The sequence below is a fragment of the Cornus florida genome, unplaced genomic scaffold (genome assembly GCF_030987335.1).
Source record: "Cornus florida cultivar Cherokee Brave unplaced genomic scaffold, ASM3098733v1 CherokeeBrave_3.0.0_Hap2_Chr05, whole genome shotgun sequence".
Lineage (NCBI taxonomy): Eukaryota > Viridiplantae > Streptophyta > Magnoliopsida > Cornales > Cornaceae > Cornus > Cornus florida.
The window spans coordinates 91,841,371-91,902,318 of record NW_026775575.1 but is presented as its reverse complement, the minus strand read 5'-3'; the positions used below and the strand labels follow the sequence as shown (position 1 = coordinate 91,902,318).

The following is a 60,948-nucleotide window of genomic DNA, read 5'->3' as shown; positions in this document are numbered from 1 at the left end:
AGCTATATTGCAACAATAGTGCAAAAGTAGTCCAAACCTATGACCCAAGGCTCCATAGAAGAACAAGGTACATTGAAAGGAAGTATCATGTCCTACATGATATTGTCCGGCAAGAAAATGTGTTCATGGCTAGAACATTGCATTGGAACACAACTTTGTTGATCCATTAACAAAGGTGTCATCGATCAATAGTTTTAATCATTACCTAGATAACATTGGCTGGCTATGAGGGCAAGTGGGACCTGTTGGGATTTATATGCCCTGTTATAGCGAATTCCTATTTGAATTAAAGTGACATATGTTCCTGACGTATCTGAAATATTTATGCTTTATACAATTGGTGAATATAATGTATTATGTTTCAATTCATTATAGAATTGATAGTGTCCACTTGATTATAAGAGATATTTATATATGTATGTGATGACGATCAATATATGAATATATAAATAGTAATCATAAATGGTTCATAGTCTGTAATTATGGATGGACTCATAATTAATTAAGACTTGAACTGGATCCACGTTAGGTTAAGATATATTACGAGAGCCGTCATATGCAATTGCTCCCTATCATGGCCATGGCATTTGACTCTTAAGTATGAGAGACGTATAGACTCTTTTATTAATTAATAATTACTTTGATTTGTTCGGCGGATACTTCGAGATCCTTAGACCGACACTTTGGGTAGTTATGTAATTAATAGTTAGAGGGTTATATTATCAATATTTGCATCAATGTTACTTGCATTTATTTTGTATTGATTATGGTTGATCACAAATTAAATTCAAAGGCCTTCGTGTGTTTTTAGACAAAATGATTTATTATATATTTATTTATTTAAATTATTATTTTTGTCAAACAAATGTTTTATTGTGATTGAGCCAGAAATAATCAAAGGTACCAAAATAAATATATTAATTAAGTAATCGGATTGATGACTTTATTTATCCGATAACTAATTAGGCATAGAGGGGTCAAAGTGCAACAATGACTTAGAGATTATTTATTATTTAATTGGAGTTCAATTAATTTCTTTTAGTGGAGTAAAAATTAATTAATGAATTAATTTTATTGGATCCATGGACTGAGCCAGTTATTAATTTATTGTAGCCAAGAAAATAATAAGCCTAAAGGATTCTCACTCATAACCCTACTTGATATTGAAATCCTATTAAATTTGAGACATATAAATTAGAGATTAAGAAGAATTTATTATTTCATTTTCCTTATCTTTATGTTACCTATATATACATGGTCTATGTATATTTTAGGAGAGACTTTTGGAAGAAGTAAAAAAGAATATATTTTCTCTCTCTAGAAATTAGGGTTAGTGTTCTCATCTAATAGAAGCTCCCACAAGTTTAGTTTTCCAAGATCATTCATGGAGGCTTATGGGTGATTCCTAAAAACAAAACTATTACCAAGAAGATGGAGATTTAAGGAGATGACATCTAACAAAGGGATCTACAATAAGTGAGAACATTCACTTTAGAGGAGAGATATAAGGTTTACTCAAGCCTTTGATATAAGTATTCAATCTATTAATTAAATGACACATCATATTTTATTTTTACATAAAACTTGTCTCTATGTGATGAATCAAAATCTATGTATGAAAATCTCTCAGAAAGTTTTTTAAACTTGCACGTTTCCCAACAGGTTCTTCATTGCTCACGACTGATTCAGGTGCCCACCGCCGTGCAATGTTGTTGATCTATCACCGAGGTCTCCGTCTTTCCCACGGCATCCACCATCGTCGCTGTGTCCTACCACTTTCTCCATTGTCGTAGTGCTGTCTGAGTCTCACCGTTCAATCTCGCCGCTGGTATACGTACGATTTTGGGTATATTGTTGATTGGGCTTTACAACAGTGATAAACATATATATAGGAGTTCCTCTTGGTTCAATTGGGTTTGTCGTGGGTATGATTGATGAAAATTGATGATGCAAATCCATCCTTGATGTAGTTCATTCACCCACGTTTTTAGTGTCCTAGTTTAGTGGGTTTAGTGTTTGGTAGTTAACTGCAGAATAGGAAGTGGAGATAGTGATTCCTATTTTTTATGTTTATATTTAGTGGTTCCTATTTTTATGTTTATCTTTCAGCATGTTCTAAGAAAGTGGGGATAACCACTACATATGTTTAATCTATAAATTAACGTATATCGTATGCAGTGTGATAGAATGGTGATTTAGAATCTCTGTGTTTTCAGAAATAATATATATCAGTTTCAGTCATTTTTGGCTTCTAAAACAGAGCAAAGTTGCTTGTCCACTTTTTTAATTTCTAACATTTATGGTATTAGAGTGTCGGGTTCTTTCGTGTTGGGCGTGTTGGTGTTTTGAAGAATTGTTGCAGTAGCAAAATTCAAGGAAAGATATTTTCTTCAGCAAAATTCAAGGAGAGGTATTTTCTCGTCTTGAGTAATTCATCATGTCAACTGGTATGAATACTCTTAATCTCTCACAATTTTTAATCCTTATTTTTACTGGAGAAAATTATGAATTTTGGAGCATTAAGATGAGGACCTTTTTTATTTCACAAGATCTTTGGGATCTAGTTGAATCTGGCTATGCAGATATTGAGAGCTCTAAGGCTGCTGAGAAGGCAACCGATTTGAAGTCGACTGAGTTAAAAGAGCTTTGTAAAAAGAATGCGAAGGCTTTACTTGTTTTGCAGTAGGCTGTGAAAGAAACAATCTTTCCTCGCATCTCAAATGCCACAAAATCAAAAGAAGCTTGGACTACTTTGAAGGATGAATTTCATGGAGACAACAAGATAATCATTGTGAAACTCCAAACCTTCTGTAAAGAGTTTGAGACTCTTCTCATAAAAGGTAGTGAATTTGTGCAAGATTTCTTTTCTAGAGTTTCTGTTATTATAAATCAAATGAAAGCATTTGGTGAGGAAATTTTTGATCAGAAAATTGTAAAAAAGATTTTAAGGAGTCTCCTTTCAAAATTTGATCATGTAGTCACTGCTATTGAGGAGTCTAAAGATTTAAAAGTTTATTCTCTTAATGACCTAATGGGTTCTCTTCTAGCTCATGAAGAAAGAATTAATAGATCATCACAGAAAAATATTGAGCAGTCATTTCAGGCCAAGGTGGAGATTTCTAACAGGGAGAAAAGTGTTGAAGGCACTTCCATGGATTAGAAAAATGTAGGACGAGGCCAAGGAAGAGGAAGCTATCGTGGTCGTGGAAGAGGACGTGGCAGATCTGGTATGGGTCGTCAAAATGGTGATAGAGACAACCATCACAGTGATAAAGTGAATTATAGACAGAATTATAAAGGAAAACAATGCTATTACTGTAAGAAATTTGGCCATACTGAAGCATATTGTTGGGAAAAGGAAAAACAACAAGCTAATTTTACTGAATTGAAGTAAGAAGTAAGTAATTTGTTTCTTACTTGTTTAAATCCCAATGAAAGCAAATATGATATATGGTTGTTAAATAGTGGTTGTAGTAACCATATGACAGGAGAAAGAAGTCTCTTCCGTACTCTTGATGAATCAGTAAAGTTGCAAGTTTGGCTTGGTGATGATAAACAAGTTCAAATTGAAGGTAAGGGAACCATTGTGGTTAAAAGCAAGACAGGTATTGAAAGATTAATTAATGGTGTTTTCTATATTCCTGGTTTAGCTTATAATCTGTTGAGTGTTGGACAATTGACTCAAAAGGGATATACCATCTTATTTCATGATGATATATGTGAAATTAAAAAGGGAAAATCTGATTTGCCTTTTATTAAAATTTACATGACTAAGAACAAGATGTTTCCTCTGGATCTTTCATGTTTTGCTGATTGTGTACTGGTTGCCAATGTTAATGATGGGTCGAGGCTTTGGCATTTGCATTATGGATATTTACATTTTAATAGGCTGTAATTGTTGAGTCAGAAAAAGATGGTTTCTGGTCTGCCTTCTATTATTTGTATTGATGATATTTGCAAAAGTTGTATTTATGGGAAGCAGCATCGCTTACCATTTCTAGTTGGAAAAGCTTTGAGAGCAAAGATGCCTCTAGAACTCGTTCATGCAGATATTTGTGCCCGACAAATACTCCATCCTTAAACAAGAGTAGATATTTTCTTGTTGTTTACTGATGATTATACTCGCATGAGTTGGGTTTACTTTTTTACTTACAAATCAAAAGCTTTTAAGAAATTTCAGGAATTTAAAGCTTTTGCAGAAAAAGAAAGTGGGCATGTTTTAAAAACTCTTCGAACTGATAGAGGGGGAGAATTCCTATCAAATCAGTTTGAGTCTTTTTGCAAGCTAAATGGCATTCGAAAGCAATTGACGGTAAGAAGAACTCCTGAACAGAAAGGGGTCGCCAAAAGAAAGAATAGGATAGTTGTGGAGATAGTTAGAAGTAATATTTGCGAAAGTTGTATTTATGGGAAGTAGCATCGCTTACCATTTCCAGTTGGAAAAGCTTTGAGAGCAAAGATGCCTCTAGAACTCGTTCATGCAAATATTTGTGGCTCGACAAATACTCCATCCTTAAACAAGAGTAGATATTTCTTGTTATTTACTGCTGATTATACTCGCATGAGTTGGGTTTACTTTTTTACTTACAAATCAGAAGCTTTTGAGAAATTTCAGGAATTCAAAGCTTTTGCAGAAAAAGAAAGTGGGCATGTTTTAAAACTCTTCGAACTGATAGAGGGGGAGAATTCCTATCAAATCAGTTTGAGTTTTTTTGCAAGCTAAACGGCATCCGAAGGCAATTGATGGTAAGAAGAACTCCTGAACAGAAAGGGGTCGCCAAAAGAAAGAACAGGATAGTTATGGAAATAACTAGAAGTTGCGAAAGTTGTATTTATGGGAAGCAACACTGCTTACCATTTCTAGTTAGAAAAGCTTTGAGAGCAAAGATGCCTCTAGAACTCGTTCATGTAGATATTTGTGGCTCGACAAATATTCCATCCTTAAACAAGAGTAGATATTTCTTGTTGTTTATTGATGATTATACTCGCATGAGTTGGGTTTACTTTCTTACTTACAAATCAGAAGCTTTTGTGAAATTTTAGGAATTTAAAGCTTTTGTAGAAAAAGAAAGTGGGCATGTTTTAAAAACTCTTCGAACTGACAAATATTGGAAAATAAAAAAAGAGGAGAACCAACTTTGCTCTGTTTTGGAAGCCAAAAAAGACTGAAACTGATATATATTATTTCTAAAAACACAGAGATTCTAAATCACCACTCTATTACACTGCATACGGCATATGTTAATTTATAGATAAAACATATGTAGTAGTTATCCCCACATTCTTAGAACATGCTGAAAGATAAACATAAAAATATGAACCACTAAACATAAACATAAAAAATAGGAACCACTATCTCCACTTCCTATTCTGTAGTTAACAGCCAAACACTAAACCCACTAAACTAGGACACTAAAAACGTGGGTGAATTAACTACATCAAGGATAGATTTGCATCATCAATTTTCATCACTCCCCCTTGATGCAAAACTGGAAACACCAAGAGAAGATATGAATTTAACAAATTTCAAATAAGAGAGTGCTTTGGTGAATCCAGCTGCAACTTGATCATTGGTTAAACAATACTTCATCATAATTATTCCTTCCGCAACAACATCCCAAATGAAATGGTGACGGATTTCAATGTGCTTTGTTCTTCCATAAAAAACTAGATTATTTGTCATTGCAGTTGTAGCCTGGTTATCACAATAGATCTCTATCTCCTCTCTCTGACATTGATGCAAGTCTTCCAAAATTCTTCGCATCCAAATAACTTGACAAGCAGTTAATGAAGCTGTATAATACTCAGCTTTTGAAGATGATAATGCAACTGTTGCTTGTTTCTTTGAAACCCAAGACACAGCTCCCAAACCAAGATTGAAGATAAAAACACTTGTACTTTTCCTATCATCTGTAAAACTAGCCTAATCATTGTCAGTAAAACCAAGCAATTTAAAATTAGGAACTGGTTTATACCAAATCCTAAAATTACTTGTTGCCCGAACATAGCGAAGAATCCGTTTTGCTGCTCTAAGATGATGTGCAAAAGGATTATGCATAAATCTTGAGATTAAACTCACTAGAAACATGATATCCGGTCTAGAATGAGTCAAATACAACAATCCTCCAACCATGCTTCTAAAAACCTTTTCATCAGCCTTTGGAGTCCCATAAGTCATCAATAACTTCTCACTTATATTCATGGGAGTAGAAAAAATCTTGAAATTTGACATATTAAATTTCTTGAGCAAATCCAATGCATATTTTTCTTGAGAGATAAAAATACCATTAATAGTTTGCTGAACTTGAAGACTAAGAAAAAAATGCAATAACCCCAAATCAGACATTTCAAACTCTTGCATCATACTCTCCCTGAATTCTTTAATAAAGAAGCTAGAAGATCCAGTGTATATAATATCATCCACATATATACATGCAATGAGAATATCATTACCTTTTGCCTTCACATACAAAGTAGGTGCACTATCACTTCGATGAAACCCATTTTGACGAAGATATGAATCAAGTCTACTATACCACGCTCGTGGAGCTTGCTTTAATCCATATAAAGTCTTTTTTAATTTGTAGACTTTCTCCCAATTTCCTTTGATGACAAATCCCTGTGGTTATTCAACATACACATCTTCTTCCAAATACCCATTTAAAAAAGTAGGTTTAACATCAAATTGAAATACTTGCCATTTCATTTGAGCTGTTAAACTTAAAATCAATCTGATAGTTTCAAATCGATCAACTGGGGAAAAAGTGTCAAAAAAGTCTATACCATACTGTTGCATATACCCTTTCGCAACGAGCCTTGCCTTGAATTTTTGCACAATATCATCTGAATTGTACTTCACTTTGTAGACCTATTTCACACCAATTATATCATTCTCTGGTGGCAAGTCAACTAGCTCCCATGTTTTATTTTTTTTAATTGCTGCCATTTCTTCTTGCATAGAATTTTCCCACTCTTGTATTCCTTGTGCCTCCTTATAACTCACAGATTCATAACTCACAGGTTCTTAAATCATAAGAGTAAAAGTGCATGACTCATAAATTTCTTTTAGAGACCGAAACTTACATGGAGGTGTATCAGTGTCAAGAGTAAGATCCATGTGGCTGTTGTCTTCATTACTTAGATCCCTTGAAGGAGTGCTCCCTGAAGAACTTGATGATGGAGAGGATTTTGGAGTCGTTACTTTCTCTATACTCTGTGTCAGCTCAGCTTCATCTTCAACAAATGGCACAATCTGATTTTTTTCACTCTCCCAATTCCAGAAACTATTTTAATCAAAAACAACATCTCTGCGAATAATTAGTTTCTTAGTTTCCAGATTATACAACCGATAGGCCTTGGTTTCATCACTATACTCAACAAAGATACATTTCTCACTTTTCCTATCAAACTTGGTACTGTCATTTGAGTCGATCAAAGAATAAGCAATACTACCAAAAACTTTTAAACAACTTACATCGGGCTTTCGTTTTCACCAAGCTTCATACGGAGTTATATTACGCACCGTCTTTGTTGAAGATATATTAAGGAGGAAGACTGAAGTTGCTACTACTTCTGCCCAAAAATCATTTGGAAGCCACTTTTCACTCAACAGTGATTGGTTTTGTCATGAGATAGATTGGGTGGTGATAGGCAAAAAAAAAAAACCAAGAAAAAAAAGAAAGATTGGGTGGTGATGATGGTGGTAGAAGTGATGGTGGAGGTGATATATATATATATATATATATATATATATATATAGATATATATGATTCTATCGGTGTAAGGTGGTGGTGTGACTGGTACTGGTGGTGGTTGGTGGCGATGGAGAGGAAGGTGGAAATTGGTTTGAGCGAGAGCGAAGAGGCTGACAAGGACAAAAGGAAAACGGGTTGAACCCGCAAAAAGGGGCATTGCCTATCTTAGCTTTAATATTTATTGTTGGACCCTTGTCAACGCGTTATTGTGCCAAGTCGCTGGGGAGATGAACTTCACCCACCTTCCTCATGATGCAAGTATTATTAAAAAAAAAGGGGAAAGAATGAAATGTTACATGAGAATCCACATAAACACAGCCTATAAATAAAAACAGAGATTTTTATTTTCAATCTCTTAGTATTTGAGCTGGATTTGTGTTATAAAATTATTTGGTGCATGTTGTTAAATGATTAATATAAAAAAAATGGATTTTGAGTTATAGCTTTCTGTTTATATAACATTAATATATAGTACTGGTAATTAAATTAACCACTTCACTGGTGGGCATTAGAGTCACTGTCGATAAAGTAGATATCATATTCTGAAAAAAAAAAAAAAAAAATCTCGAACCACGTACAAACTACTGTAAAAATTAAGTTTCTAGCATGTAGAGTACGTTATTCAGATGCACATATGTACATACACACACACAACTCAATCATTCTTTATGAAATCATTTAATTTCTTTCATATATGTCGGTAAGACTAATCCTTGTGCATGTATGTGTCACCAAACTGTGCCTATCGCCTGACTTTCTGTCCTCCAACAACTTCAAGACATGACATACTATAACAGTAAGGTGGCCTTTCTCAAATCGCATTCAAAACCTAAAAAAAATTGATTGTTAAGGCCTGTTTGGGTAAGTTTTGTTTTTGCTGTTTTTATTTTTAAGTTATTACCGTATTGATTTTGACAATAAAAATATGTTTGGTGTGGTTTTATTTAGTGTTAAAACATAACTCAAAACAAAACAATAAATTTTTTTATTTTATTTTATTTTATTATTATTATTATTTTTTTTACAACTATTCATAGCCCAAAATTATAATAATACCGTTACCAGACGTATTTTTGATTTTTTTTTTTCAAAACAATTTTAGAGCAAAAATATCATTGTTTTAACCAAAAACAAAACTTCTAAAACAACCCAACTCCAGTCTTCCACGCGACGAGTCCTCTTTCTCTCTCTCTCCAAGACTTATCATTGAGTGCGCGCTACCATTCAGTCTTCCCTCTCTCTTAGCATCAAGTCTTCCCTCTTTCTCTTTTCAAGAAAAGTATTACCGTGGAACTATATGTCTCTTACTTGCATTAATTAGCTCAATTATATATTGAACATCTCATGCCACTTCTCTCTAGTATAATCCATTTTAGCATTTGGTTCATTTCATCATCTCATTTTTAGCTCTACGTACTTACTTAATTTACTAGAACATGTTCTTCTCACGACGTCATCTTACTTGTTCAGTTATTATATTAATTTGCTTGGCCACTTTTGCATCTGGCGAAGCTACTCTTCCAACGGATGAAGGTATGTGTGTGTGTGTGTGGTTGTTGAGTTCTTTCATTTTAATTTTGATAAACTTCAAAATAGTAAGGTTCGACGTATATGAAGAAAGAAATGAGGGGTACATATATATGTATGTAAGTGATCATATATTTCTGTGTATATAAGATTTATAAATAATACGAGCATCTGTGTTTTACATTTTTGCAGTGGAATTATTGAAAGAAATAGCAACGACGCTTGGAAAGACGGATTGGAATTTCGGTGTAGATCCATGCAGTGAAGAGAGAAGTTGGGCCAACCCAAATCCAGTTGAAGGTTTTGAGAATGCAGTCACCTGTAATTGCTCCTTCTCCAATGGCACCGTCTGTCATGTTGTTAGCATGTACTCTCTCTCCTCTCTCTCTCCCCACTTGTTCATCTATCCTTGTCCTTTTTCATTTATCCTTTTTATTAATTATGAAATGTGTGGATGTCAAATACTGACAACACGGATACATATGTCTTATAGTAGCCGTTGAAGAAACAAAGGAAATTACCGTTTAGCCCTTACTTTGAAGGGCGTCATTTTAGTTCTATTTTGCTGTTGATAAGCTGACGTGACTATATAATATGCAGAAACAATAGAGATGCAACACCTAACCTTATCCATAACATCGCCAAACATATCCCATATGGACATGGCTACCGCCTGTGATAGAGAGAGAGAGTCACCTGGATATGGATATTTGAGAGGGAATTGCTGAAAATCAATACTGAACAAGAGGAATTGCTGAGACTGAAAGTAAGGACTTATATAGATATAGTCTTTAACTGTCATAGGGTATATATGATATTTTATATTTTAACCAAGGCACATGGGGCACGTGTCTCCTCTTACCGTTAATACTTAAGCGGTCAACCGTAGTTTCAGATTTTGTAACAAATGAGATAGTTCAATGGATTAAGTATATTCTTTAAAGTTTAGGGATGTTTTTTTGAAAAAAGAATAAAGTTTAGCAAGGTTTAGTGTACTTTATTATTATTATTTTTTTTTTGTTTTTTTATTTATCTCTAACACATTAAATTTTAAAATAATCAGATATAATATCGTTAGAAAAAAAGAAAAAAGAAACTGAGAATTTCTAAAATAAAAAAGTATTAAGATATAGTAAGTACTTGTAATGTTTTTTCACATGGAAATGTTACAGAATATATATATTTTTTCCTATGTTCAACCATATATAGATTGATGTTCAACTGCTGTTTTTTTTTAGGGAGTAATAACCCATTATTTCAATTACCTTTGAATATCATTATGGTGAATGGACAAAAATAGATACTCTCTCAAAGGAAAAAAAAAAAAAAATTTCAAGATTTTTGGTGCTCATTCTTTGCAATCCAAAGTTGATGAAAAATTCAGAGAGTTGCTGAGTTGTCTTCTTCCCACAAGATAAGATTAATTATTCATGAAATATAATTTCTATGTTAAACGACGGTTTTTTCATTTCGTTTCGATGGTTGAAATACAAGTTCATTGACTAATAGAAATAAAAATTAGCAGTTTTCTAATTGACTTTGGATGGTTGAAATATATGTTCTTGAAGTAGAATTAATCATTCTTGAATGCTGGAGAATGAGTAGAGGTCTAATGAGTAAATAAAAGATTCCATGGACTTATAGCCGATATAAGTAGTACCAACAATGAAATCTATTCCGTTCTCCCATTAAAACCGACAAAGATAAAATATAATATGAAGTTGTTGTTCTAAAATTTCAACTTAAATAGACATCACTATTATTCTTGTTTGTTTTCATAAAATACGTTTTTTTTCCTTTCTTATTTATTAGTTTTTCATAGCCCTTTCCTTATCTTTTTATAAGAATTTGATTTGTACAAAATTTATAACAAAAATTACAATGTTTTTTTACAATTTTAATTTTCAGTACTTTACAAAAATAAAATTAAAATTCCTCTAGCTCCTTATTCTAAAAATTTTCAGATAGATCATCAACTTTTTAATAACCAGGGATACAAAATATAATTATACATAGGAAATGTCTAAAGAATCTCAAGACTTGTTACAAAGATGCAATGTGATGTATATATATAATGGAAACACAATTTGATATACATGGTAATTGAAACTTTAATAGTCAACAAAGATACTAGATTAAGATGAAACCTCAAAAAGGGATTTACAACTTTCTAAATAGTTAATTACCTTATATTTTAATATGAGTCCCATTATATTTAACACATATATAGCCGCATAGAGTTGATGAAATAGTAAATTTTCATTTATCGGACTAAATAGCAGGACTCAAAAAAAATTAAGGATTTATGTAATTTTAATGGCTTCCAATTTAATTAATCTTAGATTTTTTTTTTTTTCCTTGCGAGAGTGTCTACTTTTGTCAATTTACTCTAATGATATTTAAAGGTATGGGGTGTAAATTTCCTAAAACATTGAAATGAAATGTTTATCGTCAGATTAGATCTTAAGGCTATGATTAAAAATGAGTATACTTTACTTTTTTTCAATTACACTCCACTTAACAAAAAGGTTATTGAATTCATTAATGCATCATACTTTATTTTATAATATCTTGAATTCATTAATGTATCATCCCTTATTTTATAATATCATAACTACTCTTTATACAAAAATAATTTTTTTTCACCTTCTTTACTTCCTTTACTATATATATATATATATATATTTTCCTCTGCTATACTTTTTTAGGTTCTCTCTCTAAGAAGACAATTTATTCAAAAATAGAAAATTTTATTTTTGGCATTCAAAAGATATATATATATATTTTTTTTGGTCCAATTAAAACAGAAAATTTATTCAACACAGTAAACCTTTTTCGGATTCTTTTTTTTTTTTTTTTTTTTTTTTTTTTTTTTTTTTTTTAGATTCCTTCAAGAAAAAAAAAAAAAAATTTATTCAATAGATATAACTTTTTTCTGGTCTTATCAAAACAGATAACTTTTTTAAATCTTCTTCTTTTTTTTTTTTTTTTGGATCTTGACAAAGGAGATAATCTCTTCGATAAATATTTTTTTAAAATAGATATATATATATATATATATATATATATATATATATATATATAATAGTTGAATAAATTTTTTCTTCACAGGATAAAAAATAAATAAATTAATTAAAAAAATTCTACAAAATAAATTGCCTATTTTGACAGTACCATATATATATATATATATATATGAGATAATCTCTTCGATAAATATTTTTTTAAAATAGATATATATATATATATATATATATATATATATATATATATATATATATATAATAGTTGAATAAATTTTTTCTTCACAGGATAAAAAATAAATAAATTAATTAAAAAAATTCTACAAAATAAATTGCCTATTTTGACAGTACCAAATATATATATATATATATATATATATATATATTTGGTACTGTCAAAATAGGCAATTTATTTTGTAGAATTTTTTTAATTAATTTATTTATTTTTTATCCTGTGAAGAAAAAACTTATTCAACTATTTTTTTTCTCGTCAAAATATACTGTCAACAATTTGAGATTGAGTATTTATATATTTCTTGAATAGCAATGAAGAAAGAAAACATAATAATAATTTATCTCTTTACAATAACATAATAATAATTTACCTCTCTAAATTGTAAAGTTAAAGTTGATGTTAGAATTGCCATTTAAAACATAATATTGACTTGGACTGCTGTTGAAATACAGAGTTCTAAAAGGGCAGAGTCTTCAAGGCAAATTACCCCCCGAATTGGTGTGATTCCCTCATCTTCAAGAAATGTGAGTTACCCCCAAATTCTTTTTGATCCCTGCAATGCCCGTATATTTTCGTCTTAATTACCCATTTAAATAAATACTCAATCTCAAATTGTTGTACAGTGACCTTCCCCGTAACTACCTTAACGGTACTATTCCTCTAGAATGGGGTTACATGCAACTAGTGAACATGTATGTATACTATCAACTCCTCTCTCTCTCTCTCTATATATAATATATGTCTCTGTGTGTTTGTTACATATTGGAATTTTTCTTGTTCTTACAATGTATGACATGATGGTTAATTTTGTTGCAGCTCTCTCCTTGGAAACCGATTAACAGGTTCAATTCCAAAAGAATTTGGAAACATCACCACTCTCAAAGGCTTGTAAGATTTGGATATAACTCATTTCTTTCACATTTAGGTAAATGTGATAATAAATTATTCTCTTAATATGTTAATTTTGGTGGTTTTTAGAAGCCTCGAGTTCAATCAGCTTTCTGGAAGCATTCCTTCGGAGCTTGGGAGACTTCCTCTCATAGAGAGAATGTAAGACGCTTTCATCTGTTTTTAATTTTCTGGTGTTAGCTTTGAGTGAATGTGTACTTTATGATTGTGTGATTTAATTTTAGATGAAATATACTTATGAAGGTTCAATTTGAGATTTGAGATCAATTGACCATTGGCTTATTTATTTATTTTCTTGAAGGTTTCTAAGCTCAAACAATTTCTCTGGGGAGCTGCCGGGAACATTTGCAGACGTGACCACTTTGAAGGATTTGTATGTATCTAAAGTTGATTTATTTTTAGTTTTTACGTCTAGATACTTATTTATTTTATATTTTTAAAATCAATTGCTCAATTTATTCTTTTACACGTACATTGCAGTAGGATCAGTGACAACAACTTTACAGGAAAGATTCCCAATTACATCGAAAACTGGACAAATCTCAATAAATTGTGACTTTTACGTGTTTTAGTATTTCAATTTTTCTTTGGAGGATGTTCTCTATTTATCCATTCATTTAAACAAATTTATGACAGGGTGATTCAGGCTAGTGGTTTGGATGGGCCAATTCCTTCTGGAATTTTTCTCTTGGAAAATCTGACTGACTTGTAAGTAAAATCTTCTTTTCGTAGATTTATCCATTTTATGTAAAAATAATATCTAATGTGTGTTTATTCTTCATTAAAATAAAAACAAACGCGACAATCAGTGACTTAAATGGAAGTGTAGTGGCTTTTCCACTTCGTTGTAATATGAAAAACATAAAGACACTGTACGTTAAAGTTTCTATATTCTCTTATGGAATATATATTATTATTATTTTCCCGTGTTTTCAAGTGATATATATATATATATATATATATATATATATATATATATATGTTGAATATGTGGCTCAATTTGAGGCTTGTATCACCCATGACATCATCTTCTTGGCCTCCAAGTATATATGTTCATCAAGTTTTATTCTTGGCCTCCAAGAATGTGTGCCGAGCAAGTCTTTTGAGTGGTCACCAAGTATCCTCATTTTGGTGTCCCATTTTGGGTATAAATAGCCTTGCCCTCCATGATGTTGAAGCATCCCAAATTAATTGAGTGAGTTTATAATATCAGTTAGTGGGTGAGAGAGTTTGGGTATAATTGGGTTTTGGGTGTGAATCACGTTGCCTTGTATCTCTTTATTTCCATAGTGAAATATTGTTCTGTCTTCTCCCCGTGGATGTAGGCATAGCCAAACTACGTAAATTCTTGTCTCGTTTGTGTGTGCGCCTTTTTTTTTTTTTTTTTTTTTTTTTTTTTTTTCTTGTCATTATTTTTTTCTTCTTATTCTCATAAACTCCTATTCGATCCTTATTTAATAACAAACTGGTATCAGAGCTCGGATTCGTGTATTGTGTACAGATACTATTCACACATACGGTACTATTCACAGATACTATTCGGGTACTGTTCACAAATACGGTACTATTCACCGAGTAATTTTTTGGGGAGTTTTTTTGAGATGTAGACCAGATACGGGATTGAGAAATTTGATTGCAAAATTAGCTTCAGTCTTTGGCGCATTAAGATGCAGGCCCTGCTGACTCAGTAAGGTCTAAAGAAGGTGTTGTTCAGGAAGGACAAGTTGCCAACAACTATGTCCGATGAAGACAAGGATAAGGTCGATGAAAAGGCGCGTAGTTCGATTATTCTCAATTTAGCTGATGAGGTGCTGCGTGAAGTAATTGATGAAGACACGGCGGCAAAGTTGTGGCTGAAATTAGAGAGTCTGTATATGACGAAATCTCTTACTAACAGACTTTACCTGAAACAGAGACTCTAAACCCTTCGTATAAAGGAAGGTATGCCTCTTAAGGAGCATATTGATAATTTCAATTATATTATTATGGATTTGAAAAATAATGATATTAAAATTGATGACGAGGATCAAACCCTTATTTTGTTGCGTTCTTTGCCTCCTTCCTATGAGCATTTTGTTACCACATTGCTCTATGGAAAAGACACTATTAGTATGGAGGATATTAAATCCTCATTAAACTCTCAGGAGTTGAGAAAAAAGATGTCTGGGAATATTGAAGATGAACAGGTCGAGGGTCTATTTGCAAGAGGCAAAAGTGAGACAAAGGGTTCTGGTAGTAAGGGCAAATATAGATCTCATAAAAATGTGGAATGTTACTACTGTCACGAGATAGGGCACATCATCAAGAACTGTCCCAAACTAAAGGCAAAGAATGGGAATGGCAAAGAGAAGGTTCAAGAAGCAGCTTCTGTGGCAACTGCTACAACGAGTGATTCGAAAAGTGACGATTATGTTCTCATGACAACCTTGTGTTCAGGTATGTCATTTAATGACAGTTGGATTCTTGATTCTGGTTATTCTGTTCATATGTGTTCCAGTAGGGATTCTTTCTCTTCCTATAAAGAGGTGAAAGGTGGTTCGATTTTAACGGCGGACAGGAAAACTTTCAAAATTTTGGGAATTGGAACAGTCAAGATCAAGACGCACAATGGGTTGGTAAGAACATTGTTAGATGTGCGACATGTACCGGATCTGAAAATAAATCTTATTTCAGTAGGTGTGCTAGACTCCAAAGGTTACAAGGTTATAACAGAAGGTGGAGCAATGATGGTCGTGATGGATTCTCTTGTGGTGCTACAGGGCACCAAAGTGAAAAATTTATATCTTCTCCAAGGGAATATAGTAACAGGTGGAGCTTCTACAGGGTCTTCTATAGTTAGCAGAAATCTGCATTCGGGTTTTGGCAAAAGAAGTGTTCGAAAGAGGAGAACGATCCTAGTTCTCAAAAGGGTTGTGAGGGGACTACACAACGTGGTGGGAGAATGAAATCTGTTTTCAGATGGCAACCAAAATTGCAGCAGTCTTTACAGGGAGGCAGACCCATGAGGACAGGTGTGATATTGACTTGCAATAATCTAAGTGGCAATGAGATAGTCCATTCGAGTGCCATTAAGATGCGTGGGAGGCAAGTAGTTGGTCACAACAGAGATGCGAGGAAAAGTTAAGGATGTCCTATTCTCCACAAGGGTGAGAAGATGACTTTTCATTACCAGCCGGTGGTTTGTGGGCGGTTGGAGAAGGTTGCTAAAGGAGATGTCAAACTTGGAATTTCTGAGATTGCTTTTGGAAAGCATTTAGAGTTTGACACAAATACTGGAGGTATGCTTGTGGCTGCGCAAAACATGCATGGGTTGAAGAATGAGAGCCCGAGGGTTAAGTTTGAGGATGACTCAAACTTAACTAAAATTCTTAATTAATTTGTTTTGTGGAGAAGACAGTTTGTTTTGTAGAGATACATTGGCTCATTTGAATTTTCGCCAAGGTGGAGATTTGTTGAATATGTGGCTCAATTTGAGGCTTGCATCACCCATGACATCATCTTCTTCGCCTCCAAGTATATGTGTTCATCAAGTTTTATTTTTGGCCTCCAAAAATGTATGCCCAGCAAGTCTTTTGAGTGGTCACCAAGTAGCCTCATTTTGGTGTCCCATTTTGGCTATAAATAGCCTTGCCCTCCATAGTGTTGAAGTGTAATACCCCTTGATTCTAGAGCCACGGGTGATCAAGTCCGAGCACAGATCCGAGGGATATCAGACAATTAATATGTAACCAAGCAAGAATAAAACTGAATTAAGAATAAAATAATAATGCGCTGAAAGAAACTAAAATGAAAATCCTCAAACCTTAAATAATAATTTAATATAATTTAAATCCGTACAACTCGGGAATCCACCTGGTGGACCCCTAAAGACAAATCTTTAGACAAACTTACAGAATTAAAATCCAAAACCATAATAGGAAGGAAAACCTATGTAACCGGTAGAGTTAGTGTCTGTATCTGCATCAACACGATCAAACTCTAAGCTGGAACTGGCGAATACCTGAAAAATAGGAGTGGGTCAGGCCCACATGCAAGTTCCAATCTACTACAATCCGTACATAAACCCGATATGCAGATACATCCTAGATAGCTCGGCAATATCTACAATAGTCCATATATATATAAATACATACTATAGGATGCTCACTAGCCTATAACATAGTTCAGCCTGGGTACAAGGTGACATATAAAACACGCTTTTCAGCGGCCAAGTACCTAGACCTACCAGGGAACATTAGCTATATCTAGTTACCCAACCTTTGCAATATATGCACCCTAACCATGATCAGGGGACTCAAGCTCGTATCACGGTACCATAAATATATATATAAATTCCTTCCTAGTGCAGAGATAAAACAAATATCCATTATGTCGTTCAACTGTTTTAGTTGGCAGGACATGCATCCATGTAGGATTTAACTGTTTTAGTTAATCCATTCCTTATGTATGAAGGGGTAGGACTTAGCTTTTTGATCTAATCCATCCCTGATATGTCACCGTCCCATACCGGTACATATAATGCAAATGATCCTTGAATGATGCAACATTTTCAACAGTTCATCAAATCATACCCACGTAATCCAAATAGTTGATATACAGAGTTTAAACAGTTCATCAACTTGCAATCCAGAATCCATCCATGTAATTAACGAGACAAAATTTACTAATTCATCAAGTTAAGATCCAGTATCCATCGATGTCATTAACAATTTAATCCATTTAATTAAATTTCAACTAACCCATAGTACAGTCCAGCAGTTGACAATATTAACAATAGTAAGACTAAATTATAAAGCTGAGAATGCCAAACTATAACTCAGAAAAATCCACAGTACTAACCAATAGTTGCTGAAACATAAAGAACAGTTTAACCATTAAAATAACAATCTCCATTTAATTAATGGAACCTAATTTATTAGTTCCTTAATTAAAATCCAACCTATGCACAAATAAGGTCTAATAAATACATGACCCTATTCTGTATCTAACATAGATTTTAGAACCATCCTCCAGTCATCTAAGTTGTTAAATTAAGTTTACACAACTAGATACTTTATAATCACCAACAATGTGCGTCATTACTTAAAACTCCCACACTGTGAAAACCTTTAGCATATTAGAATAAATTATGCATTGTGAGTCCTAATATAGCATAATATCCTGTTTAGACACCATGCAACAGTCCGTTAAATTTTTAAAACAAGACTTAGCGAAATAGTCCTTCCTATCCGTTAGCAGCGTACAAAGTCGCATATTTTTACTTGTACCATTGTATACTTCCCTACAGTTAATTCCATGAGTACTAAGACATTAATTTATTAGAAGTGGCTCTAATATAGCATGGTGTAATGTTTGAAATCCATGTTCCAACTCTTTTAATTGCTAGACACAGTTTAAGCAATTAAACCTTTACAATCCGTTATGTCCGTAAACAGTCTGCGACTTGTCTTAGATTTTCCCACCGTTTAATACATTAGCATATAAATAAATTAATGCATCCTAGGGCTCTAATATTTCATGAATTAATTTATAACTTCATCTTCCTAGCCCAAACACAGCTCAGAAAAAATCACCAACGAGCCAAACAACGCACAAACCACTCCAGTAAGTACATAGAATCACAGAGCCTGCTCTTAGAAACATAGAGCAGGCTCTAACCTGCATAGAGCCGGCTCCCATAACCCTTGGAGCTGGCTCTAATAGAGGGGGAGCTGGCTCTTTGCTTCCTAGAGCCGGCTCTCTCTCTTTGAGAGCCTCCTCTGCTTCAACTGCTTCGTTCTGCTTCGTCCAGTTGTCGTCTGTGATTCCGGCGAAGTCCAGTGTCCTATTCCAGACCTTTTTAAGATTATTAGGGTTCCGTTAAAGCTCTTAAACCCCTAAAGACTCCTCCTATTCCAGTGTGAACCAATTGACAAAAACTTAAACTACACACAATAGCTTATGCAAGAATAAGTTTGAACGTTAAAAAAACACAGAACAGATTACCGAAATCATCTAGCATGCATAAAGTCCATTTTTAAACGTTTAATTAAGTTCCTGGAGTCTATATAAGATGCACAGAACATAAGTTTGCAGGAGAGGAATAGACTGAAACTTGCCTTTAGGTTTCGGTGTGAAACCTTAAGCGTCGTCTCTAAATTTAAGTTTCAGAATTCTCTAAGTTTGTTTCCCCTCTGCTCTGCTCACAGTTCCCTTCCTCTATTGCTTCTTGGTTCCATCCAGAAGCAGCCCCTCTGTTCTTCCTCCAGTCTTCCTCCTTTAGCCTCACAGATTATATTCCAAAACTCTCTCTGTTTTCCTCTAAAAGAAACTATTTCGTGAATAGGGTTTTTTTTTTCCCTAATAGACGTAAAAGAACATAAATATATATAGCCGTCTATAAAACCCTAACCCTAATTCCAATCCTAACATGTGACGGCTAAAACTCACAAAAGAAAACCCTAAATTTACACTATATATAAAACCAAATAAAACAAATAATCCATTTAAACCATAAATTAATCAAATAATTAAATTAACTCACAAATAAAACAATTACAGTAAAACCACAAACTAATCAGATAATTTAAATTAAAACAATTTCAATTCAACAATTAAATTAAACACATAAATTATAATTAAGCAATTAAGCAAAACAAATAACAAATAAGTCCAATTATTAAATTAAAAAAAAAAATTTGAAATACAAATCAAAATTGAAAATTAAATTCTCATTCCCATTTTATCCTTTTGAAAACTAGGGGTATTACATTTTTCCCCCTTAACAAAAGGAATTCCGTCCTCGGAATTCACAAAAATCTGAATTAATGTCTTTGCAAAATTCATTTCCGTTTTCGTGTGGCACAGCCCCTTTAGATGAGCGCCACCCAAATTCCAACATATCCAACCATATACAAGATTCCTATGTTTAAGAAATAGCATAAATGTGCAACTCCTAGATCGTATCTAGCAACGATCCAATCTTACCCAATATTTAATGAAGGGTAACCATCCCTCGTCCTTCCAATTCCATAGAACTAACATATAAAAGTCCTATGCATCCAGCGCTTAACAAGTTGGTAACGCTAAACAATAGGCTACTGCCGAAACCAATAACCAAAACCCGTGAAGATTCAGTGCGATACATAAAACTGACTTTCCTCCAAAACACATTGCTTCCGATACGGAAAACCGCTCAAATAACCCTTCCCTGATAGAAAACTCCCATGTATGAGTTCAACTAGCTACAAAATCCGACTGTCGCCTCTAAACCGTGAGCACTCATTACCAAAAGAGAGCATGGTTCTCCAATGTATCCTTACATAAAGTCAAGGTCTTATTAGATAACCTCGCTTCCATGTCGGACCAACCAATAAGAGATCGACACAACCCAACTATCTAAAATCCCAAACATTGTCGCACGAACCTCCTTGTGCCAATAATAGCACAGATAATATCTGAAACGGTAAGTAACGCTTTCAATTACCCATGCCAACCTAGGATATATATCCTAAGCATATTTGCCATGATTAAATAGAATATCACGATCCCATTTCCCATCTAGAGATGCGAAGCATAGTTGTTGCTCCAACACCTTCAGAAAGCTCCTTTGACATAGCACCGGTTATCTTCCATATTGAATAACCACATGCTATAACTCCGTTATCAGCGCAATGTACAACTGATAAGAAATGCCAAAGTAAACTCCACTAAAGTGTAGTCCATAAGCGAACTTGCTCTATCCACTACTCTTAAACCATACGGAATTAAAATTCCAACAAATGTCAGTAATTTCTACCAACCATCCCCTCCTGATTAGTCCTACTCCCATTTCGATATAAGAAAGGACTAAAACCTCCAGTGATATCCAAGTATCAATTTTCCACCTTATTAACAGATGATACTCTTGGAGACAGTTATTGATCGGTTGATCAATTATACATCAACCTTCGCAATAGCACGAATCATTGTAAAATAGGGCTATTGGTCGGGTAAGTCGAACCACTAGGACTGCGCTAGTCTAATACAACCTAAATGTCTAGAATCATTCTTAGAATGATGAAGGGTTTATAGAGGTTTTGTTGGATGTCACTTAAGCTAGGAAATTAAAAGTGCATAAAACACTAATTTGCAAGGAATTTAGGATGAAAAGATTAAGAAGAGGAGACTAGGGAAGTGAATCCACCTCCATCCCTATACATATGCTAGCTTAGACCTAAATTGGGAGAAATACAACATATGATGGTCAAGACTTACATAGCAACACATGGTTGCCATATAAGTAATCAAGAGGTACATTAGGTCTCAAACAAGTATAATCCATCAAAAGATAAACATGCTTAGACTACCTAACTAAGGTGTAGCTTATACACATTTACTTAAATGAGAGACTATCAAGTTCTTGACAAAATGATAAAGCACATGGAGTTAGAGATTAAGCATACACCATCAAAGGATTTCCTAAGCAATGGTCTATCAAAGTCACCTATCAACATGCCATGAAACCATTTCATAACCTTGCTTCCACTCTCACCATGAAAACTCAAGCAATATGATTACTCTAAGACATCATCTAAAACAAGATAATCAACTTAAAGAAATCATCCATACATGTATCAACATTCATTACAACAAATGAGGTGCTCTTGGTTATGAAAAGACCATAAAATATACATGGCAAATCCCCAAAATAGACTATCCTAGGACATGCTTACAAGGGAGGGACTTCATCACCTCCCTAGAGAAAGAGTTAGTTACCCATTGCTAAGCTAGAAGAAGGAAGAAGCTCCATCCAAGACTCCATTTTCGTGCTCCTTCCTTTGCTTGAAGAACTCCCCTCTTTTGCCCTCTTCTCTCCCCTCTATCTTGCTAGAATATAGGATAATTTAATTGTGTGGTCCTCCCTTTCTCTTATCAAGCTCAAGTCAAGGCTCTCTCTCCTCCAAGGAACACCTCCAACCACTTCATAAAGAAGGAAGATGGCATAGAGGAAACCAATGTGCAAGTGGCTGAAATTGAGCCATTTTCGAGTGCAATCTGCCAGAATTTCAAGCACTCGAAGGGTGGTTTCGAGCACTCTAAATTAGTGTAATGAGCAACATGCAATTCTTGCCCATCTCTGACCCACTGTGGAAGAATAACCATAACTTTGTGCTCCAAACTCCGAATGATGATATGTTTGAAGATTTGGAGAGCTAATTCAGAGCTTTAAAAACTTCATGTTTTGATGAAGACCCAATTCTCAAGTCTGGTTGGTCGAAAATGGGGAGAAAGGCAGTACTTCAGTGTTGCCAGGCAGTTCTGCGCACCTCTGTTAAGAAGATCATAACTCTCTGCTCCAAACTCCGAATGATGAACCGGTTGAAGATTTGGAAAGCTGATTCAGAGCTCTAAATCTTTCATGTTATAATGGAAGTCCAGTTCTTGAGTTTTCTAGGTCGAAAATGGAGACAAAAGTCAGGTTCTACTGCTGCCAGAATTTCAGAATTGGCACCCTTTTTGTTCAAAATTCCACAAGGCATCATTTTTGCTTCCTTTTTGCAATTTAACCTGAAAATATACAAAAACATGCAAATGGAGATAATCTACATAAAATAATCAATTAATGGACTTTGTTAATGTAATTTAGGGCGCTTGAATATATACAGTATTCGGCGCTTATCACACCCCCAAACTTACATTTTGCTAGTCCCTTAGCAAAACCAAAATGCAAAGCTCAATGGAATGAAAAACATGGGAATGCTATTACAAAAATATCCACCATGGTAAAAATAAACATAAACATAGCTCAAATACAACTTGAAACAGATAAAGAGCTGGAGACGGGATCATTGGGAAGACTACCTTGCATGTATGAAGCATTGATACAAAAATTGGCTAAATACATTTCCATATACATGCATCAACATCATAGTCCATACAAATAATTCAATTGTCATCTCTTTAAATGGAAATAACTCAAACTCCAGTGAAAGTGAATTGAATTCTCAACATGTGGCTTTTACTTTCTTTTCCAATTCCAAGGCACAAGTTTTCAAATCAATGAATTCCCCTTTACATGAAGTCCCTAAGGCATGATTTTATTTTAAAGACAACTTTTGTTGCCTGTTAAGAATTTATTATAACTCAAAAGTGAAACATAAAATGGTTGTGCAGTGTTGAAATCCTTTAAGCTTTCTAACCAACCTATGTAGCGAGCGTTAGGCCAACAACTCCCAAACCAGACGGCTTTAGGGTGCTAAGCGTAAAGACACTCCTAGGGCTTAATAGCTCAAGTTGGAAAGGCTACGAATTCCAACAAACTATGTTTATTACACACATTTTTTTTTTTGAATGACCGTGCAATGTTTAAGTCCTTTAAGCTTTCTAACCAACCCCTGTAGCAAGCGTTAGGCCAACAACTCCCAAACCAGACAATTTTAGGGTGCTAAGTGTAGAGACACTCCTAGGGCTTAATAACTCGAGTTGGAAAGGCTACGAACGTCAACTGATCATTATTTTCTTTCTTTCTCAGTTTTTTTTTTTTTTTTTTAGATTCATGCCAAAAGTATTCATCCATTAGGTTCATCAAATCAGATTAACTAGGCCAAGGTCAAGGTCAATCAAGTTGCATGCCTCACAGTTAAGTTTCCAATGTGCATCTGTGCATTGTGAAGCTTATAAGAGTGTAAATCCAGTAAGAATCTAATTGAGGCATTTATACAGACTACATTGTATTTTGCATGATTACTTCAAATTCAAATTTCTTTATTTTCAAAAATTCTCAATTGCTTCTATACACAAGGTATTAAACATATGCTTTGTCTCCGACAAGTTTCAAGCTATACTATCATTGCTTTACAAAATAGTGATACCAAAACTATGCCAAAAATGCAATATTGCACCCCCAAACTTGAAATACACAGTGTCCTCAATGTGGGATATGGAGTAAAATTGATGACAAAAATGACAGAGAATAAAAAAGGAACAAAAATACCCAGGGGGAGGAAACGGCATGGTGAAATAAAACCCCCAAACTTGAAATGAACTGCGCCACCTGGAGAGCATCATGAAAAAGAGAGAGAGACAATTACAAAAAGCATTAATAGCACAAGCATTAATACAGAAAAATAATGTACATAAAGTTAACAGAAAAGAGAGAATTTGCATTTCAAAAAGAGTTTACATGATTACAAAAGAGCTGTACATAGATCATGTCTACTAGAGCAACCTTTACATAGCAAATTCTGAAAGTTCAAAAGTAAAACAAAAGATACAAGAGAAATATTTACATATGAAACAAAAAGATAAGGTCTAACACTCGCAACAAGCTACGGGCCAGAGGGTAAACGGGCGAGGATGGAATGGATGAGAGATTGAGTCTTACGCCGTTCGGCGGAAGCCAAACGACGTTCCTCAGCTGCGGCACGGCGGTCTTCAGCAGCAAGACGACGATCTTCTTCGGCACGTGAAGAAGTCTCACACATAGTCCGAGTGTGCGCGGACAAAGAATTCTCAAAACGATCCATCCGCTCATGAATACCGGCAATGCTAGCCCGGATGAAAGCCTGGTCCTGCTGAGAGTCGACCGGAGGCTCTACCCTTGCAGTGGCTACTGCTGTGGAAGCATCCTCAGAAGGAGGGGGAGGTGGAGCTTGGATGAATAGGGGGGCAGCAGGCTGAGGGGTACTAGAATGGCTAAGAACATTGATCCACCGGCGCTTGGTAAAAATTTTAATCTTTTCGCCTTTTGGTTCATGGGGAGTAACAATGAAACCCTTGTGCTGAAGGAGCCGAGTGATGAAAAACGGCAAAGGCAATTTCTGATTTTCAACTCGCGGAACCCGTGCATTATGAGCGTCATGCCAAAACTTCATAAATGTGGTCCAAATGAGCTCCGAGATGGAGAACCATTGGCCTTGGTCCATGGCATATAAGGCTTGCAAAAGGAGGCCCCTACGCTCGGTGCTATGCACCAAAGGGCAGACATTGTGCTTGAAAACAGTGTCAATGAACCAGAGGCGTTCCGGAAGATTGGTTTTACGGATAAAAGACCGGGGCCTATTAGGATCATCAACATTGCAAATGGCAGCGACAATCTGCTCCACAGTTAATGTATCCGGCTCCTCATATAAAGGGAGATTCTCACGATTGACAATGTCATCAGGGCACTCAATGGGGCAACCAGAAACCTGAATGATGTCAGTCATAGTGAAAGCATAGGTGGTGCCATCAATGGATGTAGTGAGAGAAATGGGTGGCTCTTCAAGGCATTGGAGATTCTGGTAGAAGAGGCGCACTACACGGGGGTAGGCAACCCTGGCAAGGGGCGTGCAAATGTGCTACAGACGCCGGGTAGTCAATTCGGCTACAACCCACGAAGTAGTGGGTAGAATGTCAAAGGCATCCGTGAGCGGAAAAGAAAGCTCGTAGTTGAGTTATTTGCGATCCCAAGGATCACGTGGTCGCTCACGATTGACAGCACGGGCACCCGCAGAGGGTCTAGGAGGGCGAGAAGGACCGGCACGAGACATTTAGAGAGGTGGACTTGGTTTAGGACTTTCAGCGAACACCTGGCGTGCACCACAAAAAGGAGAAGGTGAAAATGAGTGGGATGGATGATGAAACCCAAAAAATTTTGGCCCTGCAATTGCAATAACTACTCCCAAACAATCACAAATCTCCATTACATGCAAGCCCATCCTCCATTTATACCAAAAATGTGAAAGAGGAAGAGAAGGAAGAAACTCACCTAACAATGGAGATCCACAGGCCCTATGGACGTCGGATTAAGTGGTGGGGATGGGTGGAATTTGCCTAGAGGTGAAGAGGATGGTAAGGTTGGTTGGTTTGGGTAGAGAGAGAAAGTTGGTTGCATGGTGATGGAAGAGGAAGGCCGAGAGGTGGTTGGGTTGGGGTGAGGGTTGATTGGTGAATGAGAGAGGTGATGGTGTGCATGAGGGGGTGAGGTTGGGATGGTGAGGATGATGGTGTGGAGTTGGTTTAGTGTGAAGGGTGGTGGGATGTTGGGAAGATGAGATGTGAAGTGATGGGGGTGATTTGTGAGAGATAAGGGAAGGTTGGGTGCCGAAAGGTTGGTTGTGGCTGGGGGGAGTTGGTTTTTTAAAAGAGGAGGGGGGGCTTGGTTCGAGCACTCGAAGTTGGACTTCGAGTGCGGGGCAGTGGGCTCGGTTGGCTTGGGTGAGAGAGCTTGGGCAATGGCGAGCACTCGAAGCTTGGCTTCGAGTGCTCTAGAAACCGGCAGAGATGGTTTGGTTTGGGTTAGTGTGGATGAGGTGTGTTTGGGTGCATGCATGGTTGAGGAGGGGTTGGGGATGGTGTTGTGTTGGAGATGCCGAGAGCAAGATAGTGGCATGCATGGTGGTTGCATGGTGTTGATGTGAATGGTTGGGATTGTGTTGGGAAGATGGCCGTGGAGGGCAAGCATGGTTGAGGATGATGAGGGGTTGCTGAGAGGTTAGTTTGTGGGTTGAGGTGGTGGAAGTTGATGGGCATGCATGAGAAGGGGGTTTGGTTGATGGGTGAGGCTCGGTTGGATGCATGGTGATTCATGCATTGTGGGCTTGAAGGTAGGGTTGCTTGAGAGTGCTCGAGCACTCAGCAGTGAGTTGGTGGAGAGGGTTGGGTTTGGTTATGTGGTGGAGAGATAGAAAGTTGGTCAGGGAAGTTTGAGGTTGCATGCATGCATGGGGCTTGCATGCATGCATGGAGGTTGTGGGTGGAAACCGAAAGGTGGTAGTGTTGCATGGTGTTGGATGGTGGGTTTGTGGAGGCATGCATGGGCATGCATGGTTGAGGAAGTGGGTTGTTGTTGTGTTGCAAGAGGTGGTGAGGTGGTGCAAGCATGGGTGAGTTGAGAAGTGGGTTACAGAGAGTTGGGATGGTGTTGGGGTGTAGAAGGATGCATGGTTGCTGGAGATGAGGGTTGCGAGGGCTCGGGATGTGTGGTTTGAGGTGTTCGAGCACTCGCTAGGGGGAGCTCGAGTGCTCGAAATGGAGCCAGTAGGTTCGGTATGTTGGGGTTGGCTATTGAGAGAGAAAGAAGGTGGAGTTCGAGCACTCCAAATAGGCTCGGCGAGTGCTCGAACTGAGAGCAGTGAGTTGGGTGGGTTGGTGCATGAAATTCGAGCACTCAAACTAGAATTTAGAGTGCTCGAAAATGGCTCAGTAGGCTAGGGGGTGAGCTCGGGTGTGAGGACTGAAGCAAGGAGTGAGAGAGATGAAGGCATTTGATGGATTGGTATGGCTGGTGCAATGCCTGTGAGTTGCAGCCAATTTGAATGCAAGGAGCTTGCATGAGGATTTAAACAACATTGACTGAGCTTGTGCACTCCAAAAATGAGGATTTAAGCAACATTGACACCTATGCATGCAATGCAGCAAGTTGTGAAGGCATGCAAGGATGCTGATGGATTGTGCCACGGTTTCAAAATGTTTCTATGCATGCAAATGTAGTGCCATACAATATTGAAGTTGGATCACGTGATAAAAGTTGAATGCATGAACTCATGAAAGAATGCATGAATGCAATGCAGGCATGCATGCATGCAACATTGTAACTTATAGATTGATCATTCTTATGCATGCATGATAAAATAAATAAAAATAATAATAAATAAAATAAAATAAAAATAAAAATAAAAATAATAACAAAATAAAGTAAGATAAAATTAAATTAAATTAAATATTACAATGAATGAAATTCCCCCCCCCCCCCCTTTTTTTTTTTTTTCCTTTTCAAACTTTGCAATTTCTAATGCATGGAAAAATTGCCAACTTTCAGAACATCACACAAAGCATGGGTGGATGTAAGAAAATTTTCAAACCTTTGCAACATCACACAATGCATGAATGAAATTTCTGGAGAAAATTTTAAACTTGCAAATTCATTCCATTCCAATGCATGGGAAATTTTGAAAGTTTTGTTTTGAAACCTTGTAATTTGTCAACTTTTTAAACATCTCAAATGCATGAAGAATTTTGAGAAAATTTTCAAACTTTTCATTAAAAATGAGAAAATATGCACATGAGTCGCATTTGAAAAATCTAATGAAATTGCTAGAAAGCGATGGAGACTTCCGGGAATGAAAATTATAGTTGAGAAGGTCTAAGAAAAATCAAAATTTTGTCTTTTCTAAACCGTTTCCCAGAAAATTTGCAAGGCACGAGCAATTTCAAAGAGAAGGAAGCTTGGAAATTGAAAGAATTGCTTCCCTTGAGTTGCTAAATTTAATGTCGATAGCTAGACAAAGCTAGAGCAGGCACTAATCCTCATAAATTGGATCCGTCAAGAGGACTTCCTCAACTTTTCGGGTTAGGATTGTGCCATCAATGCAAGGCTTAAGCCGTTGGCCATTTACCTTGAAGAGTGATCCACTTGCAGGATCATGAAGTTCGATTGCTCCATGAGGAAAGACGGTAGTGACAATGTATGGACCATCCCATCTTGACCGGAGTTTACCGGGAAAGATTTTCAAGCGGGAATTGAAAAGCCAAACCTTTTGTCCGGGGGCAAAAGACTTCTTGACGATGTGTTTGTCATGAAAAGCTTTAGTCTTTGCCTTGTAGATTTTTGCACTTTCATACGCGTCATTACGCAATTCCTCAAGTTCATTTAATTGCAACGCACGATTAGAGCCGGCTTGTTTGAGATCAAAATTGAACCTTTTTATGGCCCAATAAGCACGGTGCTCTAATTCTACCGGGAGATGACATGCTTTGCCAAAGACAAGTTGATATGGTGACATGCCAATGGGTGTCTTATAAGCTGTCCGGTAAGCCCAAAGCGCATCGTTTAGCCTTAATGACCAATCTTTGCGATCCGGTCTAACCGTTTTTTCCAAAATGTGCTTAATCTCCCGGTTAGAAATCTCTACTTGACCACTCGTTTGAGGGTGGTAAGGTGTAGCAATCTTATGAATGACTGAATACTTAGCAAGGACGGATTTGAGATAACGATTTTGGAAATGAGATCCGCCATCACTAATGATTGCTCGGGGCGTACCAAAACGACTAAAGATGTGAGACTGAATGAAATGGATCACGACTTTATGATCATCGGTTTTGGTAGCCTCGGCTTCAACCCATTTAGACACATAATCCACCGCTACAAGGATCTACTCATAGCCATAAGAAGATGGAAATGGTCCCATGAAGTCAATCCCCCACACATCAAAAATTTCAACAACTAAAATGTTGGTGAGGGGCATCATGTCTCTTCGGGACATGGATCCAAGTTTTTGACATCGTTCACACGATTTGTAAAAATTATATGCATCCCGAAATAAGGTAAGCCAAAAGAATCCGCTTTGAAGAACTTTGTTAGCGGTCTTTTTAGCTAGCAATTCTTTTTCAGTGGTGGTGTAGTTCAATTGGGCATCGCAGAGAGTTTTGCTAGCATAATAAATGACATGCGGAAGTTTATCCACACGTTGGCCCAAAACCGCCCCTAATGCATAGTTGGATGCATCACACATGATCTCAAAGGGAAGAGACCAATTAGGGGGTTTCATGATTGGGGCGGATGAGAGGAGAGTACGAAGTTTGATGAAAGCTTCCATGCAAGCGTCATCAAAATTGAACGGAACATCCTTGGCTGAGAGATTACACAAGGGCCGTGAGATTTTGCTAAAATCTTTGATGAAGCGACGATATAATCCGGTATGGCCAAGAAAAGAACGAATTTGACGGACGGAATTCGGAGGAGGAAGATTAGAGATCAACTCAACTTTTGCCTTGTCTACCTCGATTCCCCGTTTAGAAATGACATGTCCTAAAACAATGCCTTCTTGGACCATGAAGTGGCTTTTCTCCCAACTTAGAATGAGATTCGTCTCTTTGCATCTTTGGGGGACGATTGCCACTTGGTTATAGCCGGAATAACCATCAAGAAAACAATAGAAGCTTTGGCCGGCTAACCTTTCTAGGATTTGATCTATGAATGGAAGTGGAAAATGATCCTTCCTAGTTGACGAATTGAGTTTCCAGTAATCAATGCACACACGCCACCCGGTGGTAGTCCGTTGTGGCACGAGCTCACCCGCTGTAATACCCCGATAATTTTAAAAGATTTATTAATTAGGATTAATTATTTTATTTTATTTTTCAATGATTTATTTTATTTTATTGAGTGCTAGATTAATTATCTTATTTTAATTAAGTTATATTTCGTGATTATGTATGATGATTGATTGTTTGTGTGGTTGATTATTGATTGAATTATTGGTGTGTTGATTTTATTGGTATTATATGACTTAGTTGTAAATTCTTGTTTGTTTATGTGCTTCATGTAATTAGTTATTTTAATTTCTGTATTTAATTAATTATCTTATTTATTTAAATTAATTGGATTGGGCTTAAGGAAAGTTGGACCAAAAGATGTGGTCTTGGGCTTGTATGAAACCTTATTGGGTTAATTAATGAAGGTCCGTGGTTATTTAATTATTTAAATGATCACTTTTGTATCAATTATATATATATATATATATATATATATATATATATATATATATAATTATATATAAATATAATTAATTAATAATTGTTATGGAAAGATATATATATAGATATATATTTATTGATATTTATAAGTATATATGATTTAATTAACTAATGAGTTAATTATGGAAGGAATATATATTTATATATATATATGTTTATAGATATAAATTATTTAAAGATTATTATTTTAATTCATAATACTAGTTGGAATAGGATTTGGAATTTAAGGTGTATAAAAATACATATAAGGCTTTAGGGTTAAAGGTTTTACACGTTAGAAAAATAAAACAGACAGAGAGAGAGGAAGAAGAAGGGCTGACAAGGAGGAGGTCGGATCTGAAAAGGAGGACGTCGGAATTGGAAGAGATAATTAAAGCTTAAAGCGTCGGTTTCGTTTCGAAACCTTCAGGCGAGTTTTCTCTAACTTTCCTCTTAGAACTCATAAGGATTTCACCTTGAGTATCAAGGCTTTAATTAAATTTATTTGTTTAAAAATTATGGTTAGATCGGAATAATTAAAAAGTATAAACTATTATATTTGATTTTTAGATTATTGGATTTTAATTGATATATATAGGTGTTATATGTATATTTTAAAATCAATCTATAGGTGGATTTGTGACCCAAGAGAGTTAATTATGGTTTCTTTATTTTCTAGAATTGTTCTGTAATTTTCTGGAATTTTTCTGATATTTTTAGGAATTTATTAGGATTTATTTTCTTATTATTTGTTAGGAAAATAATTATATATATATATATATATATATATATATATATATATATATATATATACTAGGTAACTGGCGCATGTGGAGTGGCAGCACAATAAAGAATTGATCCAGTGCGGCGCGGTGTAGGATAATAGGGTGTATACGCCAATTAGGGCCATTTGATTAATTAAACTTATGTGAATTGATATGGTGCATCGCGGCGCATAAAAGTTTGGTGCGCAGGTGTATCTGGACCATAGAAGTGGTCTGGTCAACTATGGATTATTTGGTGTATTGCAGACCATGAGAAGATGGTGCACTCGCTGATCTGGACCTTAGATCTATTATAGTTAATAGAAAATAATCTAGTGTGAGTGAGTTCATTTGCGCACTCATTTATGACCATTGGATGCGGCATAAAGGAAGTGATGGATTCAGTGTGGTGAGCTCACGGTAGCTGAAAGAGCTTAGCCAATACCAGCACACAAGGAGGCTTGAATCCAGCGCGTGCAAGTGCATAGTAAGCACGTGGGCGCGCGTGGGAAACTATGTTGGCCTAATTCGACACTAGAAATTAAAACGGTCATAACTTAGTTATTTTAAATCGAAATTGGGTCATTCTTGAGCTCAAATTCAAGGATTTTTCGTCTTCTTTCCAATGGTACCAATTTCATTATCAGATTCCCATCCTACTAGGAGATATTTATGTTTTAGTGAGAAAGTGTCGGAAAACTATTTAAACCAATATGGAGTATTTAAAGGAAACTATTTCTGACATATTTAGTTGCACTAATTTGTGTAAATATAATAAATTAATAATTTGTTATGAAAGGAAGTGTATATATATATATATATATATATAATTATTTATATATGTGTATATATAGTTTAATTTGTCTATGAGTTGTATGGAAAAATTATTTATATATGTGTATATATAGTTTAATTTGTCTATGAGTTGTATGGAAGGATGAATATATATATATATATATATATATATATATGTATGTATGTATGTATGTATATTGATTTTAAATAATCAAAGATTATTAAAGAAGGTGTTAAACACATATATACATTAAATAACATATGTGTAGGTATATATATATATATAAATCATTTAAGATGATTAATATTATCATTCTTATTTGGCATATCTTAATAGGCTGGTTGTTAAATTAATGATATGCGTATAATATGCATATGATGGCTATGTATGATTTAGCGTATTGTTAATTTTAAAGTTAATTCATGGTTTAAGTGTGGGCATGGATGAATTGTCAAATGATTAAATATATTACCTAAATATTTGTATGAATAGAATACATATATGGAAAGCATGGATGAATTGCTAATTAAATGTATGAATAAATATACCTATGGAGGCATGGTTGAATTGCCAATGTATAAATATACATACACGGAGGCATGGTTGAATTGCCAATGTATAAATAAATATACTTATGGAGGCATGGTTGAATTGCCAATATATAAATAAAAATATTTACAATGGCATGGTTGATTTGCCAAAGCATAATTACGTTGTTATGTGTTAGATGATTAAAATATCATCTATGGTTGTTGTATGTATGGATTGGATTAGGGTTAGATATTCTTAAATGAGAATAGTTTAGTACTTACTGGTTAGTGTATTATTTTACATTAATAAAATAATATTGGGGAAGACGTGGATGATTTGTCAAAACTTGGATTTTGGATATGTGATTTAAACAATTAAAATCATTATCGGGTTGGGATTAAATAGAGTATTTCTTTTATTATAATTTGTTGTTTAAATGATTAAACAACTGACTAGGATGGGATTAAGGTCAAAGGAGTTTTTATAAAATGAAATGGTAGATTGGTCTAGGTATGAATATTATTTTAATAATTATTTAATAGGTATGGAAATTTAATAAACCTATTAATGGATGTGATTAGTATAGTATATATAATTATATATAGACATGTATATCGTGCTTTATTAAAGTTAAAACTTTATTAGGTTTGGTTTTGATTAGAGATGATCTGCTTATTGGTTTTCAGAGGCCTGGTAGAGTGAACTTGCTCGTAGGGTTTAACCCACGATTTATTTTTCAGGTTATTAGAGGTTCCAGTCTCGAGGTTGAGGATCCGCAGCTGGGAGACTGTCATTCGTCTATTCATCTTGTGTACTTTTAAATAGTATTGGATTATTGGATAATGTTTTAAGGGGTCCTTGAGTTATGGGATTTCCGAATTGTAATTGTTGGAGAATCATTAAGTAATATTTATTTATTAGTTTTCTTCAGCGGTTTATTTATTCTTTATTATTCATCTTTGTATTCTGTGCTTGTTAAATACTTAAATTGTTTTGATATCCCTTGATTTTGTGCGCGGATTTGATCAATCCGTGTTCCAAAATTAGGGGGTATCACACCCGTTGAATTTTCAACAACGGTGAGACCGGATTTCTTGGGAACAACTTGTGCGGGGCTCACCCACTTGCTATCAGAGATAGGGTAGATGATTCCCGCATCTAGCAATTTGATCACCTCTTTCATGACCACTTCCTTCATATTTGGATTTAACCGGCGCTGGACCTCTCTAGTAGGCTTTGCGTCATCCTCCATATGAATGCGGTGCATACAAATGGAGGTGTCAATTCCTTTCAAATCTACCACTGTCCAACCAATAGCTTCTTTATGCTCTTGGAGCACCGCTAAAAGGTTGGTCTCTTGGTCTTTTTGAAGGTCCGAGGCAATGATGACCAGAAGGGTTTGCTTTGGACCAAGGAACACATACTTGAGATGGGCCGGGAGCGGCTTAAGCTCAAGTTGTGGCAGAGATAACAATGATGGGACCGGAGGAGTAGTGAAAAGTTGGGGAAGTGGTTCTTTTGGAATTTTCCAAGGAGGTACATCCATGATAGCATTAATATCAAGCAAGGAATTGACTTCTTGAATGGCTTGATTAACATCAAAGTTTGAGAAATCAAAATGGGACATGCAAGTTTCAAGAGGATCTTTGCTTAGAATGAAGGGGATAGATTCTTCGACCACTTCATCAATGACATCCACAAGAAAACAATTATCCTCATTGGAGGGATGTTGAGTTGCATGAAAGATGTGGAGTTTGACTTGCATGTTTCCAAAAGCAATGTCCATCACCCCGGTTCGGCAATTAATTGATGCATTAGCCGTGGCTATAAATGGCCTACCAAGGATCACAGGAATGTGTTTTTTGGGTCATGGACCGGTTCCGTATCAAGAACCACAAAATCTACCGGGAAGTAGAATTTGTCCACTTTGATGATAACATCCTCAAGAATGCCTCGTGGATGCTTGACCGATCTATCGGCAAGTTGCAAAACCACGGAAGTCGGCTTAAGATCTCCCAAACCAAGTTGTAGGTAGACTGAATATGGAATTAAATTCACACTAGCTCCTAAGTCAAGGAGGCCCTCTCGATTTTGCTGTCACCAATGACGCAAGAGATTGTGGGGGCACCCGGATCCTTATACTTCGGAGGAGTGCTGTGCTGAATGATAGCACTAACATTTTCAGTCAACCTCACTTTTTTTGGCAAATGATTCTTAGAAGTGCGCTTTTAAGTGCACAAATCTTTGAGAAATTTTGCATTGGGAGGGATTTGCTTGATAGCATCCAAGAGGGGCAAGTTAATCTTCACTTGCTTGAAAACTTCCCACATGTCTTGAATTTTACAATTCTTGTTCCCAAAATGTGTCGACTCTTGAAGACGTTGAGGAAACGGAGCTTTTGGCTCATAAGTAGTTTCCACATTTGGGGTGACATGTGTGGGATTTCCGTGAATAGTATTTGGACAAGAATTTGGATTGGAAGAGCTTGGATTTGGATTTTTTAAAGGAGGGTTTTTCTCACTTGTGTCTCCATCAACCTTGTTGTCAACCACTCTACCACTTCGAAGGGTGGTGATAGCTTGAACTTGTTCATGAGTCGGTCCACTCGGAGGAGGGGTTTCATCAATCATATGCATTCCTCTAAGATTTTGAAAAGGTTGAGAGGGAAGCTTGCCCTTGTCCTTTTGAAGCAATTGATTCACCGAGTTAGCTATTTGGCCCACTTGATTTTTGAGATTAGCTATGGATTGAGTATGAGAGTGAACCATTTGGAGAGTAGGCTGCAAGGATGTCAAGAGTTGCTTGTTGGCATTTATTATTTACTTATTTAATGATTCCATCATTTGCTTGTTTGCAGCTACTATCTCGTCAATTGGACACACAGGAGGTTGATTGGAGACATTTGGATTGTAAGGAAGATGGTAGCTTGAAGAGGCTTGGAAAGGCCTACCTTGATATTTAGAAGAGGGCTGATTTTGCTGCCCTTGGTTTTGGAATTGGGAATTTTGTGGGGCTTATTGCCGCCACGAGAAATTCGGATGAGCTCGCCAACCCGGATTGTAAGTGTTGGAATATGGATTGTTCCCGGGCCGCGAGAACATAGCATTAGCTTGCTCTTGGTTGGGATTGGGAAATTGCTCCGGTGTGGGGCAATCTTCCGAGAGATGGAATGGACTAGTACATGAAGCACAAACTGAACTTGCCGAATTTTGAGACAATGAAGGAGGAAGATGTGGTGCCATCAATTGGTAGAATTTATGAGCGATGGCATCCACTTGAGATGATTCCTCCCTTATTGATTTTTGTTGACAAGGGTTGGTGTTCTTTGCAATGGTTGAGGTCGGAGCCCTACGAGAATTATGTTGAAGTGAATTTTTGCTTAAATTCTCAAGTAGGGTCCAAGCCTCATCCGCATTCTTGGACATGAACATCCCACCACAAGAAGAATCAACCATGAATCTATGGGTTTCGGTCAAGCCGGCATAGAAAGCTTGCACTAATTGCCATTTTGGGATCAAATGGTGAGTACACTTCCGAAGAAGATCTTGTAACCTTTCCCACGTCTCGTGGAGTTGTTCTCCATCAACTTGAGAAAAGCTTAGAATGGAACGCCTCATTTGGTTGGTTTTACTCACCGGATAATACTTCTTAAGAAATTCTTATTGCAATTGAGCCCAAGAAGTAATAGAGTTGGGAGCGAGGGAGTTCAACCAATATTTTGCCCTATCCTTTAGGGAGAATGGGAAAAGATGGAGATGGAGTGCATTGTCCGGAAAACCTCTCAACCGGATGGTCGAACAGATTTCAAGGAACTTATCAAGATGCTTATATGGATCTTCATTATCAAAGCCATGAAATGATGGAAGCATTTGGATGGTGCTTGATTTGATCTCATATTGAGCTGCATCGATATTTGGCATTACTATGCAAGAAGGAGAAGCATAGGTGGTAGGGATGAAATGATCTCTAAGAGTCATTGGCTCGACATTAGGAATTTCAGCCCTTTCATTCTCCGGATTTCCTACGTTATCTCCCATTGTATTAAATTCAGTTTCAAGATCCCTTGTAAGAGTGGGTTCCCTAAGGTTCCGTCTAAGAGTTCTTTCAAGTGAATTTATATCAATAGGCGAGTCAAGTGTGGGTAGAGAGAGTGACCTACGGCCAAACATTAACAACAAAGCATATATTCAACAACACAATTCATCATCAATACTCCACATACGATGTTCCCTTTCTCCTCAATTATCAAGACAAAAATAAATGGCCACGACAAGGACCGATGCTTGTACACGAAATTAAAACAAAATAATAGCCTCGACAAGGGCTTCACAAGCTAAATAACACTAAGTTAAACACATGCAAGATATTCACAATTTGAAAGACTAGAACCTTGAAAAACTTACCGGAAGTCCTCTAGACTTACAATTTTCTCAATTTGCTCCAAGAACCCTCTTCTTGCTCCTCTTTCTCTCACTTACAACACAAAGATGGTTAAACCACAAAAGAAATATTCACAAAACAAGTATTCACAATCAAACTAAATTTAACCCTAGAACTATGGTCATTAAACTGTTTGCAGATCCCCGGCAACGGCGCCAAAAATTGATCGGTTGATCAACTATACATCAACCTTCGCAATAGCACGAATCATTGTAAAATTGGGCTATTGGTCGGGTAAGTCGAACCACTGGGACTGCGCTAGTCTAATACAACCTAAATGTCTAGAATCATTCTTAGAATGATGAAGGGTTTATAGAGGTTTTGTTGGATGTCACTTAAGCTAGGAAATTAAAAGTGCATAAAACACTAATTTGCAAGGAATTTAGGCTGAAAAGATTAAGAAAAGGAGACTAGGGAAGTGAATCCACCTCCATCCCTATACATATGCTAGCTTAGACCTAAATTGGGGGAAAAACAACATATGATGGTCAAAACTTACATAGCAACACATGGTTGCCATATAAGTAATCAAGAGGTACATTAGGTCTCAAACAAGTATAATCCATCAAAAGATAAACATGCTTAGACTACCTAACTAAGGTGTAGCTTATACACATTTACTTAAATGAGAGACTATCAAGTTCTTGACAAAATGATAAAGCACATGGAGTTAGAGATTAAGCATACACCATCAAAGGATTTCCTAAGCAATGGTCTATCAAAGTCACCTATCAACATGCCATGAAACCATTTCATAACCTTGCTTCCACTCTCACCATGAAAACTCAAGCAATATGATTACTCTAAGACATCATCTAAAACAAGATAATCAACTTAAAGAAATCATCCATACATGTATCAACATTCATTACAACAAATGAGGTGCTCTTGGTTATGAAAAGACCATAAAATATACATGGCAAATCCCCAAAATAGACTATCCTAGGACATGCTTACAAGGGAGGGACTTCATCACCTCCCTAGAGAAAGAGTTAGTTACCCATTGCTAAGCTAGAAGAAGGAAGAAGCTCCATCCAAGACTTCATTTTCGTGCTCCTTCCTTTGCTTGAAGAACTCCCCTCTTTTGCCCTCTTCTCTCCCCTCTATCTTGCTAGAATATAGGATAATTTAATTGTGTGGTCCTCCCTCTCTCTTATCAAGCTCAAGTCAAGGCTCTCTCTCCTCCAAGGAACACCTCCAACCACTTCATAAAGAAGGAAGATGGCATTGAGGAAACCAATGTGCAGGTGGCTGAAATTAAGCCATTTCCGAGTGCAATCTGCCAGAATTTCGAGCACTCGAAGGGTGGTTTCGAGCACTCGAAGGGTGGTTTCGAGCACTCTAAATTAGTGTAATGAGCAACATGCAATTCTTGCCCATCTCTGACCCAATGTGGAAGAATAACCATAACTTTGTGCTCCAAACTCCGAATTATGATCTGTTTAAAGATTTGGAGAGCTGATTCAGAGCTTTAAAAACTTCATGTTTTGATGAAGACCCAATTCTCAAGTTTGGTTGGTCGAAAATGGGGAGAAAGGCAGTACTTCAGTGCTACCAGGCAGTTCTGCGCACCTCTGTTAAGAAGATCATAACTCTCTGCTCTGAACTCGGAATGACGAACCGCTTGAAGATTTGGAAAACTGATTCAAAGCTCTAAATCTTTCATGTTATGATGGAAGTCCAGTTCTTGAGTTAGCTAGGTCGAAAATGGAGACAAAAGTCAGGTTCTACTGCTGCCAGAATTTCAGAATTGGCACCCTTTTTGTTCAAAATTCCACAAGGCATCATTTTTGCTTCCTTTTTGCAATTTAACCTGAAAATATACAAAAACATGCAAATGGAGATAATCTACATAAAATAATCAATTAATGGACTTTGTTAATGTAATTTAGGGCGCTTGAATATACAGTATTCGGCGCTTATCAGTTATATACATGTCCCTATCTGTACCGCACCAAAACTAACATTGTATGTCGGGATGCAAACCATAACCAGTTGACTGCACCGTAAAATTTATGAATTTTACAGCTCAGTCACTCCGACCTTCCTAGAAGCAGAAAGATAACTACCAATCTTCCTTCAGTACCTTAAACTCATCTGAGTAAGGTACTACCTCCTGTGGGGTCAGCTCAAATATTCTAAGTTAACCACTTCCATTTCCCTGGTAACAGCAGGTGTTATAATATCCATATGTTAAACCACAACGGATTGTGCAATAACGACCGAAGGTTTAATTACCATACCGGTTGATAAGATCATCCTCTTCCCTATTACTTCCACCAGACGAAGCTTAATGCAAAGTGTGAATCACCACATCTATCCATCTAAGCCATCTCGTGATCCGCGCTATTCGTAGGAACTGATATCTTACTAGTTCCCAAAATAGACAAAATGAAACTGATTTAATTTTATCAGTCAACGATCTCCCAACCAGAATCCTGACCCTTGTGTAGAATCAGTAATCTCTCATCTAAATCTGTGGAAACTACTCTGTCAGTCCTGCTCTAGCATGAGAAGTGGCCGCAAGGATCTAATGATCTCTGATGGTCCATCTAGATTATTTACCAAACATCATACTTTGAGACAGATATTAGATGTTCGGTCTCATCTTCAAGTCTTTGACATCTTACTTTCCTAACACAAGTAAGTGTCTATTAGACATCCCGTTTAACTGCAACCGCATATGGAAATCTTTTCACCCTCCAAATAGTCAAAAAAAAAATTCGAGCAACAACTACTTGTTGCGAACGGTAACCTATATCATTTGACTCAAAACTGCTGGTTTTTCTTATCCCATCCTGAACACATACTACAACCACGCATGTCTAGGTTCATTTGATTGACTAAAGTTAGATATACTAACCAAATCCTATGATCACATGCCTACAATCCTAGCGTAATTAACGCTATTCCTCCAAAACGGTAATTAACTGATACTTGACGATAAAGAAACACATAAAGCACACACAATAAAACACAATAAACTCCTACGTAAAACATCGTTCCTCCTAGCAAAGAAAATCTCTTTTAGAAATCAACTTTACCCGATTGGTTCACAATCTCCTTTCTACAGTTTCAGAGGTAATCACCCAACCTCGAAACATAGCTCAAAACTAACTCCATTTGCCTCAGCAAATGCCAAAGGCTTAACCTTCATCCTCCTTATACACAGGATACAAACCGTCTAATGTAGCTGTATAAAGCAACTTAGATCGTCAAAACCTAATCCCCATACACCCTGGAACGTGCTATATAATCTTTGCTTCGTTCTGAGAAGAACTTCATCCGATTCCCAAACCCCTGAAGAGTTCCCTTTATCTACCTCATTTAAAGGTAATACACAAGGTTAACTATCCACCTCAACTCTATGAGTATCGTTCACTATACTATTAGCGAACAAGATCACTTTCACGTGATCCTTGATTTTCAACATTTAATACCCTCTTTCTTGGGTTTGTTGAAATCTCCTCCACTAGAATCCTCTTTGGTCTCCTATTCCTCAGTTGTCTCCTTCATGAGAATAACTAAAATCGTGTTAGTCCTTTTATACGGGAACCTAAAACACACTCATATATCCCTCATTGGCTTATACTTCTAAAAGTAGTGCCAACCGGAACTAAACCTTAAATCCCAAGTTCTGCTTCTGATAGAGAACTCGATAACGTACTCCTCATTCGGTCTGATTTGCTATCGCCACAGACCCCATCCTCCTTCTAGTGTCAACCATTCCATAATTATGGAATATAATTGACATCAGGAGCTCCTCTTAATGAATCGTAAAAGAGTACAACGAATCCTAATATGGCTCTAAGTTTTTAAGAGACGCAACGCGGAAGACTTCTAACAAAAGACACTCCTAAGGACACTAGAACATGGAGTGCTCTGATACCAACTGTGATACCCCTCGATTCTAGAGCCACGGGTGATCAAGTCCGAGCACAGATCCGAGGGATATCAGACAATTAATATGTAACCAAGCAAGAATAAAACTGAATTAAGAATAAAATAATAATGCGTTGAAAGAAACTAAAATGAAAATCCTCAAACCTTAAATAATAATTTAATATAATTTAAATCCGTACAACTCGGGAATCCACCTGGTGGAGTCCTAAATACAAATCTTTAGATAAACTTACAGAATTAAAATCCAAAACCATAATAGGAAGGAAAACCTATGTAACCGGTAGAGTTAGTGTCTGTATCTGCATCAACACGATCAAACTCTAAGCTAGAATTGGTGAATACCTGAAAAATAGGAGTGTGTCAGGCCCACATGCAAGTTCCAATCTACTACAATCCGTACATAAACCCGATACGCAGATATATCCTAGATAGCTCGGCAATATCTACAGTAGTCTATATATATATAAATACACACTATAGGATGCTCACTAACCTATAACATAGTTCAGCCTGGGTAGAAGGTGACCTATAAAACACGCTTTTCAGCGGCCAAGTACCTAGACCTACCAGGGAACATTAGCTATATCTAGCTACCCAACCTTTGCAATATACGCACCCTAACCATGATCAGGAGACTCAAGCTCGTATCACGGTACCATAAATATATATATAAATTCCTTCCTAGTGCAGAGATAAAACAAATATCCATTATGTCGCTCAACTGTTTTAGTTGGCAGGACATGCATCCATGTAGGATTTAACTATTTTAGTTAATCCATTCCTTATGTATGAAGGGGTAGGACTTAGCTTTTTGATCTAATCCATCCCTGATATGACACCATCCCATACCGGTACATATAATGCAAATGATCCTTGAATGATGTAACATTTTCAACAGTTCATCAAATCATACCCACGTAATCCAAATAGTTGATATACAGAGTTTAAACAGTTCATCAACTTGCAATCCAGAATCCATCCATGTAATTAACGAGACAAAGTTTACTAATTCATCAAGTTAAGATCCAGTATCCATCGATGTCATTGACAATTTAATCCATTTAATTAAATTTCAACTAACCCATAGTACAGTCCAGCAGTTGACAATATTAACAATAGTAAGAGTCAATTATAAAGCTGAGAATGCCAAACTATAACTCAAAAAAATCCACAGTACTAACCAATAGTTGCTGAAACATAAAGAACAGTTTAACCATTAAAATAACAATCTCCATTTAATTAATGGAACCTAATTTATTAGTTCCTTAATTAAAATCCAACCTATGCACAAATAAGGTCTAATAAATACATGACCCTATTCTGTATCTAACATAGATTTTAGAACTATCCTCCAGTCATTTAAGTTGCTAAATTAAGTTTACACAACTAGATACTTTATAATCACCAACAATGTGCGTCATTACTTAAAACTCCCACACTGTGAAAACCTTTAGCATATTAGAATAAATTATGCATTGTGAGTCCTAATATAGTATAATATCCTGTTTAGACACCATGCAACAGTCCGTTAAATTTTTAAAACAAGACTTAGCGAAATAGTCCTTCCTATCCGTTAGCAGCGTACAAAGTCGTATATTTTTACCTTGTACCGTTGTATTCTTCCCTACAGTTAATTCCATGAGTACTAAGACATTAATTTATTAGAAGTGGCTCTAATATAGCATGGTGTAATGTTTGAAATCCATATTCCAACTCTTTTAATTGCTAGACACAGTTTAAGCAATTAAACCTTTACAATCCGTTATGTCCGTAAACAGTCTACGACTTGTCTTAGATTTTCCCACCGTTTAATACATTAGCATATAAATAAATTAATGCATCCTAGGGCTCTAATATTTCATGAATTAATATATAACTTCATCTTCCTAGCCCAAACACAGCTCAGAAAAAATCACCAACGAGCCAAACAACGCACAAACCACTCCAGTAAGTACATAGAATCACAGAGCCTGCTCTTAGAAACATAGAGCAGGCTCTAACCTGCATAGAGCCGGCTCCCATAACCCTTGGAGCCGGCTCTAATAGAGGGGGAGCTGGCTCTTTGCTTCCTAGAGCCGGCTCTCTCTCTTTGAGAGCCTCCTCTGCTTCAACTGCTTCGTTCTGCTTCGTCCGGTTGTCGTCTGTGATTTCGGGGAAGTCCAGTGTCCTATTCCAGACCTTTTTAAGATTATTAGGGTTCCGTTAAAGCTCTTAAACCCCTAGAGACTCCTCCTATTCCAGTGTGAACCAATTGACAAAAACTTAAACTACACACAACAGCTTATGCAAGAATAAGTTTGAACGTTAAAAAAACACAGAACAGATTACCGAAATCATCTAGCATGCATAAAGTCCATTTTTAAACGTTTAATTAAGTTCCTGGAGTCTATATAAGATGCACAGAACACAAGTTTATAGGAGAGGAATAGACTGAAACTTGCCTTTAGGTTTCGGTGTGAAACCTTAAGCGTCGTCTCTAAATTTAAGTTTCAGAATTCTCTAAGTCTGTTTCCCCTCTGCTCTGCTCACAGTTCCCTTCCTCTATTGCTTCTTGGTTCCATCCAGAAGCAGCTCCTCTGTTCTTCCTCCAGTCTTCCTCATTTAGCCTCACAGATTATATTCCAAGACTCTCTCTGTTTTCCTCTAAAAGAAACTATTTCGTGAATAGGGTTTTTTTTTCCCTAACAGACGTAAAAGAACATAAATATATATAGCCGTCTATAAAACCCTAACCCTAATTCTAATCCTAACATGTGACGGCTAAAACTCACAAAAAAAAAAACCCTAAATTTACACTATATATAAAACCAAATAAAACAAATAATCCATTTAAACCATAAATTAATCAAATAATTAAATTAACTCACAAATAAAACAATTACAGTAAAACCACAAACTAATCAGATAATTTAAATTAAAACAATTTCAATTCAACAATTAAATTAAACACATAAATTATAATTAAGCAATTAAGCAAAACAAATAACAAATAAGTCCAATTATTAAATTAAAAAAAAAATTGAAATACAAATCAAAATTGAAAATTAAATTCTCATTCCCATTTTATCCTTTTGAAAACTAGGGGTATTACATGAAGCATCCTAAATCAATTGAGTGAGTTTGTAATATCAGTTAGTGGGTGAGAGAGTTTAGATATAATTGGGTTTTGGGTGTGAGTCACTTTGCCTTGTATCTCTTTATTTCCATAATGAAATATTGTTTTGTCTTCTCTCCATGAATGTAGGCATAGCCGAACCACGTAAATTCTTGTCTCGTTTGTGTGTGTGTGTAATACCCCGTAATTTTAAAGAGTTTATTTAAATTAATTTTGTGTTAGGTTAATTCTTTAATGTGTAGATTTATTCACCTTTTAATTATATATGTTAAATTAGTTAATTAATTTTATTTATTTGTGCATGTAATATTGATTTTTTTGTTCTATATATTATAATGATTAGTTTAGACATTTTATTGGTTATGTTTTAGATTAATTAATATTATTTAATTAAAGTATTTAATTTGTATTTAATAATAATAATATTTATAATAATAATAATTATAATAGTTTATTAATAATAAAAATAATAATAATATTTATAATAAATAATAATAGTATTAAATCAATGTAATGATGAAGAAATTAAATCTTAGGATAGGATTTACCTTAGGACATCTTGCTTGACTTGGCTTGCTAGCCTTAAAGCCTTATGGTTGGGAATGTGGTTAATTAAATGCAAAAATAGATATTTGTAATATTTAAATTATATAAGTTATGTATATATAGAAGTTAGCCCTTTAGTTGAGGATTCACATAAGTTGAAGAAGGAAATAATAAAAGTGAGTTCTTGTATAAGACCGAAAGGAAAAGAGAGAAAGAAAGGAGCCTGGACCGGTGTAGGGAATTTACCCGATTACGCGCAACCGGCGGATTTATTTTAAATCCAAAAAGGCAAGTTATTATCTACTTTTCCCCTTTGAGTCCATAAATTATTCATTTCATTTATTCGGCTATTTTTTTGAGGTTAAAAACCATGCTAGGACAATGAGAAATTAATTATTTAATTTATTAAAATAATGAGATATTAATTATTTAAGGGTTAAATAATTTATTATTAGCCTAGGTAATTATTTGAAACTTAGGAAATTGTTATTTAAGGCTTTAGAATTTTTTTATAGAATTTTTGGGCAATTTTCGGAATTTTTCTGTATTTTCCGGCGACCCTCCGGCGAGTTTTCCGGTCGCCGGCAATGGGGGACATGACCGGAGTGATCCGGTGTGATGCGGCGCACCATAAGAGGGTGTGCGCGCGCATCCTGGGCCTTAGATGAAGCTGATTGATCCGGTGCATCGCGGTCCATATTACCGCGGTGCACCCGGATCTATGAGCATAGGATTGAGTGATGAGAGGGTGAGATGATTCAGTGTAGCGCGCCCATAGTAGGATGATGCAGCCAACGAATTAGGACGAGCCACGTCATCAGGATGCATTAGTGCGCGCGTGGGAGCGCGTGCGCGCGCGTGGCTGATGCCAGACGCGCGTGGGAGAGTGGAGAAGGTTGGGCTGCGCGTGGGGAGGCTCTGGGAGGCGCGTGAGGGCGCGTGTGAGGTCTCTACAGCTGCTGGAAATTACCAGAATACCCCTAGGGCCTGTTTTGTAAATTCCAGAATCTTAAACTTGGATTTTTAGGTACTGTGTTGGTATTTACGGGTTTAACGGGCCACGAAATTATTATTTTAATACCCGTTACTTATTCTTATGACCGATTAATCTTTTCTAAGCATTTATTGGCTCGTTCACAGTACGGATACTAATGTCATTTATTTAACGACATTGTTAAATATAAATAGTGTTATTATCTTATTAAATGGTATCAAACATTACTTGGTATCAAACATTACTGTTAAACTAAATAATGCCATGGTTTTCGTCAAATAAATTATCCATGATATCTTATGGGATGTTTATACTGTTAAATGATATATAAACCATGATTATTATGCTATGTGCATTTCAGGAAATAAATGGACTGTTTAATTATGTCGCATTTATATTATATGGATGTGTTGCCATATAGAACCATATGAGCTGGCTAATAAGTTTAGACTCATTTGTACCTTATGTATTCGTTGCTATAGACAGATGTGTGGCTGTCGGGGTATGTGGTTTAATATTATTGGCATGTGTTGCCTAATTGACATGCTCAGTATATTTAGTAATATTATTGGCATGTGTTGCCTAATTTGTATGCTCGGTATATTCATCAGTACTTTGAGAGGTGTTATCACTGTGTAGTTCGTTATAGTCTGTGTTGTCAGTACCGTGCACCATGTATAATAGCTGATTTCCCGGGTAGGGAAATGCGACACTTAACCACCTAGTGTGAGTCTAAGTGATCACCGTCTATTCTGGTTGAGGTCATGTTATACATTGGATAGTTCCCTTAGGATGTATACAGATATAGTACTCATCCGATTCTTGATGATTAATTTATTTGATTCTCTGTTTTGGGTCATAGTAGAGAGGACTTGCTCGTGGGGTTGACCCACCATTGTTGTTATTTCAGGATACGGTCAGTACCCATTCCAAGGTTGAGGTTAGCAGTGAGGGACCACCATCCGAACTCATCTACTCTTACGATCCAGTTCAGGGTAGAAGTTTTATGTATTACTTCAGTTTCAGTTTTTATTTACTTTTGACGTCGAACTCTCAGGGTTATATTTAGGGATCCTTGACATAGGATTTCCAAGTTGTAACGAAGTACTGTATTAAATAAAGGATGGATGGATATTGTATTATTTAGTGTTCCTTTCCTGTCTAAATTCTTTTATTATCATCATTTTGTATTCCATGCTTGTATATTGTCAATTATTTTTGATATCCCTCGTTTTTCGTGTATAAGCCTGATCAACTTATGCGTGGAAAATGTGGGGGTGTTACAGTTGGTATCAGAGCATTCCAGGTTCGAGTGTCTTAGGGATCTGTGATTACTATACTTCCGCGTTGTGTATTCTGATAATTAGAGCCTAAGTATTAGGGTTCTTTGTATTCTTTTAGTCGGTCCATTATAATGTACTGACGTTAGATTTTTCTGAATTCAAAAGAAGGATGTCTCGGCGTGGGACAAGGAATGCGAACCGTCATCGCAGTATTTCCCCAACTCAAAATGAGAATCAGGAATTTTCCCCTCAAGTTGCTGATATCATTGTACGAGCTGTAGCAGCAGGAGTAGCATCTGTTCTACGAAACCAGCAACCTCCTCCGATAGTACCTGTTCCTGAACCAGTGGCACAGCCAATGTCATGGGACAAAGTTCGTCACTCGTTCATCCGGGGAAATCCACCAACATTTGCAGGGTCCACAGATGTCCTGTTAGCATATCAGTGGAAACAGGAGAGCGAGCGTCATCTTCGGATGGTAATCTGTACCGAAGTGCAGAAACAAATGCTAGCTACGTTTATGCTGATAGGCAATGCATTGCAGTGGTGGGAGTCTATTACTACTGTCGATGAGAGGACCAAATTGACGTATGCTGAATTTCAGACTCGCTTTGACGACAAGTATTTTCCTATGTCAGTAAGATCAGCGATGAAGACTGAATTTCTGGATCTGCAACAGGAGGATATGACTGTGGCTGAGTATGAACAGAAGTTCATTAATTTGTCATTATTTGCACCAGAGGAGGTCAATACGGAAGAAAAGAAGAGAGACCGCTTTGTGAAAGGGTTGATATGGCCGATTAAAGTGGTGATCATAGGTAGTCCTGCATATACTACTTATATCCAGGTGGTTAATGCCGCCTTACAGCACTGCCAGATGAGGAGTGATTACCGGAAGTCCAAGGGAGATAAGCGGGCTAACCGAGACTACCAGACAGTGGAGAAAGGAAGCAGCAGTGGTACAAAGTCCAATGATAGGGGCAGATTTCAAGGACATCAACCTTGGAAGAAAAACAAAGGAAACCCAGATGTGCAGAGGGATGGAATCCCTAATCAAGGTAGACAAGGTGTGGTACCTCAGACCGGACAGGAACAGTGGTCGGGAAGTCAACAGAGGAGGCAGGCAGGTCCTTTTACGGGACGCTGTTATCACTGTAGAGAGATTGGGCATCCGGCCAAGATGTGTCCCAAAACTAAGCAGGGACAGTATGGGCAGCCGAGACCTAATCAGCCGTTACCTCTACCGGCCCCACCGATGCCACGTGGGCAAGTTCAGAATTTTCCGGCACTTCCAGCACCACCATTTCCTCCGGGACAACCTCCACAGCAGTTGCATCACGGCAGAGTTTATAACTTCATGCCACATAATGCGCAGGCTCCTCAGGCTATTGAGGGTATGTTTTCTATACATGGTAGAACTGCTCGTATACTGTTTGACACTGGTGCATCACGTTCTTTTGTGTCTAGATCTTTTGTTATCTTATCTGGTATGACGACTCAGTTATGTGACCAACCTCTTAATATTTATACACCATTGGGAGTTGGCGCAATTTTACGAGAGTGTAGCGGTGATATCCTTATAGATATGGGCCGGCTTCGATTTCTTGCAAATTTGTTAGTGTTAGATATGCATTCGTATGATGTTATACTTGGGATGGACTGGTTATCTCAGTACCATGCTCAGGTTAACTGTTACGAAAAGTCTATTGTATTTTCTATACCAGGACAGGAGATGTATCTTCTTGTTGTACCACAACCTGATAGAGGGCCTAGCACTTATTTATTCGTTCTTGAGGAGGACTCACAGGAAGCGACTGCAGTATCTCTTGACAGCATCCTGGTAGTACAGGAATTCCAGGATGTATTCCAGGAAATTCCAGGCTTGCCACCGAGTCGAGAGATAGACTTCGTCATTGATTTAGCTCCAGGCACTACGCCTATTGCTAAGGCGCCGTACAGAATGGCACCAGTGGAGATGCGAGAGTTGAAAGATCAAATTCAGCAGTTGCTCAGCCAGGGATTTATTCGCAGGAGTACTTCACCATGGGGAGCACCAGTACTGTTTGTAAAGAAGAAGGATGGATCTCTTCGTCTTTGTATTGATTACAGAGAATTGAACAAGGTCACTATTCGCAACAAGTACCCGTTGCCCAAAATTGATGACCTGTTTGATCAGTTGAAGGGAGCTACTTACTTCTCAAAGATCGATTTGAGGTCTGGTTATCATCAGCTACGAGTCAGAGAACAAGATGTTCCAAAGACAGCATTTCTCACAAGGTACGGATCTTATGAGTTTCGTGTTATGCCTTTCGGTTTAACGAACGCTCCAGCTGTCTTTATGGACTTGATGAATAGAGTATTCAGAGAATACTTAGATCAGTTTGTCATTGTTTTCATTGATGATATTCTGGTTTACTCTAAGTCGGAGAAGGACCATGCCAGACATTTACGCACAGTATTGCAGACACTTCGAGAACATCAGTTGTTTGCGAAGTTTGAGAAGTGTGAATTTTGGCAGAAAGAGGTCAAATTTCTGGGTCATGTAGTGTCAGAAGAAAGGTTAGCAGTAGATCCAGCCAAGGTTGCGGCCGTTATGGAGTGGGGACAGCCTACCTCACCGACAGAGATTCGCAGTTTTCTGGGATTGGCAGGGTATTATCGCAGGTTCATCCAGGGATTTTCCAAAATTGCGGGTCCACTTACTCATCTGACTAAGAAGAATGTACCATTTGTATGGGATGATTCTTGTCAGACTGCTTTTGCTGAGTTGAAGAGTAAGTTAACTTCTGCACCTGTCTTAGCCACACCTCAGAGTGGAATCGAGTATTTAGTATTTACCGACGCTTCTCTGAAGGGTTTGGGTTGTGTGTTAATGCAAGAAGAGCGACCAATTTCTTATGGGTCTAGGAAGCTTAAGCCTCATGAGCTTAATTACCCGACTCACGATCTAGAGCTCGCAGCAGTGGTTTTTGCCTTGCGTATTTGGAGGCATTATCTTTTGGGGGAGACTTTTCGATTGTTTAGCGATCATAAAAGTCTACAGTATTTGTTTACACAGAGGGAACTGAATATGAGACAGCGTAGATGGTTGGAGTTCGTGAAAGACTATCATTTCTCTATTCAGTATCATCCAGGGAAAGCGAATGTTGTAGCAGACGCACTCAGCCGCCGACCCTATGTCAGCCTTTCAGCTTTGTTTGCAACAGAGTGGGATACTTTGAAGACTGTTGATGAGTTAGCAGATGCTTTTATGGCATGTGTGGTAGTAACTCCTTCTATCATTCATCAGGTCATTCAAGCGCAACTCTCAGATCAACAGTGTATTGATCGGGTTTCGGAGTTAGCCTCCGGAGATGTTCCTTTTTATTCTACAGGGACTGATGGAAGATTGAGGTACAAGGGACGTTTAATTGTGCCTTCAGCTGACAATTTGAGAAATGTTGTGATGAGAGAGACACACACTTCTCAGTTCTCTGTACATCCAGGGGGAGACAAGATGTATCAGGACATGAAACGCCAGTTTTGGTGGGCCGGTATGAAGAGAGACATAGCTATCTTTGTCTCTAAATGTAACACTTGTCAGATGATTAAGATTGATCATCAGAGACCGCCAGGATCGTTACAGCCACTTCCCATACCAGAGTGGAAATGGGAGAGTATTTCCATGGACTTCATAGAGGGATTACCTACTTCACAGCATAATCACAACTCTATTTGGGTCATTGTTGATAGATTGACCAAGTCCGCTCATTTTCTGCCTGTTCGTTCAAACTTTACGTCAGAACAGTATGCTAAGCTGTATATTGCAGAAATGGTGAAACTTCATGGCGTACCATTATCCATCGTATCAGATAGAGATCCGAAGTTTGTATCAGGATTTTGGAGGAGCTTTCAGCAGGCTTTAGGTACAGAACTTTATCTTAGCACTGCTTATCATCCTCAAACAGATGGACAGACTGAACGAGTTAATCAGATTTTAGAAGACATGTTGCGGGCATGTGTTCTTGATTTTAAGGGCAATTGGGAGGAATATTTGCCGCTGTCAGAGTTTGCTTATAACAATAGTTATCAGAAAACTATTGGTATGGCACCATTTGAGGCTTTGTATGGTAAACCGTGTAGGTCTCCTGTCTGTTGGCTTGGAGTTGGTGAGAACAGCTTTTTGGGTCCTGAATTTATTAAGGACACGTCAGAAAAGATCGCTATCATTAGGGATCGGATGCGTACAGCTCAAAGCAGACAGAAAAGTTATGCTGACCGTCGAACTCGTGCTTTGGAGATTAAGATTGGAGATCAGGTTTTGCTTAAGGTTTCTCCCCTGAAGGGAGTAATGCGGTTTGGGTCAAAGGGTAAGTTATCGCCTCGTTTTGTGGGTCCTTTTATGATTACAGATCGGATTGGGGCAGTAGCTTATCGTCTGGCTCTACCAGATAATCTTCATAGGGTACATAATGTTTTTCATGTATCTATGCTGCGAAAATTTCTACGGGAAGAAGATCGATATCAACACATAGATGTGGGTGAAATTGAGTTGCAACCCGATGCAACCTATTTGGAACAACCTTACTGTATTCTCGATCGTAAGAATCAGATACTGCGCACGAAGACTATTCCATTAGTACTGTACAGTGGAGTCATCATAGTGCTACAGAGTCTACTTGGGAACGGGAAGATATTATCCGTGCCAAGTATCCAGAGCTTTTTAATACAGGTATGTAGTGAATTTCGGGGACGAAATTCCTTTATTAGGGGGGGAGAATGTAATACCCCGTAATTTTAAAGAGTTTATTTAAATTAATTTTGTGTTAGGTTAATTCTTTAATGTGTAGATTTATTCACCTTTTAATTATATATGTTAAATTAGTTAATTAATTTTATTTATTTGTGCATGTAATATTGATTTTTTTGTTCTATGTATTATAATGATTAGTTTAGACATTTTATTGGTTATGTTTTAGATTAATTAATATTATTTAATTAAAGTATTTAATTTGTATTTAATAATAATAATATTTATAATAATAATAATTATAATAGTTTATTAATAATAAAAATAATAATAATATTTATAATAAATAATAATAGTATTAAATCAATGTAATGATGAAGAAATTAAATCTTAGGATAGGATTTACCTTAGGACATCTTGCTTGACTTGGCTTGCTAGCCTTAAAGCCTTATGGTTGGGAATGTGGTTAATTAAATGCAAAAATAGATATTTGTAATATTTAAATTATATAAGTTATGTATATATAGAAGTTAGCCCTTTAGTTGAGGATTCACATAAGTTGAAGAAGGAAATAATAAAAGTGAGTTCTTGTATAAGACCGAAAGGAAAAGAGAGAAAGAAAGGAGCCTGGACCGGTGTAGGGAATTTACCCGATTACGCGCAACCGGCGGATTTATTTTAAATCCAAAAAGGCAAGTTATTATCTACTTTTCCCCTTTGAGTCCATAAATTATTCATTTCATTTATTCGGCTATTTTTTTGAGGTTAAAAACCATGCTAGGACAATGAGAAATTAATTATTTAATTTATTAAAATAATGAGATATTAATTATTTAAGGGTTAAATAATTTATTATTAGCCTAGGTAATTATTTGAAACTTAGGAAATTGTTATTTAAGGCTTTAGAATTTTTTATAGAATTTTTGGGCAATTTTCAGAATTTTTCTGTATTTTCCGGCGACCCTCCGGCGAGTTTTCCGGTCGCCGGCAATGGGGGACATGACCGGAGTGATCCGGTGTGATGCGGCGCACCATAAGAGGGTGTGCGCGCGCATCCTGGGCCTTAGATGAAGCTGATTGATCCGGTGCATCGCGGTCCATGTTACCGCGGTACACCCGGATCTATGAGCATAGGATTGAGTGATGAGAGGGTGAGATGATTCAATGTAGCGCGCCCATAGTAGGATGATGCAGCCAACGAATTAGGATGAGCCACGTCATCAGGATGCATTAGTGCGCGCGTGGGAGCGCGTGCGCGCGCGTGGCTGATGCCAGACGCGCGTGGGAGAGTGGGGAAGGTTGGGCTGCGCGTGGGGAGGCTCTGGGAGGCGCGTGAGGGCGCGTGTGAGGTCTCTACAGCTGCTGGAAATTACCAGAATACCCCTAGGGCCTGTTTTGTAAATTCCAGAATCTTAAACTTGGATTTTTAGGTACTGTGTTGGTATTTACGGGTTTAACGGGCCACGAAATTATTATTTTAATACCCGTTACTTATTCTTATAACCGATTAATCTTTTCTAAGCATTTATTGGCTCGTTCACAGTACGGATACTAATGTGATTTATTTAACGACATTGTTAAATATAAATAGTGTTATTATCTTATTAAATGGTATCAAACATTACTTGGTATCAAACATTACTGTTAAACTAAATAATGCCATGGTTTTCGTCAGATAAATTATCCATGATATCTTATGGGATGTTTATACTGTTAAATGATATATAAATCATGATTATTATGCTGTGTGCATTTCAGGAAATAAATGGACTGTTTAATTATGTCGCATTTATATTATATGGATGTGTTGCCATATAGAACCATATGAGCTGGCTAATAAGTTTAGACTCATTTGTACCTTATGCATTCGTTGCTATAGACAGATGTGTGGCTGTCGGGGTATGTGGTTTAATATTATTGGCATGTGTTGCCTAATTGACATGCTCAGTATATTTAGTAATATTATTGGCATGTGTTGCCTAATTTGTATGCTCGGTATATTCATCAGTACTTTGAGAGGTGTTATCACTGTGTAGTTCGTTATAGTCTGTGTTGTCAGTACCGTGCACCATGTATAATAGCTGATTTCCCGGGTAGGGAAAGGCGACACTTAACCACCTAGTGTGAGTCTAAGTGATCACCGTCTATTCTGGTTGAGGTCATGTTATACATTGGATAGTTCCCTTAGGATGTATACAGATATAGTACTCATCCGATTCTTGATGATTAATTTATTTGATTCTCTGTTTTGGGTCATAGTAGAGAGGACTTGCTCGTGGGGTTGACCCACCATTGTTGTTATTTCAGGATACGGTCAGTACCCGTTCCAAGGTTGAGGTTAGCAGTGAGGGACCACCATCCGAACTCATCTACTCTTACGATCCAGTTCAGGGTAGAAGTTTTATGTATTACTTCAGTTTCAGTTTTTATTTACTTTTGACGTCGAACTCTCAGGGTTATATTTAGGGATCCTTGACATAGGATTTCCAAGTTGTAACGAAGTACTGTATTAAATAAAGGATGGATGGATGTTGTATTATTTAGTATTCCTTTCCTGTCTAAATTCTTTTATTATCATCATTTTGTATTCCATGCTTGTATATTGCCAATTGTTTTTGATATCCCTCGTTTTTCGTGTATAAGCCTGATCAACTTATGCGTGGAAAATGTGGGGGTGTTACAGTGTGCCTATATTTTTTTCTTGTCATTATTTTTTCTCTTGTTCTCATAAACTCCTATTCGATCCTTATTTCATAACAATATATATATATATATATATATATATATATATATATATATATTGCATTGCAGGATATTAAGGAGCTGTAATATTATATATATATATATATATATATATATTGCATTGCAGGATATTAAGGAGCTGTAATATTATGGGACAGATACTTGATTATCTTGGAGAAATGACAAACTTGCAAACCTTTAGTGGAATTATACCTTTCTTTTCCATTCTCTTATTTTCTTAATTGGCTTTTTGATCACATACTTATCTCTTGTTTCTCCTCATTTCTCTTGTAGAGACCTCATCTTTAACAAACTAAGTGGAGAAATTCCAAGAAGCTTTGTTCCCTTACCACACACAAAGTACATCTAAGGAATTTGATTCTTAATTTTTTACTATTCCTCTTATGGTCTTTGATGGTAATTTTTGCTGGCCTGGGATACCATTCTAGCTGATCCATTCACTTAAATTACCATGGTTGAAACTGATAAGCGCCGAATATTATATATTCAAGCGCCCTTAATTGCATTATTTAAGTCCATTGTTTGCTTATATTATGTAGATTATCTCCATTTGTGTGTTTGTATATATTTTCAGGTCCTTTTGCCAAAAAGGAGCAAAAATAAGACTTTGTGGATTTTAGACCATCAAAAGGCACAAGGCGGAATTTCTGGCAGCAGTGGATCTTGGACTTTGCTCGCCATTTTGACCAAGAAAACTCAAGAACTGGACTTCCATCATAACATGACATATTTAGAGCTCTGAATCAGCTTTCCAAATCTTTAAGCAGTTCATCATTCGGAGTTTGGAGCAGAGAGTTATGATCTTCTTATCAGAGATGCTCAGAACTGCCTGGCAGCAATGAGTTTCTGCCTTGCTCTTCAATTTTGACCAATCAGAATTGAGAATTGGATCTTCATGAAAACATAAAGTTTTTAGAAATCTAAATTATGTTTCCAAATCTTGAAACGGTTCATTATTTAGAGTTCGGAGCGCAAAGTTATGGCTATTTTACCAAAGTAGGTTCGGGCAGAGCAAGGCAAGAATGGAGCATTCTGCTCCAATTTCGAGTGCTCGATCCCTTATTTCGAGTGCTCAAAATTAGGGCAGAATTGCATCCGGAAATGGCCCATTTTTAGCCACTTGCATCTTGGGTTCCTCAATTCTAATTTTCCTCTTTAATAGTTGGTTGGAGATGTTGGTTGGTGGGGGTTTTTAGAGGCTTATTCTATCTAGATAAAGAGAGGGAGAGCCACACAATGGGATATCATTAAGCTTCATTTTTTACAAGAGAGAGGGGAGAGAAGAGAGCAAAAGGAGAAGAGTTCTTGGAGCAAGAAAGGGGAGCTCGAAAATGGAAGGAGGATCCATGGTTCTTCTTCATTCTAAGGCTCCAATGGGTAACTAACTCTTCCTCTAGGGAGGTGATGAAGTCCTCCCTCCCTTGTAAGCATGTCCTAGGATAGTCTATTTTGGGGATTTGCCATGTATATTTTATGGTCTTTTCATAACCAAGAGCACCTCATTTGTTGTAATGAATGTTGATACATGTATGGATGATTTCTTTAAGTTGATTATCTTGTTTTAGATGATGTCTTAGAGTAATCATATTGCTTGAGTTTTCATGGTGAGAGTGGAAGCAAGGTTATGAAATGGTTTCATGGCATGTTGATAGGTGACTTTGATAGACCATTGCTTAGGAAATCCTTTGATGGTGTATGCTTAATCTCTAACTCCATGTGCTTTATCATTTTGTCAAGAACTTGATAGTCTCTCATTTAAGTAAATGTGTATAAGCTACACATTAGTTAGGTAGTCTAAGCATGTTTATCTTTTGATGGATTATACTTGTTTGAGACCTAATGTACCTCTTGATTACTTACACGGCAACCATGTGTTGCTATGTAAGTCTTGACCATCATATGTTGTTTTCCCCCCAATTTAGGTCTAATCTAGTATATGTATAGGGATGGAGGCGGATTCACTTCCCTAGTCTCCTCTTCTTAATCTTTTCATCCTAAATTCCTTGCAAATTAGTGTTTTATGCACTTTGAATTCCTAATTTAAGTGACAACAAACAAAACCTCTATGAACACCCCTAGTCATTCTAAAATGACTCTAGACACTTAGGTTGCCTTATATTCGCGCAGTCCCAGTGGTTCGACTTATCCGACCAATAGCCCTATTTTACAATGATTCGTGCTATTGCGAAGGTTGATGTATAGTTGATTAACCGATCAATTTTTGGCGCCATTGCCGGGGACTTGCATACGGTTTAGCAACCAAAGTTTGAGGGTTAAACTTAGTGTGATTGTTAATATTGTGTTTTGTGCATATTTCTCGTGTGGTTTAACCATTTTTATGTTGTAAGATTCTAGGGACTCGACTCTCGCCGTGGGAACGCTAGCAAAGTGTAAGTCTAGAGGACCCTAGGTAAGCTTCTTGACCTTTTAGTTTCACATTGTTATATTTTGTGCATGTGTTAAGCTTAGAAGTAGTTAATTTATTTGCAAGCCCTTGTTGAGGCTATATTATTGTTTTAATTTCATGTTCAAGCATCGGTCCTTGTCGTGGCCATTTATTTTCTGTCTTGATAATTGAGGAGAAAGGGAACATCGTATGTGGAGTTGTGGTTGATGAATTGCTTTGTTGAGTATATGCTTTGTTGTTGATGTTCAGTCGTAGGTCACTTTCCTTACCCACAATCGATTCTCCCATTGATATTAACTCTCTTGAAAGAACTCTTAGACGGAACCCTAGGGAACCTACTCTTACACGGGATCTTGAAACTGAATTTAATACAATGGGGGATAATATAGGAAATCCGGGGAATGAAAGGGCTGAAATTCCTAATATCGAGCCAATGACTCTTAGAGATCATTTCATCCCTACCACCTATGCTTCTCCATCTTGCATAGTGATGCCAAACATCGATGCAACTCTAGTGGATGCCATTGCTCATAAATTCTACCAATTGATGGCACCACATCTTCCCCCTTCATTGTCTCAAAATTCAGCAAGTTCGGTTTGTGCTTCATGTACTAGTCCATTCCATCTCTCGGAAGATTGCCCTACACAGGAGCAATTTCCCAATCCCAACCAAGAGCAAGCTAATGCCATGTTCTCAAGGCCCGGGCATAACCCGTATTCCAATACATATAATCCAGGTTGGAGGGACCATCCGAATTTTTCATGGAGGCAACAAGCCCCACAAAATTCCCAACTTCAAAATCAAGGGCCTCAAAATCAGCCCTCTTCTCAATATCAAGGTAGGCCTTTCCAAGCCTCTTCAAGCTACCAACCTCTATACAATCCAAATGTCTCCACTCAACCTCCTGTGAATCCAATTGATGAGATAGTGGCTTCAAACAAGCAAATGATGGAATCATTAAATGTGCAAATGATGGAATCATTAAACAAGCAAATCATGGATTCCAACAAGCATCTCTTGATATCCTTGTAACCTACTCTTCAAATGGTTCATTCCCATACTCAATCCATAGCTAGGCTTGAAAATCAAATGGGACAAATAGCTAACCAAGTGAACCAACTTCTTTAAAAAGACAAGGGTAAGCTTCCCGCTCAACCATTTAAAAATCCTAGAGGGATACATGCAATTGATGAAACCCCTCTTCCGAGTGGGCCGAGTCTTGAGCATGTTCAAGCTATCACCACCCTTCGGAGTGGTAAAGTGGTTGACAACAAGGTCAATGGAGACAAAAGTGAACAAAATCCTCCTTTGAAAAATCCAAATCCAAGTTCTTCTTGTCCAAATACCATTCATGGAAATCCCACGCATGTCACCCCAAATGTGGAAACTACTTATGAGCCAAAAGCTCCGTTCCCTCAACGTCTTCAAGAGTCGACACATTCTGGGAATAAGAATTGCAAAATTCAAGACATGTGGGAGGTCTTTAGGCAAGTAAAGATCAATCTTCCTCTCTTGGATGCTATCAAGCAAATTCCTCCCTATGCAAAATTCCTTAAGGATTTGTGCACTCAAAAGCGCACTTCCAAAAGTCATTTACCAAAGAAAGTGAGGTTAACCGAAAATGTTAGTGCGATCATTCAACACAGCACTCCTCCGAAGTATAAGGATCCGGGTGCCCCCACAATCTCTTGTGTCATTGGTGACAACAAAATCGAGAGGGCCCTCCTTGACTTAGGAGCCAGTGTGAATTTGATTCCATATTCGGTTTACCTACAACTTGGTTTGGGAGATCTTAAACCAACTCCGATAGTATTACAACTTGCTGATAGATCTATTAAGCAACCACGGGGAATCATTGAAGATGTTATCATAAAGGTGGATAGGTTCTACTTCCCGGTAGACTTCGTGGTTCTTGATACGGAACTAGTCCACGACCCAAGAAAACACATTCCCATAATTCTCGGACGTCATTTTCTAGCTACAGCTAATGCTTCTATTAACTGTAGAACTGGATTGATGGATATCTCTTTTGGGAATATGAATGTTAAGCTCAATATTTTCAATGCTGTGCATCTTTCTCTGGATGAGAGTGAGTGTTTTGCAATCACTATTGCTGATGAACTCATTGAAAATCCAATTCCACCTCCTTCAACGGAGGATCCCCTACAAGCTTGCTTGGTCCACTCTGATTTTGAGGATTTTGATGAGGAAAAATCCATTCGGAAAGTCAACTCCTTACTTGATATTCCATCACCATTTTCCTCTCCTTTATGGGTAGCACCAAACCCATCTCTATCTTGGGAATGTCCATCTCCTTCCATTTCTTCACCGGAGTTACCTCAACATTTTGAGGGTGAACCACCGGACAAAGGTAAGGAGAATGTTGACAAGTTGCTGGAAATTCTTCCAATCATTCTGGCCCAATCTAGAATCATTGTCCATGATACTCAACCTGTGAACAAACCATTTGAGTACAATGAGGTATATGACTTGGAGATTGCAAATATGAAAGGTCATGATTGTGATACCCCTCGATTCTAGAGCCACGGGTGATCAAGTCCGAGCACAGAATACAAGGGATATCAAACAATTAATATTTAAACAAGCATTGGAATACAAGATGTATTAAAAATAAACAGATAAGCTGAAAGGAAAACTAAATAATAAATTCTTATTTAAAAATCCTCAAATAAATAATGATTAAAATTCCATAATAAAATCCTCCAATCTTCTGATACCAGTAATTAATTAAACTACAACTCGGGAATCCATACTGTGGACCCCTAATAATATCCTAACTGACATAACTGAATCGAAAAAATAATAAGTTACTAATGAAGAAAAGTCCTACGTAAAGTCGGAAGAATGAATGGCTGTCTCTGCTCGGCACGAACAATCTCTAAGACTGGAACTGACGAACACCTGAAAAATAATGGTGGGTCAGGCCCACATACAAGTTCTAATCTACTACATCCCAAACAGAGACCCGATACACGTACACATCCTAATTAATTCAACAATAACTGAATAGTCCATATATAGATATATACACACACTAAAGGAACCTCACTAGACTATAGAGTTGTCTCAACCTGAATAGTAGGCAACATGCAAAACGCACATATAGTGGGCATGAGTACCTAAACCTACCAGGGTACACAACTACGCTATATCTAGCTACACATCCCTGGCAATATACGCACCCTAGCCACTGATCCTGAGACTCAAGCTCATATCATGGTGTATAATTATATATTTAAAATCCGTCCTATCCAACCATCAAAAATAATTTATCCAATTATTATTTCAATACTATGTCATCCAACTATTCCGTTGACCTGACACGAATAAGTAGGACTTAACACTATGGTTAATCCGTTCCCTTATTAAAAATAGGTAGGACTTAACTCGTAAGTTAATCCGTCCCTAATATGCCCCCATCCCATAATGGTGCATTAATCCATAACATATCTAAATAACAGTTTCCAACCCAAGGATAATGTAAATATATATATATTTTTACATCTAATAAACCAAATAAATATGATATAAATCTTATACACGTCCTTTGCATTTATTTCAGCAAAAATATCAATTCTAATTAGCATGCATTTAATTTACATCACAAGAATTTAACATGCATCTCAATTAAATTGTACATCCCCATGTACTCATTAAATTAATTTAAATCTAAACAATTGATTAAACTAATTTAATCCAACAATATTTAATTAATTTATCCTTTCTAAAATTAAGTAAATTCCATACTTA

General features: G+C 36.7%; 2 protein-coding genes across 3 annotated transcripts; both read left to right on the top strand.

Moving 5' to 3' along the window:
• Nucleotides 1-8,906: 8,906 nt before the first annotated feature.
• LOC132307612 (probable leucine-rich repeat receptor-like serine/threonine-protein kinase At3g14840) lies at nucleotides 8,907-54,549 on the top strand. 2 transcript variants are annotated; one of them, XM_059805421.1, is made up of 8 exons: nucleotides 8,909-9,287; nucleotides 9,474-9,648; nucleotides 13,356-13,427; nucleotides 13,518-13,589; nucleotides 13,750-13,821; nucleotides 13,929-14,000; nucleotides 14,085-14,156; nucleotides 54,314-54,549. In XM_059805421.1, exons 1-8 carry the CDS (start codon nucleotides 9,191-9,193, stop codon nucleotides 54,444-54,446), a joined length of 765 nt encoding a protein of 254 aa, XP_059661404.1. In that variant the 5' UTR covers nucleotides 8,909-9,190; the 3' UTR covers nucleotides 54,447-54,549. The 2 variants fall into 2 exon arrangements, with proteins under 2 accessions (XP_059661405.1, XP_059661404.1); XM_059805422.1 differs by lacking the exon at nucleotides 13,929-14,000 and having other exon boundaries at nucleotides 8,907-9,287.
• LOC132307613 (uncharacterized) lies at nucleotides 15,597-17,090 on the top strand. The gene is made up of 2 exons (XM_059805423.1): nucleotides 15,597-15,884; nucleotides 15,974-17,090. The coding sequence occupies exons 1-2, from the start codon at nucleotides 15,608-15,610 to the stop codon at nucleotides 16,285-16,287; spliced, it is 591 nt and encodes a 196-aa protein (XP_059661406.1). The 5' UTR covers nucleotides 15,597-15,607; the 3' UTR covers nucleotides 16,288-17,090.
• Nucleotides 54,550-60,948: the final 6,399 nt, after the last annotated feature.

Coding starts and splice junctions, on each gene's coding strand:
- LOC132307613 (XM_059805423.1), top strand. CDS start 15,608: ATGTCTGGGAATATTGAAGATGAACAGGTCGAGGGTCTATTTGCAAGA. Junction 15,885..15,973: donor CATGACAACCTTGTGTTCAG/GTATGTCATTTA, acceptor TCCTATAAAGAG/GTGAAAGGTGGTTCGATTTT.
- LOC132307612 (XM_059805421.1), top strand. CDS start 9,191: ATGTTCTTCTCACGACGTCATCTTACTTGTTCAGTTATTATATTAATT. Junction 9,649..13,355: donor GTCTGTCATGTTGTTAGCAT/GTACTCTCTCTC, acceptor ATTTTGTTGCAG/CTCTCTCCTTGGAAACCGAT. Junction 14,157..54,313: donor TTGGAAAATCTGACTGACTT/GTAAGTAAAATC, acceptor TTGTTATTTCAG/GATACGGTCAGTACCCGTTC.